Below are 72,089 nucleotides of genomic sequence, written 5' to 3'. Positions count from 1 at the left end.
CTTGCATATGCATGTGTGCCGTTTTATTTGAGACTACTGGCTCTGATGCAGCTCTGAGCGGCCACCGTCATCGCCAGTAATGCCGTGCGTCCCCACGCACGCAGCGCGAGCAGCGTCTGTCGCGAGCGCCTCAGTGCGCAATCAATAAAGTTGCCAGAAAAGCGCTGCAATCATGCGTGTGCGTGTTTTTGTGCCCTTGGTGTGTTTCAGTGTCAATTTATGACTTCCCTCGCAGCTGAGACCCTGTACCTTTGTGAAAGCTTTTATCCTATGTAACCAGTAAGACTTCATGTAACAGCACCACAATGCCTAAGGGATGTTACACGCTTTAAAAATGTGAATAAATAAATAGCTGCAGATGATAATACAGCTACAACCACGACTACAACGAAACCTACATTTCGGGGTTGGAGGGGTGGTTATGGGCAGGCCACTTTAGAAGCAGGGCGTGGCAAACTTACACGCACCCTCCCCTCTGTTCTACCTCCAGGGCTACCTGGCGGGGCGAGCCCATATATTCTATCCCTCTTTCCCCACCTGTGCCTCTCCTACCAACCACCACACCTCACCACCTCCCACCCTCTACCCGCCGGAATCAGATCCTTGGTTTAGCATTACACATAAGCGAACACACATACAAAATTACACCTTCACTTGCTCATTTAAACATCCTATTGACCATACACTTGCTAATTTCCAGGCGCAGCCAGCCCCCATACATCATATATGATATGATATGATATGATATTTTATTTGTATCGCCTCGTACACAAGTGGTTCAGAGCGCGACAAGGCAAGGGAGGGGCACAGGGGAGAACAAAACAGCGATCTTACTAGGCCAGTGACATTGAGATTGTGCAAGTGCATGGGAAAGGGAAAGGAGAAAAGTGCATGGAAGGGGGAGAGTGGAAAGTGCAGAGCAGAGGATAAACAGATAAATGATAATAAATACAAATAAAATATATAATGGGACAATAAACAGGGATAGTGCAGCCAGCAAGTGGCAAGTGCTGTGTTTACGGCAGCAGAACTGGGTAAGTCTGATAAGTGCATAAAAAGAAGAAAATGGGGGAATGGGGGACTGTATGGGGACAGATACAGTCCCGAGTGCAAGGGGTGGCCGGGGGGCAGTGCAGAAGGGTGGCATGGTGAGCAGGTAACTGGGCCAAGGGGACGGAGGGTGGCCAGATGCATAGTGCCAAGAGAGAGCAGATCAGCAAGGGAGAGGGGGAGCAAAGGCAGATGCAAAGAGGAAGGTCTTGAGGTGCTTCCGGAATCGGAGATGGTTCTTCTCATGTTTTAGAGTGGCAGGGAGGCTGTTCCAGAGGGAGGCCCCAGCCGAAGACAGAGATCTAACCCTGGCTCGTTTCTTTGTGAAACGACTGACCCTGAGGGAATTAGAGGTAGAGGAGCGAAGAGCTCGAGAGGGGAGGTATTTGCGAAGGGATAGCTGAAGGTATTTTGGACCCAGGCAACAGAAAACCTTGTGGATAATGAAGAGGGTTTTAAATGTAATCCTTGCATCTACTGGGAGCCAATGGAGAGATTGCAGAGCTGGAGAGATACGATCCCAGGGCTTGAGGCTGAGGACAAGTGTCGCAGTCCTGTTCTGGATTAGTTGCAGAGGGCGGAGAGTAGAGGCAGGTAGATTTAGAAAGAGGCTGTTACAATAGTCCAGCCTAGAGAGAACTAGAGCTCTAGAGACAGTGAGATTCTGGGGGAAGGAGAGGAAAGGAAGAGTGCCTCTGAGGAGGTGCAATATGAAGTTTGACTTTTTAGAGACCTCAGAGATGTGGGCGGAGAAGGAAAGTGTGGTGTCAAAGATGACCCTGAGATTCTTAGCCTCACAGGTGGAGATAGGAGGAGGGCCAAGCGAGGCCGGCCAGAGAGAGAGGGGAAAGTGGGGAGCGGGTGTGCTGATGAGGAGGATCTCCGTCTTGCTGGCATTCAGACAAAGATCATTGGCGGCACACCAATCTTGAATGGCAGTTAGGCAATCAGCGATGAGGGAGGCCCACACGCACATTCATACATACATTACATACACACTCCTTGCACACATGCATGCATACATAAGGAGCTAACATGCAACACCCTTTCACACTGCTAGTTTCAGATAAGGCTTCCCTCACCTCACTGCCTAAAAAAAGCAAGCGCGCACATCAGCCCCCTCCCCTCATATGTGAAAGAACACATAACATTTTATATGTTCGCTTGCATCCGTGAGGAGGGTGCTGATGTGTGCATTTTATTTTTGTAAGACAGTGGGAAGCCTTTACCTGAAACTAGCAGCTTTCAAGATTTGCTGCGTTTGTGCAAATAAATGCAAATGCACAAACACAGTAACACTTTAAAGCCGCCGGTTTTAGGAAAGGCTTCTCTCCCTTCTCTGGGTAACAAAAAGCCCCACCCTTAAGCTGAAATGTCAGTGGGGGGCTGAAGCCCACCCAGCTCAATGGCGTTGCACGCCTGACTACAACATAACGAGCGACGAAGGTGGCTTTGTGACCTACGGTTCAGCTTCCAAATTCACCCTGTTTGAGTGCCCTACTGCGTCACTGGCGCATCCTGATGATTCAGACATCCCCGGGTAAGTTGCAGCCTCTTACGCCCAGTGGTCGAAGTGTACGTAACGAAGAACTGAACTCTGGTCCAGGCGGGCCTGCCCCCGCTCCTCACAAACCTCATCACCACGCCCGCTCCCAAGCGCAATCCAAAACCCCCCAAACACACCTGCTGTTTGAGGGAATGTTCCGTGCACTGCACTGAAGTTCAATTTGCATCTTCTGCCTACACTTTTATTTTAAAGCTACACCAGACCGGAATGGTTTCTTTTAAAAATAAAAGTATAGGATCAGGAAAACTTAAAAAGAAAAAAGTAGAGGAGCACAACTCCCAACCGCTCCCGCCCACTTCGACCACTGCTTAAGCCATCATGCCGTGCCCACGTGTCAGGTTCAGCCTTCTGCCACCCCCACCATGTGACATGTAGCTGATGCTTACTTGCTAAGGCCCGGCTGGGTGTCACCGCAGGCCCACATGGAGCGCTTTGTGAAAGCTTCTAGAAAGTTGGACCCCAAGGTAAAGCACCCTATGTTGCTGCACTTTGCAGGAACTAATGTCCATGACATTTTCCAAAAACAACCATACCCTCTGCTCCCACAGTTCACTTTCACCCCCAAGTTAACCCTTACTTTGAAAGGACCTCAGTCAATATACTTCCAGCATTTAAGTTTCAAAGTATCGTTCCCAGTCCTTACCAGCTTGAAGATCTCTTGCGCCAGGATGCCAATCTCCATTCAATCTGCCAATCGCTCATGAGTCTTTCAGTGTCGTTGAAAGCGTATTTCTTTCGTTCGCTCCAACATGCTGCTAAATTGCAACGTGGCAGAGGCATTGAACCTCATATGCAGAGCCGGACTTAGAAGCTGCAGCGCCCCAGGCAGGAAATCAAAAATGTTGCGCTCCTCCTCTTCCCCCACGTGCCCCTGGTCATCTGGCAGGGTGGGGAGCACCACATCAATATGCATGGCAGGCACCCCTATTGTTATTAAATGCGCTCCGCTCCTGAGAGCAGAGCGCATTTAATTTCAATAGGGCACCTGCCGCCCCTTCTCCCACCATTCCAGCTCGGGGGAGACCTTAAAAGACACTGCCGAGCTGGCGGGCAGGGGTCTAATAGCATGGCATCCCTGGCGGCCGACCTGGTCCACCCGGCCCTAAGGCCGGCTCTGCTCATGTGCTTCACCTTCAGGCTACATGCATCAGTGCTAGTTGACCACCTAGAGGAGGTCAAACCCCTCTTCCATGATAATCAGTGCCTCCAAGAACATCCAGTCCAATTGCACATACAACCCCCAGCTTTGCCACCCTCCTTACCCAAGTAGACAAAGATGGCTGTCACCAGGGATTTGAAAGGGACGGTACAGTCATCCTTTGATGCATTACACACTTCCATCTGTACATCTATGGCAACTTGCTTGCGGTAGCCACACCCCACAATCCACCAACCCCCAGCCTGCAACGATCTCCCCCAAGAGTGCCTCCATGCATTGGGAAGTCAAAGATACCGCTACAGGGATACAACCTATCTCTGGTATTTCACTTAGGATTGGACAATCTCACAGACTTTATGTCAAGGCACCATAGAGAAGCCCCGGCAAGAGCAATTTGTGACGCAGTACGAGCATACGAACATGCGAGAATATTTTTTTGAACTGGCAATGCAAAAAAAGCAATATTACTAGCCGAGATTGTCCAGGAAACAAGAAAGGACGAATGCCTGAAAATAATTCTTAATGTCTCAGAGAGGGAAATGGAAAAATAGCCGGCGGGAGAATGCTGACAGAACACAGATCTAACATATCAGCCTTGCTGAACATTCGGAATAACTGTGTGAACCAGGTTATTAAAGGGGGTCAGAATAATCTTGCCTGAAACCTTGATTACCCAAGTGATCCTGCTAGCATTCAAAGAACATCAGTACATTTTGAAAATAATCCATGGCGGAGGCAATAGATCTGGTTCCCAGAAAAATGGAAATTACCGGTTAATAATGATACAGGAGATCTCCAGCTACCCTGAGATTGATTTTATCCCTTCAACTGCCCTCGAGGCTACCCTGCTCAAGGTAGAGAAGACATTCCCCACCAATGCTGTCCCAGGCGAAATCAAAACTATGAACAGCCATTCATTTCAGAGCAGAGATTCCAGCCGCTTTCTTGAATGGCTAGGAGTGACACGTCTGTTTCACCCCATGGTAGCCTCAAGCAAACGGAGGCCCTGAAAGATGCAGGCACACCCTCCAAAAAGTGGCCCACATTGACACTGACTGACAAGCCATTCGTAAAATGGAGATGTTCAACTTCCTGCAAAACGACTCACAAATGACACACACTTCAACAAATTGCTCTCCACCAAAGGTATTCACCGGTTGCCCTGTCGCCACCCCTACCCATCCCTCATGGATATTAATGGCACTAAGTCCATTCAACGCCAATGCTACTGCTGCCAGATGAAGATCGAACAGTAACAGAGCTCACACAAAGAGAAAGGCCAGAGATCCTCTGCTCAAGACGGGAGACCCAGTCCTTTGCAAAAACAGATCCCCCCAGGGAAGGCTAGTCTCCTGTTGTAACAGATTCTGCTTCGAGGGACTTTGGTAACAGCTCTTGGGGCTGATGGGCAAGTCCCCGGGAACACTGATTACTTCGGAAAACTAAAAGAACTGTATGTGAAGTGCCACAGGGCAACAAATGGCAGGATGACATTCCATATAGTAAAGAAAAACAAGACTTTGAAACAGAGGAACCACTCAATTCTAGCTTCCCAAGCGAATCAGGTAGTCAGGTCCCTAGCCCCAGGCCAGACCAAGAAAAATCTGCTGTCACCCCAGTCACTCGCGCTAATGAGCCGAAGTGTAAACTTTGCGGGCCTTGTCAGGAACCTGAACAATTCAAAAACGATGATCTCAACAGGTAGATTCCTTTTGCCCATTTCTCCAGCCTCGGCTAGCTTAGATTGCGTTCTTTATATTTTGGGAGCAATGTTAGGTGTGGCCCCGGCACTACAGACTAGAGTATCAGCCACGTACAAATAGGCAAATACTCCCAAAAATAAAAATAGGGAGGGAAAATACTCCTAGCAAAAAATAGGAAACCGACACATTGAACTTTGTGCCCCTGCTTTCACCCACACAGCTCCATGGATATGTTTGGACCAGTACTGCACACAGCACTACAGGAAGAAACTACTATTATTACGGCCTGATTGGAAGAAGTAAACAGTTATATTTTAATGTGCATGAATAACTAGGTGCAAATAAATAATTATTAGAAAAAGAATTCCGTTTTCAAGTTAAGATGTAAAATACCCCAATAGGGAATTGGATTTACATTTTTATTTGCTAAAAAATAAATTTACTCCCAACTTTAAAAAATAGTGAGTAAAATACTCCCCCTTCCAAATCTTATCTGGAGCACTATGTGGCCCAGGGAGGCCACTATGATCGCACATCTCCACGTTCACACACAGCAGGGAAAGGCAACAATCACACTTTGTCTCCGTGGTGCTTATTTCTAATCTATATGATTACATCAAAAATAATTTGATGAATACGATTTAGTCGATTTATTTTTTCTTTAATTCAATTTGGCCACAAATATATGCAGGGAGAGTCCCCCCACTCCGCCACTTCCACGATCTTTGTTATCATGATTATGCACCCCGCACATATATTTTCTCCAAAATTCGATTTGATTCAATACATTTGTTGAATTCGTATTCGACGAATTTGACGAATTCTCCCACAATGTAACCTCCCTATCCTGCTGGGTGGGCTCCAGGATGTTATTATAATGTCAAACTTATGACTTTCTTTGCAGCTCAGATCCCCCAGCTGCAGAGGGCAAAAGTGCTACTACAAAATAAAATGCCTGTTATTTGGCATGGCCCATCGAAAGATAGGCCTCTGCCCTTTTACCCAATCCCACAGATAAAAGGGCCCACTGGGTGCGCACGAGGAGGCATTGCTCTTGAGGTTCTGTTCATTTCTTTCTTCCCATGAAATATTATTAGCAAGTCGTTTTTTGTGGAAAAATAATATAAAATAATCTTTGGAGGTTTTCCCAGGAAACAGTGACCTATCACCCAGCCAGCGCCTCTCGAAGGCTTGGCTAGCCAGATGTCTCCAAATTAGGAGGGACACCATGTCCAAGTACAGGGCATTCACATTCCCATCAATTCCCTGCCTTCGCCTTTCCCTTGTCAAAGCTGACAGTATTTTATTTTCATTATGTAGGAACCTGGACGTAGACGAGCCATGGGCCGAGCTAAGACACAGTCATGTTTTTTGGATAGAGCAATGAGCCCCAGCCATGATTAGGGAAGTGGCACAGAATGAGTGCTGATTGGTTGGCACACACAGATAAGGCAATGAATCTGTTATGTCAACTTGGTCCATAGCTTAGAAACATACAGTTACACTCCAGCTCCACTCTGATACCTGTGTAACTGGTGTATGTGTCATGGATGTAGGCTGGGCAAGCGGCCTGGGAACTGGAACGGGGAAGCATACGGCAAGTGAGTCCCTGAGTCAGTTACCATTATATTATGACTTAAGACCCATTAGAGGGGTGGTGTATACCACGTGAATAGGCAAGCAAAATTGTACAGGACCTGAACAGTACTGTAGAGCCATGCCCGTCAAGGCCGGAGGATGTGCTGTTAGGTAGTTCATTCTTAATGTAATTAACTAAATGTATGATATATGACATTTCTGTATGATTTAAATTCTGTAAAACCCTTTAAAAAAAACCTGAGGTTTCTGTGACAGGGAGCCACAATTTTGGGACATGGATACTATGCTGGTTTCCTGACCCATTTCTCCACAGTTATTTGTACCTTTGCTGCCTCGTGGCCTATTTGGATTAATACGGTGAAAGGCTGGGAGTTCCATCACCCTCTGTAGGCAACTCGTTGCTTTTACCCTTTGCCATACCATGCTCTACTTGTGCTCCAGCTAGCAAAATACAACTTTTGCCAACAGTTCTAATATGCACTTCTTAGTTGTACTGAATTTGTTGGGTGACTGGCACAGTAAAGAGCAGAGCTACATTACATAACATGGTGGCACAAGCATTCGGATGGGGCTTAGAGTTCTTTCAAATGTTGGTTGTGGCACAAATATGCTCCACGACCACGGGGATCCTCTTCTTCATGTGTTTCATCATCCTGGCACAGGTATCTAGGATCAGGACCTGCCATCAAAACTTTACAGTGCCCTCCAGGAGTTCTACCTTGTTGGTGAGCTTGTGCAGGAGCTTGCGCATATTGAAGACTGCGTCCAATATGCTCTCAAAATAAACCAGCGGTCCTGAGGCCATATTGGTGAAGTCGCTCCAGCCACGTACCTTGATCAGATGCTTTAGTGCGGGGTCTGAAGTGAAGAGGAAGATATACCCCCAACATCTTGTGGAGGTAAATACTCTACCTCAAGGTACAATTTGTAGTTTGGTGTTGCTGTAAAAATTGCAGTATTTCTGTTTTCACCAAAAAAAGACAGTAAAGGAGTTATTGGCACTTTTCACTGCACCGCCAAACCCAATGAAGCCCATGAAATAAATTCAAATAAAGCCTAAACTTGGCTAAAAAAGGAATTTAACATCAGCACAGCATGGCAAAGGAGTTTGAAGATGGTGAACGATATCAAGAGTGCACTGACCTCCCTTAAGTATTGCAGGGCAGATTTTAATAAAGAACGCCTGTTTATTCTAATTCTGTAATTCTGTGATAAAAGAAGCCCAATTTCAAAAAGGTGTTGGCAGAGGTGGTTTTCAAACCCAGCTGCCATGACTGCTCGGCATTTGGGGGGTCATGTCGTATCCAATTTCCAATCTAATGCTGTGTGAGTGAAGCCTATAGAATGGTGGGTAACATATGGCCATGTATCACCATGCACTTGGCCTAGCAAACCCTTGCAAGTGGGCAGACTAGTTTCTGCCTGATGCCATGCTGGGGAGCAGGTGGGGAGGTGCTCTGTACGCATATATGCGATGGGGAAAAGTTATACACCAAGCAGTGGCCACTCGACGAAACCAGGGAACCTCATTGGGACAAACGATGCACCGTGTTCAGGACGATGTTGCATCTGTCGGGGACAGGTAGTGTGGTTGCGAGAAATTATTCTGTGAATAAATGGTCAGGTATATTTTAGTGTACAGCTGATAACACACGATTTATTGGTTTGGCTAAAGTCAGCAAGAGCCATTTTATTGAGAGAAAAAAGAAATAAAACGAGGAAACAGGCTTTTGTATCCCAAAAAGCAACCCTGTGATGCCAGCAGAAGGTGTCCCAGTTTCCATTGAGTGCTCTGTGTGTCTCCTTACAAGAAACAGTCTCTGTGAGAAGATGGAAGTCAACCATTTCACTCTCCACTGGCTTGCCACCTCCTACGGTCTTCTTTAAATTAGTTATCTAGTCTGTGCCCATCCCAATCCCCACCCTGAGTCTACCCCACAATCCACAAACAATAATCATTGGGGTGTGATGGCTTTATAGGTAGGACTGGGATGTTCTGGAGCTGTCTGTATCATCTGTGGTTCACCATCCTTCCCTCTAAGCTAGGTTCCATAGGGTCTATATGTTCATGGGAGACGTGTATTCTGATTGAGGCAGAAGGAATTCTGGTGCAAGTAAACCTGTGCATTAAGGTCTGTAGCAAGCAGAAGGTGAAACAGGTTGGTAATTCAGCACTGGAAAGCCAAGGTCATTTCTCCCCAAGAACCCTTCATCAATGGTATGTGTTGTTTTGAAATGCTCAAGTGGAAACTCTATGTTCTCCACAATGCACTGTACTGGCTTACTGAAAGACCCGGATCCAGAAAGTCTATTTTGCATTACTCCAGTCATTCAGCACACTGTTCTGTCCTACTGGAAGACCTACAACAGGCATCTACACTTTTTAGCATATTATCTACACCACTGTGCAGGTCCACAGGAAGACCTGAAACAGGAACATGAAAGCTTGGTACTACGTTTATCGCATTGCACACGGCTGCCCTACCAAAAGCTTCAGAATCAGGGTCTGTCCTCATGAACCTTCCTGAGAGAGCCATACTAGCCATCATGCAGCCAGAAAAGACATCTCCCGCAATGCACTGTACTAGGTTCAGCTGCTCACACTTGCCAGCATTTACGGTAATCACGGCCCTGTAACCAGTGCCAGTGCCAATCACGCATCCCCGGTTCACATACCCTCTCTCAAGCCACCCTGCAGTGATGTTTACCTGAGAATTGGGCATGGAACAGCATGACTGGGTGTGGAAATAGGCAGACATATTTACAGAGAATATTAGGGAGACTGGCAGAAAGCGATAAGGAGGTTTTTAGGGAATGCCATGGCAGTGAGATTTGTAGGGAGCATTAGGGAAATTTGCAAAGAACAGCTGAGAGATTTGTAAAGGACTTCAGGGACACTTGAAGAGGGCATCAGAGGGATTGCGGGGAACAGAAGGGAGATTAGGAGGATAGCTCAGTGAACCAAGCCTTCACCCTAGAGATGGGGGCATACTAGCAGCACTCCCCATGGTCGGCTCATGGCATGGCAAACCTAGCGGCTCATTAATCTGAGGTTGATTCATTATCACTAAATTGGGCACTATTGACCTCTACTTCTTAATCCAGAATTGTCAGCAGGACAGCAAGGGTCTACTTGCAAATATGCGCCTATCCAGAAGATTTGCAAAGAACATCAGGGAGATTTCTAGAACATCTTCCAGAGAACTTTCAAGTCGTTAGTGAGATCTGGGGAAATTGTCAGGTTCTTTGGGAAGTAGACAATGGCTATTTCGAGGTAATATTCGGTAGGCAATTGTGCTCAATGAAATGAAGGCTCACTGTTCAGATATGTCTGTGTTTGTGCGGGCGTGCGCGCTCGCGCAACAGCGAGAGAGAGAGACATACCTGCAGGCCACAAGATAGAATCACCGGAGGGCAAAGTGTGCACCTGTTCCTCTCCTGCCTTGCTTAATGTAAGTACCATGTGTTATTGGCAGCATAACAAAATAGCACAGTTATGGTTGCAGAGGCTACACAGCAAGAACAGTTCTGCCAGGGTACTTGTAAAGAGTGAGAGAGAATTCACTCTGGGAGATGCAGAGCTTTCAGGGAAGACCCTCAACTGAAACCAACTGTATGGTTAGGCAAGAAATCCTGTGGGTTCTTCTCTACGCAGTGGCGCAATGGGCATTCCTTGGCTTGAAGACCTGAGTCCTATTGAGGCATTTGCGTTGCGGGAGGCTGGCTCCTCTCTGGAACATAAAGCCTTTTATTCTAATGCGCGCAGACGCACGAGAAAAGTGAGAAAAATGGGCAAGTTTTTACCTCCAACCCATTCTAATAAGGGCTCAGAGGATTCCATACAAGATGTCGAATCTCTAAACATAAGCTTTCTCTGGGATTCCATGCAGGCTTGCAGGGAATCCTTGCGTTTTCTGATGTGCACCCAGCAACTTAATTCCGGCTGCCTGTTCCAGGACAAAAGCAGGCACAGGCTGTGGAAATCACTTGCCAATGATAGGAGCTATATCTATCGTGGGGACTCCTTTGCAGAAATGCACTCTGAGAATGCACACATGTCATAGATCACTCAAGGCTCAGCACACACTGCATTGGAAGGCCAATACACCACAGTATATGACTGGATGCTGTATCTTTTCCCTCACTGTGCTGTGGTTCCCTGATCCTTCTCTGCACAGTGTGGATAGCATTCGGAACGAAGGGGAAACCGCCTGACTGCTCAGCTACTTCAATCTCATTCACTGCCCTTGTGAGAAGGAGGCCCTTACTGTTTTGGAGACATATCTATAAAGTGTGAAGCAGTGCCTTTTGGCCTAAGTAGCTTGGAATGGTTTTCTGCACTCTATTAGAGTGTCACCTGGAACCAGTAGTTCTGAGGGAAAAAATGTCCTGAGGTAGGGTGCATTATGTGACATATAGTTCACTATGTGGCTTGGATACTGAATGAGGTTGAACATATATCAGTGTGGTCGAATTGACACTGGTTGGGGCAAACGTGACATGGGTCATGCATGTGCAGAAACATATACTGAGTGAGGCATTGTCAATACCTTTGTGGACATTAGTGGGGTATAATACATTCTGGGGCATCTAGTCCTATCCCAATATCTATCAGTCATGAGTGCAGCCCTATAGACAAATGGTGTATCGTCCATTTTTACTCCTTAAAAATTGACAAATACTGCCAAAAAATAAAAGTAGGGAGTAAAAATACCCTCAACAAAAAATAGGAAAAAGACATGTAGAATCGTGCACCCCTGCTTTAATCCTCAAAGCTCCATGGATATGTTTGGACCAGTAGTGCAGGTATTACCACAGGAAGAAACTACTATTTTAACAGGCCGATTGGAAGAAGTAATCATGTATGTTTTAATGTGCATGAAAAACTAGTTGTAAAGAAATAAATATTACAAAAACATTTCCGTTTTTTAGATCAGGGGGTTTGTTGGCAGCGCCAAGTGACTTTTCACCAGTGCAAAGTCACTTTGCACTCCACTAAAACTTCTACGAATCAAGCCCAGAATGTCATGTTTGAAATGTTGCCCTGATTGACCAGTGTGAACTCTGGGAAATGACGTTCTGTCATTCTAGTGTATTCTGTGAAGTAGCAACCATGCTGGCGTGTCTATGGGGTACCTAAGCATAGGGTGGCAGAACGTGTCACTTTATGGGAGAATCTGGGCATGTGAGGCTGCACCTTACATGAAAGGCTATATTTGGCATGTGAGCTGCATCCGGCCTTGCAAATAAGGCTAGATCCTTGTAGAGACTGACCACAGGTGAGTGCATTGGTCTGCACCCGAACATTTGAGGTCCCACCTCTCATATTATAGCAGTGCCTGACGATATGAGCCTGCACCTGTCATATGATTGCAGTACCTGATCATACGAGCCTGCACGTGTCATATGATGGCAGTACCTGACCATACGAGCCTGCACGTGTCATACGATGGCAGTACCTGAGCATACGAGCCTGCACGTGTCATATGATGGCAGTACCTGACCATAGGAGCCTGCACGTGTCATATGATGGCAGTACCTGAGCATACGAGCCTGCACGTGTCATATGATGGTATTACCTTACCATAGAAGTCAGAGGTTAGCATAAAATGGCAGCACTCATGTGTGTGAGGCAGATCCAGGATATATGCATGATCTCTGCAGCTGGGCATATGAGACTGCAAATGGCATTAAACAAAACTGGGTCTATTGGCTTTTTCAAGGCTTGGGTTTGTTAGGATTGCATCTATGTGCTATACTGTAATCTAGTCTGGCCCATCCACCCACTACAGGGTATAGCCTGACCTTTCTTGATCACCAGTAAATGGTGATCAGGTGGTCTCCGAAACCCCTTCTTTATTGTATTGTATTTGGTTATTTATATAGTGCTCTTTCCCCACTTGTGTGGCATAAATGCGCTTTTTAGGTTGGAACGCCCTCAGTGACCATAGTCAATATGCTTGAAAATTCTCAAGGGTTTAGATGAGGAGATGCGTGTGTGCATTTTGCTGATCTAGGACTTGGAAGGCTGGCTAGGCTCGACTAAGCTGCCCAAAGTGAGGTCAGGCGCATGGGTGGGTGCTGTTAGGGGTTTGCGATAGATTGCTATTGTTGGGAGAGTTGATGTGTGACCAGCTATACCGAATTTCTTTCGTAGGTAGTTGCTGTTTGCTAGTGGCAGAGGTGTGGAAGTACATCAGATGTTTCAGTCTGGTAGGCTATGTGGGCTGCTAGACCGGAATGCTTAGCCATAGCTGCATTCTACGGTGCATGGATGCTTGGACGTGCCAGTAGCATGTGTCCACAGCTGTGGTGTGAGATATACGTACCGTAGTCTTCAGGATATACGCACCGTAGCCATGCTGAATGATATTCACAGTTATATCTAAAATGGGGCACTGGCTAACATTCAAATCCTGTCCAGATGTGACGAGAGCTAATATTCACAAGATATAGCTAAAAAGTGGCACTGGCTAACATTCAAATCCTGTACGGATGTGAGGCAAGCCAACATTCACAAGATATAACTGAAATGTGGCACTGGCTTACATTCACAATCCTGTCTACATGTGATGCAAGCCAACATTCACAAGATATAACTGAAATGTGGCACTGGCTAACATTCACAATCCTGTATAAGTGTGACACAGGCTAACATTGACAATCCTGTCTGGATGGGACACAAGATAACATTCCCAATCCTGTCTAGATGTGATGCCAGCTAATATTCACAAGATAAAGCTAAAATGTGGCGATGGCTAATATTCACAATCCTGTCTAGATGTGACGCAAGATAACATTCACCGTCCTGATGGGAAAGGAACAAGTTACTTACCTGTACCTGTTGTTCTCTGGCATGGGTCTGGCATGGATTCACATGCTCACGAACACTCCCTGTTGTCAGGCCGGGAATCCACGGCAATAGAAGAAACAGCTTCACCCTCGCTTATGAACTGTCCCTCGCCTATAAACCAATCACTGAGCTCCGGGCCACACCGACCCCAGCCCCTCCCCTTCCCATTACCCTGGCAGCCATACCCAGTTTTGGTAGCACGTAAAGTGGCAGTAGGACCAAGAGATAAGCTGCAGAGGGGCAGGCGGGAGTGAATCTGTGCCAGACCCATGCTGGAGAACAACAGTTACAGGTAGGTAACTTGTTCCTTCTCCAGCATGAGGTCTAGCATGGATTCAGATGCTCATGAATAAAGAATACACAGCAGTACATAATTACACAACCACGGGAGGTGGCAAGGCTCAACAGAAGCAATTAATCTTACCTCCTTACCAGGCTCACCTTCAAGTGAATAGGTTGCACAGCACTGCTTGGCCGACTCTGGACTCCTCCCTGGAATCCCTGTTGATGTAGTAGAATTTCGTGAAGGTATGCGTCGACCTCCACGTAGCAGCCCTGCAAATGTCCAGCAGGGGCACACCAGACAGGAACGCAATAGTAGCAGCAATCGCTCCGGTAGAATGGGCTCTCAGACAGCCAGGCAGCGGCCGGTTTGCCAACCAGTGACAATGAGTGATGCAGCCAGAGAACCACTTGGTAATGGAAGCCTTGGAGAGGGCCTTCCCATGGTTCACAGGGCCAAAGTTCACAAAAAGCTGAGAAGTCGTCTGGAAACTCTTTGTGCGGGTCACAAACTTTAGTGCTTGAGCCACATCCAGCAAGTGCAAAGTCATCTAAACTGGCAACAAAGGCATCCGAAAAAACACAGGCAAAACCAGGGGTTTACTGAGATGAAATTCCAATGGAACCTTGGGCATGAAGGAAGGGTGCGTTCGCAGCACCACCCTCGTCTCGTGGAAAGTCAAATAAGGCCACTTGCAGGACAGGGTCTGGATCTCACCTACTCTTCTGGCAGATGTGATGGCCATGAGGAAAGCTGTCTTCCAAGACAGAAACTTGAGCGGAGCTTGATGTATAGGCTCGAATAGAGGCACCACAAGCCTAGTCAATACCACATTGAGTTCCCACGCCAGGGCCAGAGCCTTCAACGGTGGGAACGAACGGAACAGCCCCTTGATGAACTCTTTGACTAGACGATGCGACCAAAGGGAAGACCGTCCTGGAGATCGGGTGTAGCGGGAGCTAGCCACCAGATGCATCTTGATGGAGGTGTGTGCCAACCCTGATTTAGCCAATGACAAGTACAGAAGAACTTGGGGGGCCATGATCCTCAGCAGGTTAATCTTCTGCGACCGACACCAAGTTGCAGAACGCTTCCATTTGTGTCCAAAGCATTTAAGAATTGATGCCCTGCCTCTGGGAAGGACCTCCCTGCAGTCCGCCGGCAGCTCGTAACCACTGAACTCTAATACTGCAGGAGCCATGCCTTCAGGTTTAGCGATCCTGGGTTGAGGTGCAGGAATGCGCCTCCTTCCCTGGTGAGCAGATCCGCAACCACTGGTAACTTGACTGGAGGGACCAGTACTGCACACAGCACTACAGGAAGAAACTACTATTATTACGGCCTGATTGGAAGAAGTAAACAGTTATATTTTAATGTGCATGAATAACTAGGTGCAAATAAATAATTATTAGAAAAAGAATTCCGTTTTCAAGTTAAGATGTAAAATACCCCAATAGGGAATTGGATTTACATTTTTATTTGCTAAAAAATAAATTTACTCCCAACTTTAAAAAATAGTGAGTAAAATACTCCCCCTTCCAAATCTTATCTGGAGCACTATGTGGCCCAGGGAGGCCACTATGATCGCACATCTCCACATTCACACACAGCAGGGAAAGGCAACAATCACACTTTGTCTCCGTGGTGCTTATTTCTAATCTATATGATTACATCAAAAATAATTTGATGAATACGATTTAGTCGATTTATTTTTTCTTTAATTCAATTTGGCCACAAATATATGCAGGGAGAGTCCCCGCACTCCCCCACTTCCACGATCTTTGTTATCATGATTATGCACCCCGCACATATATTTTCTCCAAAATTCGATTTGATTCAATACATTTGTTGAATTCCTATTCGACGAATTTGACGAGTTCTTCCACAATGTAACCTCCCTATCCTGCTGGGTGGGCTCCAGGATGTTATTATAGTGTCAAACTTATGACTTTCTTTGCAGCTCAGATCCCCCAGCTGCAGAGGGCAAAAGTGCTACTACAAAATAAAATGCCTGTTATTTGGCATGGCCCATCGAAAGATAGGCCTCTGTCCTTTTACCCAATCCCACAGATAAAAGGGCCCACTGGGTGCGCACGAGGAGGCATTGCTCTTGAGGTTCTGTTCATTTCTTTCTTCCTATGAAATATTATTAGCACGTCGTTGTTTGTGGAAAAATAATATACAATAATCTTTGGAGGTTTTCCCAGGAAACAGTGACCTATCACCCAGCCAGCGCCTCTCGAAGGCTTGGCTAGCCAGATGTCTCCAAATTAGGAGGGACACCATGTCCAAGTACAGGGCATTCCCATTCCCATCAATTCCCTGCCTTCGCCTTTCCCTTGTCAAAGCTGACAGTATTTTATTTTCATTATGTAGGAACCTGGACGTAGACGAGCCATGGGCCGAGCTAAGACACAGTCATGCTTTTTGGATAGAGCAATGAGCCCCAGCCATGATTAGGGAAGTGGCACAGAATGAGTGCTGATTGGTTGGCACACACAGATAAGGCAATGAATCTGTTATGTCAACTTGGTCCATAGCTTAGAAACATACAGTTACACTCCAGCTCCACTCTGATACCTGTGTAACTGGTGTATGTGTCATGGATGTAGGCTGGGCAAGCGGCCTGGGAACTGGAACAGGGAAGCATACGGCAAGTGAGTCCCTGAGTCAGTTACCATTATATTATGACTTAAGACCCATTAGAGGGGTGGTGTATACCACGTGAATAGACAAGCAGAATTGTACAGGACCTGAACAGTGCTGTAGAGCCATGCCCGTCAAGGCCGGAGGATGTGCTGTTAGGTAGTTCATTCTTAATGTAATTAACTAAATGTATGATATATGACATTTCTGTATGATTTAAATTCTGTAAAACCCTTTAAAAAAAACCTGAGGTTTCTGTGACAGGGAGCCACAATTTTGGGACATGAATACTATGCTGGTTTCCTGACCCATTTCTCCACAGATATTTGTACCTTTGCTGCCTCGTGGCCTATTTGGATTAATACGGTGAAAGGCTGGGAGTTCCATCACCCTCTGTAGGCAACTCGTTGCTTTTACCCTTTGCCATACCATGCTCTACTTGTGCTCCAGCTAGCGAAATACAACTTTTGCCAACAGTTCTAATATGCACTTCTTAGTTGTACTGAATTTGTTGGGTGACTGGCACAGTAAAGAGCAGAGCTACATAACATAACATGGTGGCACACGCATTCGGATGGGGCTTAGAGTTCTTTCAAATGTTGGTTGTGGCACAATTATGCTCCACGACCACGGGCATCCTCTTCTTCATGTGTTTCATCATCCTGGCACAGGTATCTAGGATCAGGACCTGCCATCAAAACTTTACAGTGCCCTCCAAGAGTTCTACCTTGTTGGTGGGCTTGTGCAGGAGCTTGCGCATATTGAAGACTGCGTCCATTATGCTCTCAAAATAAACCAGCGGTCCTGAGGCCATATTGGTGAAGTCGCTCCAGCCACATACCTTGATCAGATGCTTTAGTGCGGTATCTGAAGTGAAGAGGAAGATATACCCCCAACATCTTGTGGAGGTAAATACTCTACTTCAAGGTACAATTTGTAGTTTGGTGTTGCTGTAAAAATTGCAGTATTTCTGTTTTCACCAAAAAAAGACAGTAAAGGAGTTATTGGAACTTTTTACTGCACCGCCAAACCCAATGAAGCCCATGAAATAAATTCAAATAAAGCCTAAACTTGGCTAAAACAAGGAATTTAACATCAGCACAGCATGGCAAAGGAGTTTGAAGATGGTGAACCATATCAAGAGTGCACTGACCTCCCTTAAGTATTGCAGGGCAGATTTTAATAAAGAACGCCTGTTTATTCTAATTCTGTAATTCTGTGATAAAAGAAGCCCAATTTCAAAAAGGCGTTGGCAGAGGTGGTTTTCAAACCCAGCTGCCATGACTGCTCGGCATTTGGGGGGTCATGTCGTATCCAATTTCCAATCTAATGCTGTGTGAGTGAAGCCTATAGAATGGTGGGTAACATATGGCCATGTATCACCATGCACTTGGCCTAGCAAACCCTTGCAAGTGGGCAGACTAGTTTCTGCCTGATGCCATACTGGGGAGCAGGTGGGGAGGTGCTCTGTACGCATATATGCGATGGGGAAAAGTTATACACCAAGCAGTGGCCACTCGACGAAACCAGGGAACCTCATTGGGACAAACGATGCACCGTGTTCAGGACGATGTTGCATCTGTCGGGGACAGGTAGTGTGGTTGCGAGAAATTATTCTGTGAATAAATGGTCAGGTATATTTTAGTGTACAGCTGATAACACACGATTTATTGGTTTGGCTAAAGTCAGCAAGAGCCATTTTATTGAGAGAAAAAAGAAATAAAACGAGGAAACAGGCTTTTGTATCCCAAAAAGCAACCCTGTGATGCCAGCAGAAGGTGTCCCAGTTTCCATTGAGTGCTCTGTGTGTCTCCTTACAAGAAACAGTCTCTGTGAGAAGATGGAAGTCAACCATTTCACTCTCCACTGGCTTGCCACCTCCTACGGTCTTCTTTAAATTAGTTATCTAGTCTGTGCCCATCCCAATCCCCACCCTGAGTCTACCCCACAATCCACAAACAATAATCATTGGGGTGTGATGGCTTTATAGGTAGGACTGGGATGTTCTGGAGCTGTCTGTATCATCTGTGGTTCACCATCCTTCCCTCTAAGCTAGGTTCCATAGGGTCTATATGTTCATGGGAGACGTGTATTCTGATTGAGGCAGAAGGAATTCTGGTGCAAGTAAACCTGTGCATTAAGGTCTGTAGCAAGCAGAAGGTGAAACAGGTTGGTAATTCAGCACTGGAAAGCCAAGGTCATTTCTCCCCAAGAACCCTTCATCAATGGTATGTGTTGTTTTGAAATGCTCAAGTGGAAACTCTATGTTCTCCACAATGCACTGTACTGGCTTACTGAAAGACCCGGATCCAGAAAGTCTATTTTGCATTACTCCAGTCATTCAGCACACTGTTCTGTCCTACTGGAAGACCTACAACAGGCATCTACACTTTTTAGCATATTATCTACACCACTGTGCAGGTCCACAGGAAGACCTGAAACAGGAACATGAAAGCTTGGTACTACGTTTATCGCATTGCACATGGCTGCCCTACCAAAAGCTTCAGAATCAGGGTCTGTCCTCATGAACCTTCCTGAGAGAGCCATACTAGCCATCATGCAGCCAGAAAAGACATCTCCCGCAATGCACTGTACTAGGTTCAGCTGCTCACACTTGCCAGCATTTACGGTAATCACGGCCCTGTAACCAGTGCCAGTGCCAATCACGCATCCCCGGTTCACATACCCTCTCTCAAGCCACCCTGCAGTGATGTTTACCTGAGAATTGGGCATGGAACAGCATGACTGGGTGTGGAAATAGGCAGACATATTTACAGAGAATATTAGGGAGACTGGCAGAAAGCGATAAGGAGGTTTTTAGGGAATGCCATGGCAGTGAGATTTGTAGGGAGCATTAGGGAAATTTGCAAAGAACAGCTGAGAGATTTGTAAAGGACTTCAGGGACACTTGAAGAGGGCATCAGAGGGATTGCGGGGAACAGAAGGGAGATTAGGAGGATAGCTCAGTGAACCAAGCCTTCACCCTAGAGATGGGGGCATACTAGCAGCACTCCCCATGGTCGGCTCATGGCATGGCAAACCTAGTGGCTCATTAATCTGAGGTTGATTCATTATCACTAAATTGGGCACTATTGACCTCTACTTCTTAATCCAGAATCGTCAGCAGGACAGCAAGGGTCTACTTGCAAATATGCGCCTATCCAGAAGATTTGCAAAGAACATCAGGGAGATTTCTAGAACATCTTCCAGAGAACTTTCAAGTCGTTAGTGAGATCTGGGGAAATTGTCAGGTTCTTTGGGAAGTACACAATGGCTATTTCGAGGTAATATTCGGTAGGCAATTGTGCTCAATGAAATGAAGGCTCACTCTTCAGATATGTCTGTGTTTGTGCGGGCGTGCGCGCTCGCGCAAGAGCGAGAGAGAGAGAAATACCTGCAGGCCACAAGATAGAATCACTGGAGGGCAAAGTGTGCACCTGTTCCTCTCCTACCGTGCTTAATTTAAGTACCATGTGTTATTGGCAGCATAACAAAATAGCACAGTTATGGTTGCAGAGGCTACACAGCAAGAACAGTTCTGCCAGGGTACTTGTAAAGAGTGAGAGAGAATTCACTCTGGGAGATGCAGAGCTTTCAGGGAAGACCCTCAACTGAAACCAACTGTATGGTTAGGCAAGAAATCCTGTGGGTTCTTCTCTACGCAGTGGCGCAATGGGCATTCCTTGGCTTGAAGACCTGAGTCCTATTGAGGCATTTGCGTTGCGGGAAGCTGGCTCCTCTCTGGGACATAAAGCCTTTTATTCTAATGCGCGCAGACGCACGAGAAAAGTGAGAAAAATGGGCAAGTTCTTACCTCCAACCCATTCTAATAAGGGCTCAGAGGATTCCATACAAGATGTCGAATCTCTAAACATAAGCTTTCTCTGGGATTCCATGCAGGCTTGCAGGGAATCCTTGCGTTTTCTGATGTGCACCCAGCAACTTAATTCCGGCTGCCTATTCCAGGACAAAAGCAGGCACAGGCTGTGGAAATCACTTGCCAATGATAGGAGCTATATCTATCGTGGGGACTCCTTTGCAGAAATGCACTCTGAGAATGCACACATGTCATAGATCACTCAAGGCTCAGCACACACTGCATTGGAAGGCCAATACACCACAGTATATGACTGGATGCTGTATCTTTTCCCTCACTGTGCTGTGGTTCCCTGATCCTTCTCTGCACAGTGTGGATAGCATTCGGAACGAAGGGGAAACCGCCTGACTGCTCAGCTACTTCAATCTCATTCACTGCCCTTGTGAGAAGGAGGCCCTTACTGTTTTGGAGACATATCTATAAAGTGTGAAGCAGTGCCTTTTGGCCTAAGTAGCTTGGAATGGTTTTCTGCACTCTATTAGAGTGTCACCTGGAACCAGTAGTTCTGAGGGAAAAAATGTCCTGAGGTAGGGTGCATTATGTGACATATAGTTCACTATGTGGCTTGGATACTGAATGAGGTTGAACATATATCAGTGTGGTCGAATTGACACTGGTTGGGGCAAACGTGACATGGGTCATGCATGTGCAGAAACATATACTGAGTGAGGCATTGTCAATACCTTTGTGGACATTAGTGGGGTATAATACATTCTGGGGCATCTAGTCCTATCCCAATATCTATCAGTCATGAGTGCAGCCCTATAGACAAATGGTGTATCGTCCATTTTTACTCCTTAAAAATTGACAAATACTGCCAAAAAATAAAAGTAGGGAGTAAAAATACCCTCAACAAAAAATAGGAAAAAGACATGTAGAATCGTGCACCCCTGCTTTAATCCTCAAAGCTCCATGGATATGTTTGGACCAGTAGTGCAGGTATTACCACAGGAAGAAACTACTATTTTAACAGGCCGATTGGAAGAAGTAATCATGTATGTTTTAATGTGCATGAAAAACTAGTTGTAAAGAAATAAATATTACAAAAACATTTCCGTTTTTTAGATCAGGGGGTTTGTTGGCAGCGCCAAGTGACTTTTCACCAGTGCAAAGTCACTTTGCACTCCACTAAAACTTCTACGAATCAAGCCCAGAATGTCATGTTTGAAATGTTGCCCTGATTGACCAGTGTGAACTCTGGGAAATGACGTTCTGTCATTCTAGTGTATTCTGTGAAGTAGCAACCATGCTGGCGTGTCTATGGGGTACCTAAGCATAGGGTGGCAGAACGTGTCACTTTATGGGAGAATCTGGGCATGTGAGGCTGCACCTTACATGAAAGGCTATATTTGGCATGTGAGCTGCATCCGGCCTTGCAAATAAGGCTAGATCCTTGTAGAGACTGACCACAGGTGAGTGCATTGGTCTGCACCCGAACATTTGAGGTCCCACCTCTCATATTATAGCAGTGCCTGACGATATGAGCCTGCACCTGTCATATGATTGCAGTACCTGATCATACGAGCCTGCACGTGTCATATGATGGCAGTACCTGACCATACGAGCCTGCACGTGTCATACGATGGCAGTACCTGAGCATACGAGCCTGCACGTGTCATATGATGGCAGTACCTGACCATAGGAGCCTGCACGTGTCATATGATGGCAGTACCTGAGCATACGAGCCTGCACGTGTCATATGATGGTATTACCTTACCATAGAAGTCAGAGGTTAGCATAAAATGGCAGCACTCATGTGTGTGAGGCAGATCCAGGATATATGCATGATCTCTGCAGCTGGGCATATGAGACTGCAAATGGCATTAAACAAAACTGGGTCTATTGGCTTTTTCAAGGCTTGGGTTTGTTAGGATTGCATCTATGTGCTATACTGTAATCTAGTCTGGCCCATCCACCCACTACAGGGTATAGCCTGACCTTTCTTGATCACCAGCAAATGGTGATCAGGTGGTCTCCGAAACCCCTTCTTTATTGTATTGTATTTGGTTATTTATATAGTGCTCTTTCCCCACTTGTGTGGCATAAATGCGCTTTTTAGGTTGGAACGCCCTCAGTGACCATAGTCAATATGCTTGAAAATTCTCAAGGGTTTAGATGAGGAGATGCGTGTGTGCATTTTGCTGATCTAGGACTTGGAAGGCTGGCTAGGCTCGACTAAGCTGCCCAAAGTGAGGTCAGGCGCATGGGTGGGTGCTGTTAGGGGTTTGCGATAGATTGCTATTGTTGGGAGAGTTGATGTGTGACCAGCTATACCGAATTTCTTTCGTAGGTAGTTGCTGTTTGCTAGTGGCAGAGGTGTGGAAGTACATCAGATGTTTCAGTCTGGTAGGCTATGTGGGCTGCTAGACCGGAATGCTTAGCCATAGCTGCATTCTACGGTGCATGGATGCTTGGACGTGCCAGTAGCATGTGTCCACAGCTGTGGTGTGAGATATACGTACCGTAGTCTTCAGGATATACGCACCGTAGCCATGCTGAATGATATTCACAGTTATATCTAAAATGGGGCACTGGCTAACATTCAAATCCTGTCCAGATGTGACGAGAGCTAATATTCACAAGATATAGCTAAAAAGTGGCACTGGCTAACATTCAAATCCTGTACGGATGTGAGGCAAGCCAACATTCACAAGATATAACTGAAATGTGGCACTGGCTTACATTCACAATCCTGTCTACATGTGATGCAAGCCAACATTCACAAGATATAACTGAAATGTGGCACTGGCTAACATTCACAATCCTGTATAAGTGTGACACAGGCTAACATTGACAATCCTGTCTGGATGGGACACAAGATAACATTCCCAATCCTGTCTAGATGTGATGCCAGCTAATATTCACAAGATAAAGCTAAAATGTGGCGATGGCTAATATTCACAATCCTGTCTAGATGTGACGCAAGATAACATTCACCGTCCTGATGGGAAAGGAACAAGTTACTTACCTGTACCTGTTGTTCTCTGGCATGGGTCTGGCATGGATTCACATGCTCACGAACACTCCCTGTTGTCAGGCCGGGAATCCACGGCAATAGAAGAAACAGCTTCACCCTCGCTTATGAACTGTCCCTCGCCTATAAATCAATCACTGAGCTCCGGGCCACACCGACCGCAGCCCCTCCCCTTCCCATTACCCTGGCAGCCATACCCAGTTTTGGTAGCACGTAAAGTGGCAGTAGGACCAAGAGATAAGCTGCAGAGGGGCAGGCGGGAGTGAATCTGTGCCAGACCCATGCTGGAGAACAACAGTTACAGGTAGGTAACTTGTTCCTTCTCCAGCATGAGGTCCAGCATGGATTCAGATGCTCATGAATAAAGAATACACAGCAGTACATAATTACACAACCACAGGAGGTGGCAAGGCTCAACAGAAGCAATTAATCTTACCTCCTTACCAGGCTCACCTTCAAGTGAATAGGTTGCACAGCACTGCTTGGCCGACTCTGGACTCCTCCCTGGAATCCCTGTTGATGTAGTAGAATTTCGTGAAGGTATGCGTCGACCTCCACGTAGCAGCCCTGCAAATGTCCAGCAGGGGCACACCAGACAGGAACGCAGTAGTAGCAGCAATCGCTCCGGTAGAATGGGCTCTCAGACAGCCAGGCAGCGGCCGGTTTGCCAACCAGTGACAATGAGTGATGCAGCCAGAGAACCACTTGGTAATGGAAGCCTTGGAGAGGGCCTTCCCATGGTTCACAGGGCCAAAGTTCACAAAAAGCTGAGAAGTCGTCTGGAAACTCTTTGTGCGGGTCACAAACTTTAGTGCTTGAGCCACATCCAGCAAGTGCAAAGTCATCTAAACTGGCAACAAAGGCATCCGAAAAAACACAGGCAAAACCAGGGGTTTACTGAGATGAAATTCCAATGGAACCTTGGGCATGAAGGAAGGGTGCGTTCGCAGCACCACCCTCGTCTCGTGGAAAGTCAAATAAGGCCACTTGCAGGACAGGGTCTGGATCTCACCTACTCTTCTGGCAGATGTGATGGCCATGAGGAAAGCTGTCTTCCAAGACAGAAACTTGAGCGGAGCTTGATGTATAGGCTCGAATAGAGGCCCCACAAGCCTAGTCAATACCACATTGAGTTCCCACGCCAGGGCCAGAGCCTTCAACGGTGGGAACGAACGGAACAGCCCCTTGATGAACTCTTTGACTAGACGATGCGACCAAAGGGAAGACCGTCCTGGAGATCGGGTGTAGCGGGAGCTAGCCACCAGATGCATCTTGATGGAGGTGTGTGCCAACCCTGATTTAGCCAATGACAAGTACAGAAGAACTTGGGGGGCCATGATCCTCAGCAGGTTAATCTTCTGCGACCGACACCAAGTTGCAGAACGCTTCCATTTGTGTCCAAAGCATTTAAGAATTGATGCCCTGCCTCTGGGAAGGACCTCCCTGCAGTCCGCCGGCAGCTCGTAACCACTGAACTCTAATACTGCAGGAGCCATGCCTTCAGGTTTAGCGATCCTGGGTTGAGGTGCAGGAATGCGCCTCCTTCCCTGGTGAGCAGATCCGCAACCACTGGTAACTTGACTGGAGGGGGCGCTGACATGCTGAGAAGGTCCGGGTACCAGATCTGCCTCGGCCACGCTGGTGCGATGAGGATCATCCTGCACCGGTACCGTCTGAGTTGACTGATGACTCGTAGCAGTAATGGCAATGGGGGAGCACGTATAGAAACAGGCCTTCCCAAGAGAAGGAGAATGCATACCCCATGCTCCCCGGCTGGGGAAACCTGCTGGCAAACCTCTGGCATTTGCTGTTCATCGCTGTCGCAAACAGATTGATCTGCGGACTTCCCCCACTGGCGGAAACGTCTGTCCACTTGATCGGCGATGGTGTTCTTTACCCCCGGCAGGTGAAAAGGAACGAGGAACATCCCCAGGGCTATGGCCAAGTGCCACAAGTGTTGCGCCTCTTTGGAGTGAACTGGATAGTTCAGCCCCTTTGATGAATAGCAATCACCCTCGAGATGGCTGGGGGGTGCAGACCTTACTCATACATCAATAATGGAGCCAACTCAGAAAGTTGACAAAAGGAAGACTGTTTTAATGTCAATTATCTAAAACAGGGAGCATAACGAACATCAGTGCAATCGCTCAATCTTCAAATTCAAAGTACTTTAAGAAAAAACAGAACTTTTATAAGCAATAGCTGTCATCAATGACGTCTAAACCACATGTGTACTAACGTCACGTGGCAAGCTACAACAACTTATAAGCATGGGCTATTGGTTCTGAGTGAACATCTAACTATATGATCCAAACTAGGCTAAAAAAGTGTAACTATGTGATTGGTTACACAACATCAGGTGCGGCAACTAAGTCCTCCCCTAAAAATGACCACTATGAACGGCACTAAATACACAATGTCCCATTGGTTTACCCAACTATAGGAGCCCTAAATATGCAGGTGCTCTACAATTGGTTGGCACTCTATGCTTATTCAGTACTTTTCCACCTATGTTAGCAGCCTGCAGGCTGTCCATCCAGGTGCTGGTGAGGTTGCCTTAACTTTAACTTCCCACCAATTAGCATATCAATCTATCATTACCTCAGTGGTCTACAGTAAATTAGGCCTTTGATATTCGTCCTTGAGAGTGTTCTTAGCTCTGAGAAAATTAGGGAGTGAGAAGCACAGTCTGCCTTTGTGCGTAGGTGTGACCATCTCGTTCATCCAACTTCATGCTTCCATGTGACTACAGACAATGGAATCAAGCCTTTTCGGGCATTTAATATTATTTTCTAATAGACCTCTGATGTCTTCCTTGTTATATTCATGCCTTCTGAACAGGAGTTTTGTTCTTTTACAGGATTTTGTATCCAAAGTCAGTTCATTCCAGTTTTAATAAGACCATGGCTTCTTGGCTCGCCCATCCTCGCCTTTTGCTGAAACTCTGCTTATAATTCAATTAGCCTTTTACTGCGACACGCTGAAATGAGGCCTTTTGCTACTGTCCAACCTGCTATAAAACATTTAGGGGAAACAACCATAGTTCTGTTATTCCTATGTATGTATACGTTGGTGCTTGCCGCAGTATATTTACTATAAGCTTAGAGCTAGCTTCACAATTACTTTGCTGCTGCTTGCGTTTCTTCTGCATCAGTACACGTGTAAAATAACTTGATATCTTCATCTGTTTCTGTGGCATAAGCTTCTTCACCTTGAGCCAAAGATGTCACTTATCCTTAATACTTTCTTGATGCCTTATAGAATATCTGCATTCTCTGGTCACTGCAACTCTTTTATGTACATCGTCTTCAGCTTCATGTAACATATACTGGCCATGGTTAGTGTCACTACCATTCATCCTTGCCGCTTATTGGCTCTGCTTCTTCAGGGATTTCATTCAAATGGCGGCCATCATATTTCTTTGCATGCAGATATGGCTTTCTCAATGAGTACCTTGGCTCCCAGATTCTCTTAGGTATTGGCCCTTTCGCTGATAGTGGACTGAGTCCATACTCTGCTCTCTGTTGATTCAGCTGTTCTGTATATGTCACATGCTCTGGTTTCCAGCATACAGGTAAAAGGGGCAGGTCGATTGCGGTGGGGGTACTTGGCTCATCCTCTACAGGCGAGTGCTGGGGATCTGGTGCCTCTGCTTCCGGATGTAAAACATCATGGTGTATGGTCTGTGAAGACTCTCACCAAACTTACACTTGAAAAAAGGGCAGAAACTACTTGAGGGCCCAAAACACAGCACTTTGTTCCAGTATGTTGATGTTAGCAGAAGATTAATAGTTGCATATGTGAGGGCAGGATTTAGGGCAGGATTTAGGTGGCTCACTTTTTGCCCTCCCAAAATCTCTGTGGGCATTACAGACTAAGGAACTGTGCAAAGTGTATTTCTGCATGCAAAGTCATTTTTGCATTACAAAATTAACTTTGCACAGACTTTGCACTGCAAAAATACACTTTGCAAGGTTCCATGAATCTGAGTTTGTGTCAGCAGTGCAAAATGACTTTTCAGCAGTGCAAAGTCACTTATCAGCAGCGAAAAGCATTTTGAACCGTGTGTGATGCTGGAAATGTATTGGGTGGGGGTGCAACCGTGTGCCCCTAGTGTATGTTTTTGGGCACCTGTGTGTGGCACACAGAGCAGGGTATGGGCTGGTGGCAGCTCCATGCTGAATTTGACAGGTGCTCTGAGTATCCTCCATTTTGGGATACCCAGGCCCTGCCATTGGAATCAGTTGATTCCTGATAGGAAACAAGATGGCCCCTGTGGCCCCTTACTTTCTATTGCCTGTTAGTTTGTTTTCCCAAAGTCCTGGGAAGGCCTGACTCTGCCCCTTCCCCTTGACTGGCTGTTGCGTGGAAGTTCCATATATGGTGTTGTTGTGAAGTCCAGGCCAGACTGGCTGGAGCCTTCCCAGTGACTGTATGTTGTGGGTACACCTTGTGGGTGGGACCTGGGTGAATGGAGTGTGTGGCCAATATGCACTTCTTGTTGTGGATGTCTGGTTTCTGGTATGAGAGACAAAGACTGAGACAGCCCTGTAGTGTGTAGTGTTGAATGGCTGGGTACTTGTCCCAATACACATTCCTTGTTGTGAGTGTCTGAGAGGGAGGAGTATGGCCTGAATGCACTGTATGCCTGATTGGCTGACTGACTGCATGAATGCCCTTCTGTATGACTAACTACTGAGTGTGACCCGGCAGTGTGGATGAGAGGCAGAATAGTATATCTGGGTACCTCTCACCACTGGAAATTGTTCAGAAGCTGAGTCAACACTTGAAGAGTATCTGGAACTGCTTAGTCTCGATGCCCAGCTGGAATAAGAAGAACTGCTGCTGCATTTGCTTCGACCTGATCCGAAAGCTGTCGAGTTCGTCGAGGACTGATCTGAGAGGAGAGAGGACCTGGCTAGGCACCCTCTTCCAATGCTCCGAGGGACCATCGAGCACCGCCAACCTTTGCCGAAGCTCCCTGGAAGTCAGACCCTCGAAAGGCTGCCAACCGGTGACGGGGACCACCGAGGAGAACGAAGTGAAGCACCTGGACATCGACGCCGTCAAAGTCCATTGCCATCGACCAGGGTTTGGAGTATCGCTGTAACCACTGGAGGCCCGTCAAAGCCGTGTTTCCCAGAAGAGGGGACCGCTTGATGCTGTGCCGTCGATGATTAGAGTTGCCTGCTCCTTTGCCTAAAACTGTGGAATTGAAGGACTCCCTTGTCCGCACCATCGACCGCTTTATCCCACTGGAGAAAGTCGAGGATGCTGACGCGCCAAGGAGAATCCACCAGTGGGTTTCCTGCCACCCAAAGACCACAAAGACTTCGACAACTCTTGTCGGGCCACTGTTCTTCAGAAACACTTTGCGGTCCTGAACTATCCAACGCCGAGGTGCCCCGCACACCTCATCCTCGCAGGACATCGTCGACGAGCACCGCCTGGATCGACGCCGTGGTCTAGGTACCCTCAAACTTTTCATCAACGCCGTCAATGCCAAGTTCACCTTCTTCGATGCCTCTCGACGATCCATTGCTCCTGCTTTAAAGGGAGTCACTCAAGAAGGATCCATTGACGCCTCTTTGAAGCACCCTGCTCTATCAGGTACATTGGGGGGATAGAAACACTATAGAAGGAAGCAAGACTTTTAGAACAATATATAGACTGGGCTTGTAATATCTCTTTATTTTACAGGTTGCCCAGGTGGGGGGATCTCCACAGAGAACTGTGTCTAGTGGTAGGGGCTGGTATTCTGCCAATTGTTCTAACCAACTGCTTTCCTCCTATGTCTATTGTTGGTTGCCTTTATTAAGTGATCTGTGTGACATTTGACCAGAGTATAGTTGATGCACTTTAATGAGATCTGATAATAATTGTGGTACCACTTTAGAACTGTATATATTTACCATTGTTGATTTTCTGAGCACAAAGTGAGTTATTGTGATAGTGTACACAACCTTCAATATTAAGTACAAAAAAGAGAGTGTTTTAGCTAATACAGTGTGTGGACATTCCTATGTTGGGGGCTTGGGGACTACACTGTACTTAAGAACCATTTTACATCACCTCCTGAGAAGCTAGGCCTTGATTGCTTGACTACGTTATCAATAATAGAGAATCTTGGCTGGGGTCCTCTGTGCCTCTCCTCTGCCATATAGAGAGCAGAAGTACAGACACCCCCCCTCCAGTCTTTACATCATGCAAAAAATCTCCATGAATCAGGCCCCAAGTCGCAGTCTCAAACTCCTGCACTTCAGAAACAACCTGGAAACCATCCCCTTTAAGGACCTCCACATCTGCCATTGTTGCGGAACCTCCCATACCTTACACCCCAAGACACTCACAGTGAAGAGACTTTCCCTCCCCACCTGCGGTCATGACAGTGAATGCTGCCCCTGCCCCCTCCTGCTCTCTATACAACAGTACAACAGTACAAAGAACTCCCTCAACATCTGCATGTAGCTCAGTTAAAATATGTGTCAATTCGATCCCAACTTCCAAAAGCTTTAAGTTGAGGTACCTTTGAGACTGGTCCAGGTTTGAGATTTGCATCCGATGAGTGAGTTGTGAGTTGTCTGATATGGTAAAGAGTAATGGGCTGGAGTAGATGTTTGATTAGATGACTGTGGCCCATGTCAATTTCATGATAACTACGTTTTTGGGATCATGTATCTCGAAGGACTGAAGACCAGAGGAGTGCATTTATATAATGTTGCCAATGGCTTTTCCCAGTGACATTATGTATGGGGACATTATTACCTGATACAGTTTATATCTGGTGATAACCTAAATATAAAGAGGATGCATGCTATATACAATGTATATTTACTGTATTTATTGAGTGTGAAGATAGCTTCAGGGAAGCAGGGAGTGCTGTGAATTGGTAGGGGTTGCATGTATTCATTAGATGCGTGCAGGGGCATCCTCTGTTACAGTATAGCGTGTATTACTGGCCTGCCAAGTTAATAGTGAAGCTTTGCAAGCGGAATAACCCCTTTGCTTGAGGAAAGGAGCTTATCGATCAGGTGGGATATATTTGGAGCTTTTTTTCAGAAGCCCTCATGATTGCCTTTATGGCCGATGGCCACAGGTTGTGTGTTCCATAAGGGGGGGGGTGGTGTTAGACTATTAAGTGGTTGCCCCCTTTTGCGTTTCAGCAGGATCGCTAGATCTGGCAATTTGTTTTCCTCAGTAGTGCACAAGGAGTGTCCAGAAATATATAAAGTTGAGGTTTGGGTATTAGCCTATCTGATCGTGCCAAATTGACCGAATTACCAATTCGGTCAAATATGATATGGGTTATTTGGCCTTCGGGCCAATTTGGTCACATATATCGCTACATACCAACCCTGGAGAGCAGGGGTTGCGTGGCTGTCCCCTACTATCCAAACTTGATATTTAGCAATATTGGGGGTACAGGGGTGTCCCTCGCTTCCTTAAAAATTGAGGTGTGGGACAAAAAATACCAAATAAAAAAATTCATATGCGTTTAAATTGGGCACCGACCAAAATGATTTACGGTCAGTTTGCCATGACCAGTTGGAATTTGGTCAAACATACCCAAACCAAGGTTTGTTGTCGAGGTGTTTAAGGACAGAGCGTTTACATTATTTGTATCCAGAGAAGTTGGGGGTTAAAGATGATGTGTGTTCACATAGGGGTAGTGCAGTGAATTTGTTGTCTGTGACATTAAGCCTTAGTATTTGGTCCCAGCTACCAGTCTGGCAGCAATGCTCTGTGATGGGAGATTTGCTATTTGTGAATGCCGAAGTAGAATGAGTTTGTATAGTTGTGCAAGATTTTGGTGGTGACCCCTACTAGCATTGGGTGGATTTGGCAGGGACACAGCTGAGTGGGAGGGATGTGCTGAGCCCACAGAACCATTTTGGGATGTATACGGTATGTACTGTATTGACTGAGGAGTTTTCAGAATGGCTACTTCTCAAACGAGTAAGCCAATAGGGTCTGGCTTTGTTAACGTAGAATATATATATATTTTCATAATGCCTGCCCTCCAGAGTTGGATAAAAACAGTCTTACTCTCTACATTTATGAAGCCAATGTAAGCAAAAAACAAATGATGTAAAATTGTGTGTGCTTTTGGGTTGACAGAACAATGATGCCCAAAAGTATCCATCTGGGGGTCCAAAAACACATACTGCAAAAATGACATTACATTGGTATATTGGTAAAACAAGATGTATGTTACCAAAAGAACTGTGAAACTTTTAAAAATCACTAAAAGTAACCCCCAGAGGACTGATAAATAGTATTTTAGACAAAGAATTACATGCAGTAATCTTATTTTTGCAGCAGGTTAACAAAAACCCATGTGTGCAGCATGCACTCTGTAATCAGAAAAGCAATGCTGCGAAATTTTGGACAAATTACACAACATTTAGAACCATTTTTTTGAGTCCATGTTTTAACATGGCCAAAACATTGAAATGGGACAAAACCCACTAAAATTCGTAAAAATAGCCCATGAACATTGATTAATGTTGTTTTAGCCACATTCATGATGTGATATGCTATATGATGAGTCATTTATAACGCCCCTGTACACAAGCGTTTCTAGGCGCTTATATACAGTAACCTAATTTTTTTACGCAGCTTACTACACAGTTGCCAACATGATCCATCTCAATCTGTAGGTGCTTACCCAGTCCTGTTTTTTTCTTTGCATTCTGGGACTAGTCTGAGTTTTATAATGGCAAACGTAGAACTACAAGTCCCAGAAGCCAGAGAAAAAAAAAGACAGGACTGGAAAAACTCCTACTGATTGGAATGGATCATCTTGGCAACTATGTTACTATATAGCAATTAGGTTAATACAAAATGGAAACACCTATATAAAAAAAAAGACTTCACCTAGAATCACTCATGCACCAGGGAGCCTCCTGCTCCGTTTATAAAATAAGAAGAATACACATAAATGCAGCACATAGGAGAAAACAAAATCATACATTAGGCGAGACACACAAAAGTAGCACTGGCAAAAATCAATCTACAAATCTTTACCAAACATCGTGGCCCTCGCTTTTTTCAAAATGGCCGATCCCATATCAAAGCATTTTCCATGATGCACTCAGCCAGGCATCATGGAGTATCTGATTGGCACTATGGCATCCCTACATACTGATGCAGAAAGGGCTCTGGAAGAGAGCGAAATCTCGCTCCAATCCGACCTAAAAAGTGAACATATTTAAAAAAGAAAATAAGAAAACCTCTGTCTCCACCCAGACTGCCTTCTTGAGCATGACCTCCATTACCTAAAACGACGCCCCTTTGAAGTTTCTGATGTTGGCAGGGAGGCTTCAGATAATTAACAGGAACAGAGAGGACAGTGTCTGCCGGGCCTATTAAGGCAAAGTTAAAAACAGCGATTATAAAAAGAATGGAACCCACTGTTTTTTGCTCCTCTTCTGCAATTTCCTGACATTCCTAAAGATTATTTTTGCCGGTCAAATGCAAGAAGGAGAACAATTGAAGGGGGTGGAAACAGGAGCTATTTGTACCTTTCTAATCCCATACAATGGGTTTACGCTTCCTGGAATTCCAGCCTCCTCGCCAAGTCTGTACACAGAGGTCTACACAACCCTAAGTGGCCTGTGAGTGTGGGCGGGACACCGAGTAGCAAACAACACCCATTGTATTCATCACTTGAGGTGTTTCAGCAGAAGATGGGTGCAGAGGCATAAACAAACAGGTCACCACATTCCTCTGCGCTCTGTGTATGTCTGTGGATGAAGGGGTCTCGGAGGACCCTCTGTACATTTTGCAAGTGGGTGGCCCCATTCATTTTGTGTTATGTCACTCCGAGCACTTGTTCGCCCCATATCCATTGTACAGCTGCAAGTGGCACCGTCGTTTCTAATAGCTGCCATGAATATCTGACCAGCTGATTGGCTATTTCATTTGTAGCTTGCAGAAGACTACCAAAGTGTTCTGTGATTGGTGGAGCAGGAGGCTCTTCAGGGTGCATTGGTGAGGTAGGGGGTGAAGGTTCTGCCACAGTTCATCTTGTCTGGAAAAAAACTGTGTGCTTAGACACATGGCAACTTGCAGTATTGGGTATTGTTTAAACACAGTACATTGATGTACCCTCCATGGCCGACTTCTTCATAAACAGACCCTGAGTCAAGGCTGCACAGGGAACAAAGTCATTGTGCTCAGATTATGTCAAAGTGTAAATTGAATAGAGGAGACCTGTTACGTTTGCACTTACAGGCAAACAGGTACATTCTGTGCAATTTTAGTAACTGGCACTACAAAGTGCAAAACTAAAACGTATTTGCCTGTACGACTTTGTTTTTGCACTTAGTAGTGTTAATTGAGTAAATACCATTGTTTGCATGGCAGGCGGCATTTACAGTGGATTCCAATGGAATCCACCTGCTTTTAGCTGGTGTAAAAAGCAGGCATACTCCATAGGAATCCAATGTAAACGCAGCCTGCCATGTACGCATGGCAGGCAGCGTTTACAGTGGATTCCCATGGAATCTAGCTTTAGCTGGTGTGAAAAGTAGGCAGATTCCATAGGAATCCAAATTACATGTGCCAGCATGAAAATATGCTGTCGTAAATGCTTGCACATTTTCTGATGGCGAGGTTGAGTGGGAAGTGGCAGAAGTGGCAATTCTGTTCCGTAACCCCTCTCAAGAATACACATGAATGAAAATATGCTGTTGCGCAAAAAAAGCATGCACAAAAGTTGTATGCTTGCATTTTGCACATTTTTTTAATGATGCATCATAATCAACATTACCATACTTATCTTTTCCCTCTAGCAGCTCTGGTGACTGCGGAGACCCCGTCTCGTTATGACCTGCCTTTTCCATTAAGTGAACGTTGCACGTCACATCTCTGCTAAGCCCTGTCTTCTGGTGCGGCTCAAGCTGTTGCTGAGGTAGAGATATTTTACAGAAAATATACATATTTAGGAGTCTCCTCCAAAAGTTTAGCAGGAATGATAGGGCCTGAGAGGACGAAATCGTGATGGTGTTGCAGAGTTGCCTATGCAATTGATTTTTTAAAAACATTACGACCCAGGCGGTAAGTACGTTTACACCATGGTGGATGGCGGATTTACTGCCCCATTCCAAGGTGAGTGGGGCGGTAAATCCCCATTTCCCGTTTTACCCTTCCCCATTCCCATTTTTGCCCCATAGGGCATAATGGGAGTGGGGAAGGCGCTAATTACGCCACCGTAAATTACGGTGGCGTAATTAGCACCAAGGCGGTTTAGCGCCATGGATTTTAACGGCTGCTAGAAGCAGCCGTTAAAATCGGAATCAGGCGTTAAGGGTTAACGACGGCGTTAACCCTTAACGCCTGAGTTGTAATGAGGCCCATTATCTGGCATTCTGTCACACTGCTTTAACCTTCATACTGCTACATATATTTTTCCGCAGTGCTGGCCACGATTAGCAGGGAATGCGTTCAGAACATGAATGTCCCCTTTGCAGCACTTGGTAAAAGGTAGTGCCAAGAATGTGACATAAACAACATCAGCATAATGATAATGACGTGTTATTTATATAGCGCTTTCGATAGGCGCTTTTTGTAGAGCATATTACATGCAATATCACCCAACCGAAGTTGGTACTCATTTATCGACCTCGCAAGGATGAAAGGTGGAGTTGGCATCGCCGGGACCCGAACCTGCGATTCAAACACTGATCGCAGCAGCGAGATCTCACTCCGCAGAGCTATTTTACGGGCTGAGCATAACTATTCTCTCTGCTACTGCTCGAAATTGAAGAATTTAACAGGCAGGCCTGTCCAGTGGACATTGCTAACAAGTCAGGCTGCATAGGATGGCCCCCTGATTGCCCTTTTCCTTCCTACCACTGTGGTGGCTCCATAGATAATGCTTCAGAGGGGGCAGGCAGTGGCGTGTCCAGACTCTTTTGACTGGGGTGGACCAAGTGGGGCACTGACTTATGCAGGGGTGGCATGAAGTATGAGAGCACACACACATAATGATCATAGTTTAGGATAATGGGGTGGCACCTGGGGTGGCCAATCAGATTCCAGGGGTAGTACGTGCCACCGCACGCCACTCCCGTGACACGCCACTGGGCGGAGTGGGGTAGAAGCGATAAGCTTCAATTAGCTACTTTTGTAATGCCCATTTCTTGAGTCAGCCGTCATTTCTTGATCCTCATCTTGAGGATATGATGGGAATGGGTTATGAATTTGGAGGCAAACCTTATATGAATGACAGCAAGAGGTGAACCACTTCAGGAGGCTTAGTTCACACTTGCCTTTCAAGGAAGTGAGTCTAGAGGCATTGCTCCCAGTCAATGGGACCACCGTAGAGAACATATGCATTTTCTTACACAAGGAGATAGTACCTTTGAAACACAAAGGTACCTTTTAGCGGCAAGGTCTTCACCACGCATCTTTGCACCTCACCATTTCAGACGGTTTTGCTGGCTTGTTCCTCGAAGTTTGTTTAATCAGTTATCGCAAAATCGGGCCATTTGAACGTCTCTTTTCCTTCTTTGTGTGCACTAAGTAAAGGATGCCCGTTCCTCTCCGGAGCTAATTGCACACTTAACTCGGCGGCAGCGACCAGTATCTATGCACTTTGTCTCGTGCACTGGTCCCTCCTGCCCATGGGGGCAATGAAACCAACATTTTGGGGGTTGGGGGGCTAAAGTGCAGATGTGAGGGGCCACTTCTGAATATAGGTGGGGCAAACTTGAAGACTCCACCCCCACTGTTATGGTCTGGTGTGGGGGCCAACTATCAAATAGTGGGCCTCATTACGACCCTGGTGGTACGGAGTTAATGGCGCCGTAAAAGGTGCCGGCGCCGTTCACTCTGTACCGCCGCATTACGAGTGCCCCTCGCGGGACACGGTAAGCACGCCTGGGAAAACCAGGCGTGCTTACCGGGTCCCGCGAGGGGAAGAGGGAGCAAACAACGGGCCATCTCGTAATGGCCCGTTGTTTGCTCCCTCTCCCATTCCCATTCAGCCCTTTGGGGGCTGAAATGGGAATGGGGAAGGACCGTGTCCGGGTCCTTGGATGGAGGAATTACCGGGCCTTCCGAACTCGGAATGGCCCGGTAAGTCCTCATTCCGAGGACCCGGGCCCCGACGCGATTTCTGCGGCAGCCATGCCGCCAATAACGGCATGGTTACCACCGAACTCGTAATGAGGGCCAGTATATTTTAAAGCTTAGTATGCACGTTAGTGGGACAGAAGTGACGCTGCAGGGATACAGTTGAGACGGCGGCGCACTGCTGTGTGTGCCGCGGGGAAGGCGCATAGGGAGATGTGGGGCACAGTGATGTATGTGATCACTGCACCGTGCCATAATGGAAGTCGTCTTTTTGAAAGTCAACATTGTGGGCGGCGCAGTGATCACCTAGGTACAATTATTGTATGTGTGCTTTTTGTGAAAGTCTTTCTCTCAAAGACATTAGTAATTAAATCTATTATTAATACATTTTGAACGTTCCTTTCTGGGCTCATTGAGGAATGATCAGCCTGCATGAATCCTTTTAAAGTTGTGTAATGTAATGTGGTCCTCCATAGCGCAAGCTCTGCCATTTTGGCAGCCTGTTGGGGCATGAATATCGAGAAAAAAAGTAGGAACAGACTAGTGGAAAGAAAGAAAGACGGGTGCGAATCCTACAGTGTTGCTGTGCACGCCGGAACAATCCGTTTCTTCTGTGCCATGTTATTAAGTGGTTCTTGGTGGTGACACGTGGGGTCTGCATGCACCTGCCCGAGCCTCCCGGTGAAGGCCTATCAGGGGAGATGGTGGTCTGATTGATGTGGGATGTGTGTGTGGCGGGAGGTAGAAGTGGTGCAGAGTTATGCAGAGTAAGCTCTGCACAGTTCCGCTGTAGGTAGTATAAGGTGGAGAAAGAGGCGAGCAGACATTCAGCTGCACTGCGTTTGGGGTGCCGTGTTGTGTAGTGTAAGGTGGGAAGAAGTAAAGGGGATCAAGTTAGTTTTAGAAGGGATCCGGTGCTGGGGACGTTATAAGGCCAGAGGTTCCAGAATGGCCTCGGTTTGAGTCCTGTGATGATAGTGGGTAGGAGGGGTCGTTCCGCCATGTACAGTTTCCTTAGCCCAGCCCAGTCAGCACTCGTGGCGAGGTCTTGATATTTCATGTACGTGCTGGAGGTAGAGGGCGCGACACCAATCCGATTAGGTTCAGCCACCAGTGTGGTTGTAACAGCGTTGTTTCATGGTATGGTTGTCGTTTACCCAGCCCAGGGCTGTCTTTGAGGGTTGGCATTGGTTTCCCGTATCTGCCATGGCAGGCATGTGGGCCTGGCAAAGAGACAGGTTTTTAGAGATTTCTGGACGTTTTCGAAGGTGCATTCACCTTGGTATGGATGCTCCATAAAATGGTTGCCTGCACTGAACTTGAGGGCCTTCCTTTGCATTTCCTGTTGAAGGGCAGTAACGTTAGTAGAGCGCATTGCTAAGTTGAAGTTTTCTGACAGGTGCGAGTGGGACGAACATCTTCGCTGTGGTTTCTGTAGCATGCAGTGCACAGTGGGCAATCCAGAGGGCTTTGAATCGCATTCTGCATTTTACTGGGAGCCAAAGGAGTGCCTGAAGTGGTGGGGAGGTGCTCCAATCTTTCCAGTGATAAGAGGAGTCTTGCTGCAGAGTTTCTGTACTCTTTGAAAATGGTGCAGAGGCTATTTTGGGAGGCGTGGATAAGTATACTGGTGTAATGAAGTATTGCGAGTACCAGGGTGACGACTGCCATGGTTTAATGTGCGACTGAAGGTCGGTTACATCATTATGCGACTAATCTTAGTTGAAAGAAGCAGATCGAGACTACTGAGTTAACTTGTGATTCAAAGGTAAGGTGCTTACCCATGAGAAATCTAAGGTTTTTGACTGTTAGGGCCGCCAGGAGTCAGCTTCCTTTTTTATTCCGGCCACAGAATATTAGTGGGATGACTTGTTCTGGAGCTGAAATTATGAGTTCCATTTTAGGTGGATTGTTATTCAGTCAGTTGGACTGGATCCATGCATCTATCCTTCAGAGACGTTTAGAGAAGTCGATTTTTTTTTTGTGTCGAGGCTTGCATTCATTGGCAGACGTTTTGAAGACCATCCACAAAGCTGCAGCAGGTGAGACCTAAGTTGCTGATGATCTCCAAGAGTGAGGCCATGTAGATGTTGAAGGGCAGCCGTCTCAGCCTGGACCCATGAAGCACACTGCGTGTGTGTGGGAGGGTGATTCTGTGGGGTGGCATGTAGGTAGTCTCTGTTTTGTGGGAGCGGAAATATGCCATCCATCATACCACGTTACTTCCATTCCTGCAAGACCTCTTGGGAGGGTTTGTGACTGATGTAGTTAAAGGTGGCAGAGTATCCAGGGGTATGATTGCGCTTTGTGGTGTGGATGTCGGCGCTGATCTTTTGCATGTCCCTAATGGATGAAAGTGTTGATTCCATTCCCCTTATTATTTGGTATGAATGTTCTGATCCAAATAATGATGATGATGTTGGCCTCCATCTAGGCCCGAAATTGTTGGTAGGCTAATTTATGTAGGATTTACAGAGCATGTGAGAACGCTAATTTAAAGGCTTGCAGAAGCTCTCTTTCTTCTATCGATGACTTGAGAAGTGATGGGAAAAGGAGGGCGAGCCATGAGTATGGTCACAAATTCCTGCCCAAGGAGGTGGTAGAAAATTGGCAGAGTGACTGTGTTTGTTTCAGTAGGTGCTGGTTCTGTTTTGAAATTGGGTTTAGGTGTGCTGTTCGTTTTGGGCAGAAGATCTTAACCCAGTAAGGTTGTGTTGGTGAAGTGGGTGGATATTGATTGACAGATCTGTGTGAGGGGACTGAGGTGGTGTTACATGTTGATGGGTTCTTGAGCTGCAGTTTTAAAATATTTCCTTCTGAGGGCATTGGGAGAGTCTGTGCAATGTGATCCTTGCACTTTGTCAACTCCGCTCTGTAGATTTGGCTGTCTCGTGGTGGTTCCTTCACCAGTTTTACTCTATCCTTCCACTCTCCTTCTTAAGATTGTTCAGATGGACAGTGTAGGTCCTAGCAGTAGGCACCATTTGGGATTGTTTGATGGGCTTCATCTGGGTGAACCTGTCAGTGGTTTGTGATACACATTCATGAAGTATGTGGGGTCCCTCATCAGCGGTTCCTGGGTGCAAACGCAAGCTGGCATGAGGTTTAGAGGATTTGAGGGCTGAAAGGAGCTCATCAAACTTAAAGTCTGACAGGTGGAGCCTTGTCACTTCTGTGTAGAGTTGAAGTAATGATGAATAGGGCCACTGCTATGAGATTTTGGATGTAAACAATTCCATCCAATGTATGTCGCTCTGTATGTGGGGATCCCATCACTAGTTGCTTGAGGTGGGGGGCATCAATGTTTGCTGAGGTTTTCGGTGTATTGTTTCCCGTTTCTTCTGGCCACAATCTAAAATGTTCACTAGGGCAGTGAGATATTGGAGGTAGACTGTGGGGTTTGTTATTGCGCAATCAAATTGTATGTAGGTGGTCTGTAGATTGTGTAAAAAAGTAATCATGGAAGTGTGAGATTAGCCCAGGATGGTGTCCAGGAGTGTTTCTCTTGTCTGAAGAAGGTGCTCCTCTACGAGTATAATTCCACCTCCTCTTTTGCCAGTCCGGTCGAATAACTTGACCTTGCACACGGATTGGATGGCCTTTTGTAATGCTGAAACATGGCCATCTCTTATCCACGTTTCTTAATGAATAGTTAGTCAGTACTGTCATCAGTGGGCAGAACAAACATGTTGATGATGTATTTTGATATGGAGTGAGCATTGGTTGGGATACAGTTAACCAACTGTATCGCAACCAATGGTTGGGACACAGTTCTGTGGTTGTTTAGTGTCCTGTCAGTGGTCCCGGTTGGGATTTTTCCAGGTATTTGTGTAGCAAGGAAGATACTGTTGCGGTTTCTTGTGTGTGTCGGATTTGTACTCAAGGAGACGGAGAAGGTTCCTCTTAGGATTTTGTGATTGTTTTTCTCTCTCCAGCATATATTGGTGTCAGGGCAATATTTAGTTCTGAGCAGTTTGATCCAAGGTGAGTCACAGAAGAGTCCTGTTTGTGTCTTTGGATGGCAGAATGACGGTCTGTTAGGGCTCTCTTTGGTGTATTCCAGGCCGAGATGAGGGTCTGGCTAAGTTATGTATTGAAAGTTGGCTTCCCATCTCGCTGCCATTTCCCAGTTTTCCTCTCCGTAGGGATGTGTGGACATGATGTGTGTGCATTCCTGGCTGTTGCTGCTATCTCACGAGGCATCTTGAGGTGTACATGGCAGGTGATATAGCAGCAGCTTTGTGAAGTTTATAGCTGGTGATTCTTGTAGGTACATTAATCAGTGTCTAGTGTAAGAGCTCCAGTCCTCTCGGATTCTTAAGTGGAGGTTTGACTTTCTGAGTGAGTCTCTCTTGTACTTGGTTTCTTCTGTCTTACAGTTCTTCTTCATGGTGCTGTAGATTGTGTGAGGCTATCTCAGAGAGCACGTACAGCTGTTCTGAAAATCAAAATATCGCGACAAGAGAGAAGCTAGGATGGATAGACATGGTGGTACACAAGCGATCTACAGTATGACAAATCAGAGCACTGTGGATATGGCAGGCGAGCATCGAGAGAATAAACACATTCAGAAATCAGGATTGCATTTGTTGAGGTGCACTGTATGAGGTGCAGGGCTGCAACAGAGTAACGCAACAACCTAAGAGAAGCTTGTGAGATACAGCAATCAATGTTTAGTTTCCAGGGACCAGTATTTGGCAGGCAACACTTCATCAGTGGGTGCAATACATAATTAAGGAGCTGCATATATGGGATGCAATAACCAATTTACTATTACCAGTTAATGTGTGAAATGCAACAAACCGGAAGTTGGCTGCACCGGGAATCTATGAGATGCAACATTCACTATGCTAGCAACCAGTACGTGGGCTGCACTGAGCAATCCATGGGGTGTACCAATCAATGTATCAGCTATCAAACTATAGAATTCAACTATCAAGGGGCAGTAAAGGAGATGCAACAATTTATCTACGGGGTTATGCAAGCAAGGAGCAGTTAATGGAATGCAACAATTGGTCTATGGGACCAACAATCAAGGAGCAGTCTGAAGGAGTAATCAATGTATCTATTAGAAATTGGTATCCAGGACCAGGATGCCACAGCTAATCTAAGGGTTCAAAAATCAGGGATCCACATATGGGTTAACACTATCAATGTATGTGATGCAATCATCAAGGAATGGTGTGCGATTCAATAATCAAGGAATAGTTTAATGGGAAGTGCCAAACAATAGATCGGTAATTGGAAATAACGAGAGCAACAATCAAGAAGCAGAATGTCTCATTTAACAATCACAGTGCCAACACTCATTGCATCAGTGGTAATGCATCATTATTGGGGACCAGCAATCAGGGGGCAATGTAAGGAACGAGTATTTGTGATTTGTGCAAGGATGCTTTGATTGTGCTGAGGTTTTGCAAAACTAGATAACATCTTCCTTTTTGCCCTGGAAATCTGGAACCATTTATTGGACCTCCCCGAGCTTCTGATTTGCAGGTGGAGTTTTTTGCGAGAATCTCTCACAGGTGCAACAGCAGCCCTGGAAACGGCCAAATACATATGCCCAGCAGTCTCAGTGATCTCTAAATGCGAGTGATCTCGAAAGATTCAAGATGGATCAGTTTAAAAGGCACATTTTGAGGTAATTCCCAGGATTGTGACAGACGGCCGTGCTGCCCATGAAATGCAGGGGCGACCACACAGGCTTATGGACCCAGAACAGTTTAAAGCCTGTGCATGTCTCTGGGTGGTGTGAAGTTCAGGGGCCCCTCATCGCATGTCTTGGGGTGCCTCCATCGTCTGGTATTTATGCCACTGAACTGCTCGACAAACAGGAGTGGATTATGATCAAAATATTCCACCCCCAGTGCCGTAAACAGGATGAATAATCGAGAAAGGTGTTTCTAAACCATTGCAAAGCAATATCTATTTTGTGGTGTGACTGTTGAAGCGTAAGTAACTAAGGGATCCTTTCTAAGAGAAGTGGCCTATGTACATAGTCTTGTGCACTGTGCCGGTTGTCACTGTGGTGGCCTCCAAGCACCAAGGCTTGTCTGCAGGTTGGTGAATGGCGCCCCCGCATGGGCTATCCAGACCACAGACTGAGGAGTTTCAGAGAAGCGGCAAAGGGTGAAGTAGGTGGGCAAAGTGGGAGCAGATCAACCTTTGCAGGTTGACCTTGTAAAATAGCTTAGGGTGGTAAAGTGGCCGCTGCATGGCTGTACTTGAACCCGGCATGTCAGAAATTCCCATTCCAGTAAGACAGCTCAAAGGATTCACGCTTTTATCTGTATGCCACATGCATGATACACCGTTCACCAAAACTACCGAAGACCTGTGATCTCGTGCTCCCCATTGTAACTCATCCAGCAAAAACTGAAAAATCTATGCTCCACTTAGTTGTTCATAGGAAAAGTGCAAGTGAGCACCTTTTCAAATAAATAAAAGGTGGAGGGCGGGTTTCAACAAAACCAAGGTTTTCCAGGTAGAAGGACTCTGCAGATGGGGAGCAGGTGCAAGTGGATCTAGGTCACCTGGCCTAAGCCCTGCCCACCTGGTGCCTTCCAGGTTGCCACTCTATTTCTCCACTTAGCAAGCTCCGCTCACCTGGTGCCTTCCTGGTTGCTGCTCTTTTTCCCTACTTAAGGAGCCCTCCAGCCTCTTTTGCATTGCAGATGGGGAGCAGGTGCAAGTGGATCTAGGTCACCTGGCCTAAGCCCTGCCCACTTTCTTAGCCTTGCCTCTTCCTGTCTGCTCTTAACGCTTAGATCAAGGGCGTCTCTCGCCTGGGCGTTCGAAATGAAGGGCAGATGAATTAAAAGTTAATTCCTGTTTAGACGTGTTCGGACCAGGAGGACCCAGGGCCCGACCCCCTGCTCAGCCAGCAGGTAAGCATGCACCAAAATGTGTTTACTCCCTCTGTCCCCACAGGCCATCCCCATCTCCTCTGGTCCCCCCGTGATGTTCCCTTGTGCCCCCCATCCTTCTCGCACACAGGTGTTGCCTGTTTTGCTTGATCCTTCTACCCTGCTCCCCCTCCACCCCTCCAGCCTTCTTCTGCAGGAGTCTGTCCTGATACATTCTGGTTTCACGATCATCATCTTGTGGCCAATGCTGGATTTGACTTTTATGGACTTCATTGATTCACGGTGGGTCACCCTTTCTCAACTCTCATGCTGGACTTCCTTTGCATCTTGTACTCATGGTGGCCCGGAATCATGCTGTTCCCATCTTCATCTTGTATCCGGGTTTGCAGCATTATGTGTTACTACTGACTTCTGCAATTGTATTCTCTCTCCCCTCTTGCGTCTCCACTCTTTTTGACTGCTTATTCTCTGTTCTCTCCTCCTCTCCCTTTCTTCCTTTTCCTATCTCCTCCCCTCCTCTCTTTCTTCTATGCACTTACTCTATCAGATTTGTCCCTGGACCTAGTATGATAGCAACCTTGTCTGTCTCCTCTTCCTTCCCTTACTTGTCCCCCCCCCTCAGCACTATCTGAAATGTTGTCAGGTCTAGTATGATAGTCGCTTGTTTTGTTGCTCCCCTCCCTTTCTGCACCCCTCTCCCTCACCTTTTGTTTTTCATGGGCTCTACCAGAAATGTCATCAGGCCTAGTATGGTAGTCGCCTGTCTGTTTGCATTTCCTTCCCACTCCCCTGCCCCCTTACTTATCTATGTTTTAGCTCTTGCACTATCTGAAATGTCTTCAGGCCGAGTTCGATAGTTAATTTCGCATCCTTACTGTACATGGCCTGTAAGAATGTCATTGTATTTTCCCTTGTTCACTCCCTTGCCTTGAAGCGCTTTGAAACACATTGTGTATAGGCGCTATATAAATAAATTATCATAAATTATCATATAAGTGATAGTTCCCAGTTGGGTGTTGATGTGTCGATGTGGTTCCTTTCATATATCAGTGCCTCCAGACAATGAAAATGTAGCCTTTCCGCGGGTTAGGCTGCAAGTAAGGAGGGGAGGTGGGGAATCTGCCTGGGATTGAGGGCCCAGGCAGAGCCCCTTCTTGAGGCAGAATTTCAAAACTTGCTGGGATCTGGCCGTGGTGATCCTGGACCACTTAAACTTCTCTTCCCCAATTGGTTAGCAGAAACTGTTTAATGTGCACAAAAACTGTCATTGCAAAGTAGGCAATGAACATTCTTAATTGACGAATGGGTGGTGGGCACCCATCCTATGGATTGTAACGAGTTGGTTTAGTGAGTGGGGAAGATGAAGCAAGATGGAATTCAATTGGTATTGGGGAAACGATGGGTTTGGCGGCATTACTCAGCAATTAACTATATGTAACCAAGGACTAATCCTAATGGACACGCAGACTGAAGCAAAGACTGCAACCTACAGTACTGCGCTACTGTTCAGACGCATGCCCAAACACCGGCTGCACACAAGCTGCTCAGTGCTCCACTGCTCTCGGGCTAGGTCCACCCTTTAAACTATAATATAAAATAAACAATAAAATCTTGTCCAGGCTGAGCAAGACACTGTTAGTGATCACCGAGTTTTGGATGTAAGCGTGTCAGTCCAAGATCTAGGCCTATAGAATAGGGAAGTTCTTTTGGACAATATCACCGTTGAAAATGTATCAAACCTGTCTCAATTGGTGTCCAATCAAAATTCAACAGACACTTGCTAGTGTCACATTTCTTATAAGCAATATACATTTTACTCAAGCAACAGTGCATTTTACATGTCAGTGTTTAATGAAGTAATTGACCATGTTCTCGTTATTCCATCCATTCTTAGAAGAAATGTCACATTTGGCCAGCATCCATACATTTGGTGGCCTTCGCTACTGTAAGGTAGCATATCATTCCAGTGTGGTTCTCTTTTATACTTACATAATAGGAAAACATTGGTCATCATTACAAGTAGGACAGTAAATGGGCCCACAATTCAGCCAAACGGAATTACCGATACCGCAGTGGGGTCTGGTGGAATTACTCCCATATCACAGGTTGACGGTGGACAAACCATTGGCGATAACGGAATTACTTCCACTTTTAGCACTTACCGTCCTACTTGTAATGAGTCCCAATCGTCTTTTTACTAGTGGATGACAATTTCAAGAAGTTAGCTCGTTTTTGCGCTTTGTCTATGTTACTATCTGCTCCATTGTTTCAAATATGGTTTAAGTGTCCAATTTAAAACATCCGAATTAAGAGAAAAGCTGCCCTTTACTAATCACTTGCCAGGTCATACCTTCCAGATACCATTCACAAACCAACAGGCAAACTGAACCTATCAATCAAACCCTTAAGAATTCTTACTGACTCTTACTGTGAACATTGCATGGAATTCTGAGTTTTCTTGCAATAATTCATTTTGGGACTCTTCAGAGCACGACATGTTTTGCCCCATACAGATACCAGCTGGTTTGTCTTTTGAACTTACTTGCTGTCTCAGATCTTTGGCTATGTTGTCCGCTGTTCCCAGATATCAATAAAGAGGCGGTGCTGATTTTGACTACAGAAAGAGGAATGCAGGATGCTGGTGGAAAATCTTCTCTGTAGGGGAAAAGCTCAGCAGCATCAACACACAGAAAGCTGAACTTTAATCTAGCAATTGCATGAAGCAATATGAGCAGAGATCCAGTACCCAGGTGACTGTTATCAACAGGGCAAGACAGAAGAATTGAGACACTGCTCCAGCCTGTTATTTGCTCTTTATAGGCACTGACTCAGCACAAGATCCCAGCCATGGCAAATATGAAAGGGCTTGCCACATCCACCATTAGAGAACACGAAAACCCTAGTAAACGGTGGCATGTATCATGAAACACTAAAAACATCTTCCAGCTTCGAAGAGCAACCCTACAGCTTAGCCTCTGCCCCATCCACATGATAATCACTGCAAATATTGTTGTGCTCCTTTTCTTAGCCTGTCCCTTTCTTTCACATCTTAACCCTGAGATCACACGGCGTCTCTTGCCTGGCATCCGAAGCTAATTGCAGATGAGGAAAAATACAGTTTCTCTTTTGTCCTGTTAGGACCTGGAAAGGGCTTGAACCCTGCTGCACACATCCCAGGTAAGCCAGCAGCATTTGCATCACACCTAACCCATCCCAAAATATCCCTACCCTCTCCAATACAGGTAAACGCCTAGTCTGATCCCACACACACCCAACCCTCAGAACCACATCCACATACCTCGTATCACCACCCACACCCCAGCTCCAAAACACATATGAAAACCCATGCCCATCAATGTTCATTCCACAGTACTACATGCAACAGACATTGCTCACCTAATCACCACTTACATAATAGGTACACCATTTTTCAATGAGACATGGCACCCTCCTCCCCCCCCTTCTCCACACACACCCTGGATGCCCTCATCCCCACAAGTTAAAGCATCCAACACAACGACTGCCAAGACAAGAGTGGCGAAGGGCTTGCTATTTTTCAAAAGACCTCATTGACATGCACCATCTAAGAGCACACCACACCTGCAACCACAAAACTCTTCACATCACACTTCCCATTCAGCCGCAATCAAATAGTTACCTTTGATCTGATCTACCGACCAGCTCCAACCAACAAGGACTTTCTTGTCGAAATCCTAGACCTCATCACAATACCATCCATCAACAAGACAAATAGTATCTTCCTCTGAGACCTCAAACTGCTAGGGGCCTAAGCCACCAAGAAAACTAAAGAGACTGGCACACATTATTCAACACCATTGGCATCAAGCAGCTTGTCAACAGTTCACCTGCTATTTACCATTGCCTTAGCCATTGTACCCCCCTGCCCCATTTGCACAGGACACACACTAAGCCATACTCATCCTGGCACACCCCACACCTCGTTCCCATTGATGCCAAACCAAAATGGACAAGATGCCACATTGCTCTTTCAAAAACGTGACCCTGGATGCACAGGAAGGAATCTTCATCACCTTGGCCTCCATGTTCCTTGGAGAATGACAAAGCACAACTCAGCATACTCAACCACACCCTAACCGAGATCACCAACACATATACAGCACTGAAACTTTGACTCAACAAACATAGGCCTTCCACACCTTGGCACACTAATGTACTAATTGACCACAAGAGTGTAATTTGCAGAGAGGAAAAGTCCTACAGAAAATTGCTCTAACTTGAAGAACGCAACACCCCGAGAAGCCTCCAATCAGCATGCTGGTTTCAGATTTTCACAGCCAAAACAAACTACTACAGAACAACCATCAAGGAAGCATCCTAAAAAAAAGCAAAGTGATCTTCCAAGCAATGAAGCATTGTGTAGTAACTTGGTACCTGAAGAACACCCGGACCAGCAGGTAAGTTATTTGTAGGTTTATTAGTCGACAAGTTGCCAGGATGAACATCGGCATGTCCCTTCAAGCCAGCATAGTTCTCAACTGTAAATCTTAGAACCAGCTTTCAGAGCATAACATCCCCAACACTCCACACACTCTGACATCACTACATTCAATACAACAGTGATGTCACCACCTCACCTCAGATACACATTACAACACCTCACCCTCCCTTCATTTCTTGAAAAGGAGGAATTCCTCTAAAACCACCACTGACACAATCCCCTACATACACGTGTGGCCAGCACGTGATGCACCAACTAACCATACTCCACTGACGACAAGAAAACTGCCACCTGGAGCTCACCATCACCCTCAACACAACCAGTTTTATGACACTAGGGAAATGTGCTTAACCCTGGAACCAAGGGACAAACATAACCTACATGGCACCCCAAGAATAACTCTCTAATTGTGCCTCCAACAAACTGGACAAGAAAAAAAAACCCGTGTCAGCAAAGACACCCCAACTCCAACTCCAGGACACACTCAAATCCAACTCCAACTCCTTCCTCTAAAAACACAACAAATGAGGAACCCAACACAGTCTAATAAGGGCTAACTTCTCCCATAAAACAGAACTGGAAATATCCACGAGAAACAAAAACAATAAACTAAGCACTACCACATGTTTCAATCTGCTCCTTGAAACCTGGGACCTGCCACCACCCAGCGTTCCCAAAAATAGTACACTATCTAACACGCCAAACCATCCATGCACAAACAACCTTCCACCCTAGTCTGCACCCTAGGGCACCAGGGCTGCCACCCCCGGGCACGATCCCCGCTCAAAATTAGCACAACAAGCACATCCATTCAACATCAGTCCACAACAGTACCCATAAAGTGCACCTAACATAAACAAGAACACCCATGGAAATACAGTCCAAAAGACTGCACAAAATGCACACCTTAAACCCTCCACAATACAGAACTAATATCCCAACCTACTGCAACCCTGCAGCACACCAACACCACACACCAACACCACAACCCAGGGCCCCTAGTCCCTGCCCAAAAAAATGCACACCAGAGTACACCGTTACCACGACCCAGGACCCCTAGTCCTTGCCAACTGCTCCACCGCAGGACACCACACTACCACCAAGGACCCCTAGCCCCTGCCAACTGCACCACCGCAGGACACCACACTACCACTAAGGACACCCAGTCCTAGCCAATCTGCATTAGCAGCACACCACGTCACTAACCAATGGAGCACCCGAATCACACTATGTTACCATTGGGACACCATCATGGTATACTACAATTAGCAGAACACATGCCACACACCCACCAAAACCTAGAGGTTGCCCTCACACACCATACGCACACCTGCTAAGCACAAGATAGGCGGGCATATAAAAGAACAAAACTTTGGCATAAATATGCAAATGCGCACAATTGGGGATCAGAATTACTGCAGCAATCCCACTGAAAGATAAAAGTTAGTGCAGCAAAATTCTTTACAGCAAAATCATTTTAGCACAGGTTAATAACGCAGTCATTTATAAAGCATCACAACCCGCGAGTTCCCCCACCCACGAGTCCATCCAAACACAATAGTGCCAACCCAACCTGCAAGAAAACATTGTTAGACATTAAACACTTTTCCTTTAGTACACAGGTTCAGCCCATCAACCACAGGTCTTTACAGGCAAGTACCCCCACCCACGAGTCACCAATCCCAACTGTTCAACCTCACCTGAAGGAAAAACAAGTTACACCGAAAGTGCAATTGACATTTTAGAATTTTAGTGCACTATAATTTAAAACATTAACCACACTCAACACAATCTCACTTTTGCACAGCTATTTATAAATACACAACCACGTCTCAATAACACACATCCAGACGCATCCATACATAACTTACTCAATGCGCGCATCCAAACACATCCACACGGGCCCATGCTACACACACACCACCAACCAAACACACAGGCGGCCACCACCCATACGGGCCACACACATACATTGCTCACTAGTGAAAAATGTTCCGCTTAAACTGGAACTTCCTCCACCTCGCATGAAGTTACCATGATTCAGGACCTAACTCCTCCAAGGTCCATACAGCACAACAACTCTGGTCGTAGAATACAGGCAAATCCTCCCTTCTGCCTGGTAAAATGGAAACACAGTCCGAAGAACCGCCTTCGCTACGTGTCTCAAACGACAGTCCCATGCTTCTCGTAGGGTGATTTATGGGATGACAAACGCAGTCCCCAAAGGCATCCTTCCTGTAGACTGGGCGCACGTTGTTGCTGTTGCCACAACAATGTGGTCCTCTTCCGGCAACAGAAAAAGGAACGGAAGCACGTCTCCTCTGCTGCGTACACGCAGAGCATTTCGAGTTCCCCCTACGTTGCAGACAGCCACGCTGAACTCCTCTCGATGACCAGGCAACGTCATAATTTCGCCTTTGAGTCCCAGAGGTCGCCTCACCGTCGCGGCTCCAACTCAGCACACCTCTCGAAGGGCACAGCAGCCAGTGCTGACCCGTTGCACATACACATGTGCGCCTCTCTTGCAAACACTTCCCAGGCAACGGGCCACCTACGGCCCCCGAAGCGCTCCGTCACCATGTGGGTTCTGTGCTCTGAACCCAGCACCGAAACGGGATCACCACCGCCAGCACCTCCCAGCCTGCTGGCGCATGCGCACACTCCTTTCATCTCCCCGCTCACGGAAATGTGTGCCTCTCCGCTCCACGGCGCTCCGCTGCCACACCAGGCAGGAGGCTAAAGTGCACTCTGGACCTAAGTTTAGCATGGTCTCCTTCTTCACCACAGAGCCACCTAGTAAGACACCCCTGTGCGCCTCATGTAAACTAGAAAACACACTGTCCAGTGCACAAAACTACCAGCTGGCTGGCCTATTTCGGCCCCCCTCCACTGGCGCACTAGACCAAGTGCCCCTCCAGCACCGCACACCGACCTGTGTGCCAACTCAAATCCTTTATTCAGCACCACCCGGCCTGCTGAAAAGGTATCTGCAGCCCAGGTAAAATAAATGTCTGGGCCTAAACCTGCTGACAGCTTCTTCATGGGACATGAACTCAAATGGAGGGGGAATGTTTTCTGGCTCAACACTGTCCCCTCCTCGACAGAAATCCCATCCTCGTCGCCAGTGTAGTAACTTGGTACCTGAAGAACACCGGACCAGCAGGTAAGTTATTTGTAGGTTAATTAGCCAACAAGTTGCGAGGATGTACATCAGCATGTCCCTTCAAGCCAGCATAGCCCTCAACTGTTAATCTTAGAACCAGCTTTCAGAGCATAACATCCCCAACACTCCACACACTCTGACATCACCACATTCCATACAACAGTGATGTCACCACCTCTCCTCAGATACACATTACAACACCCTGCATCAGTCTGCTCCCAGGCCCTGTTCAGTAAAGAGCGTGGCTTTATTACAGTGAGGCTAGGCCTTCCAAGGGGCAGCGTGAATGTTGGTCAGGTCTTCCGGAGTAATTGTCCTGAATTGAATCCATCTTCTTCTGTGAATAAGCTATTGACATTGTTTCTCCCCCTTCCCTCACTGCTACTCTCCCTTCTCTAACTCAGTTCACTTCCAACAGCCCTACTGAGCTAATACCCACTCTCCTCGTTACTAACCCATTTGATCTGCCATGGATTACTTTGCAGCTCAAATGATGAATGAACTTGCTCCAGGCTGTTTTTTGTGATTTCACTGACCTCTGTTTATCCAACCTCCAATTTGTAGTAGATTAGTCATTGGACAGAGAGACTGACTCCAAGTAACCCAACTCATCTTGAGTTGTAGGATGCTGTCCAGAATGTCATTTGTGTAAGCAGATTCTGGTTCATGCAGGGCTGTTTCCAGGGAAACAGTGAGCAAAGATGAAGTAGAATTGCAGTGTGTGGACAGAACCAAACGCGGTAAGTATCCAGCTTTGGGGGAGTATGTAGGGGAGCAGTGAAAGTAGGTGAACAGTGTTTCCAGCGCTGTGCAATAAGGGGCCATCTCAGAAAATGGGGCATGTGGGACTGGAGGATAACCTGGGGGAAACGTCCCCATTACAAAGGGTTGAGGTGATGACATAGCAGGGTAAAGTGGCAGGTGAGGGCATGGTAAACATAAGAGGGATAAAATGAGGTGGAGTAGGAAATAAGGACAAAACAAGATGTAACTACACATCTATGATAGGTATTCCACACTTTGTTCGACTATCAAGCTGCTCGAATTACATTTTGCTGCATTGTTTGTACCACTTTTTTTTGCCACAAAAAAGATTGATGGCGAATTGGGGTGGAAAGGGGCTGATACACCAAACGCAGGCTATAAAGATACACAGATCTTTATTCAAAGTAACTGAACAGTTTTCAAAGGACAAAGCAACAGATAGCTATCAGGCTCTCAGTACAACACAGCAAATACCAGCCCTGTTCGGTGTGTGAAGTGAGTGGGACTGTACATCAGAATATCTGTGCCTTTTATACAGCTTTGTAACATGATGTTCAGCCCCTCTCTATGTTAACAATTCCCAATCTAGGGTTCGTGCCGAGTTAATCTCGGACTCGCCCAGCTATATGCATATGGATCATCTTCAGTTTACATGTTCAACAAATCACAATAGCAACAGTATATTCTCAGATCTAACATAAGCCTTAGTACATATTTTAATACAATTCAGTTCAACCAGTGTTCACGTTTAGTATTTACACAACATTGTGCTTAATATATGTTCGCAGATTAGTATCGTTGGCACAGGTAATCCTTTATTCACAGGTCAACGAAGGACAAGGTCTCAGTACATGACCCTAAAATTTGACCTACGGGTAGTTTAAGCATTAACTCATCTGTGGAGGTCAAGACGGCCATGTTACAAGCAGAAGAACACTGTCCACCATTTTAGAACACAGGGTGACTTTGGAGCAAGAATCAAAATGGCGGATTAACCTAAAATGGCGGCTTAATCGATCTAAAGTCAGAACCTTGAAGCGCGGATTTCTTCGCAGAGCGACTGGGCTTAGGCCAATATGTATAATAAAGGAGGCATGATATAATTTTCCGTCTAACAACACTACATAGAACCATGCTTGCTGCGTGTGATAACCCTCCTCTCTCTTCAATCTTTATTTACTGGCATCTTTCCAGTCTGCTACGAAGTGAAAGATTTCATTCCAATCTTAAATAAAACCTACTGCTGACCATAACAATCCTCCTGCTAGTGACCTGGCACTTTTCTGCCTCACAACTCCAAAATCCGTGAGTTGGTGGTATTCAAACGCATGGTCAAATACCTGACGGAACACTCATGATCTGACCATCCAGAGTCTGGATTGTGCAGTAAAAAACTCCAATGAAATTGCTCCCACACTCATCTCCAGCGCCCCTACCATTGTTCACCATGTTCATCTCTGACCATCTTTCCTTCACTCAATCGCATTGCGGCCTAGTGATGAACCCTCCCTCCTCAAAACCCTCTCCTCATAAGGATTCAGTGGTAGTGTACTTGATTGGGTTGCCTCCTAGCTCTCTAAAATCTCCTCATCCAACTTGAGGAATCTTAACACCTCCTCGTCCACCCCCACTTATGTGGACGTACCGCAAGTTTCAGGCCTGGGCCTACTCTTCCTCTCTCTGGGCAAACTCATTTCGCCCTTTGCCAATGACACACAGATCTTCTTCTTTGCCTCCCTCACTCTGGCCATCTTAGATGCATCACAATCTTCTTATCCATCCAATACTAGATGGCCCAATGGTGCCTAATGCTCTACTCCTCCCAAGACAGAATCCACCTTTCTCCCTGTCGCGAAAGTGAACCCAACTCTCTGATCACTGTCTGCTTTCCTCCTGACCTCCTCACTTAGTGAATTCAAACTCATACAGTGTATTCCTGCCATTGCTGCCAGGATTAACTTTCTAAATATCAGGAAATCAGGAATATCAGGTGCCTCACCCACCTCTTGACCAAAATAGATATGTCTACCCTAGACCACAAAAATATCAATCACTGCTCTAGCGTACACTTGGATCTTCTGCGCTTCTCTTTTGCTCCCTACATTACTACACACATCCCTTCCAATTTATACAGATAATCCCCCACCTCAATGCACAGTCCCCAAGCTGAATGACTTTCAATGCAAAATCACTCCATATTTAAGTTTCTCCTCCTTGTCTTCAAATGTATTCATGGCCTTGTCCCCTCAAAACCTCACCACACTTCATCTCACACTTTTCGCTCCTCTACTATCAGCAACCTACCAGCTTGCTGCCCCTCTGTGTGACCTCTTGCCTTTATTCCTTTACACTGCTTGAACCCCACCCACATTTCTACTTTTCTCCTCACTGCCATCAAAGCAATGCAATATATTTGAAGCAGCACATGTTACCATGTGAAGGCACCTCCAGTGCTTAATTTGTACATGCATAAGTGCCATAGCCCAAGCATTTTCTGGCATGCCTGTGACATATTGGGATGGTAGCCCGCTTCCGCCTGCATACCCCTACCACTGTTGCTCCCACAGTGTCAACATATTTATATCCCACTGGCACATGAGGGATTCTGTGTGCACTGCTCTTGGCAGATGTGGACTTTCCAAATACCTATCAAATCAACATACCATGCATTGTAGTTGTGCCTTGAAATGAGACATCAACAGGCCGATTCATGGAATAAATGTGCGCCGAAAAACCCGGCGCAGAGGGGCCAATACGTGCGCTGCGCCGAAAATCAGCGCAAAGCGCAGGGAAACCAGCGCACGTCGATTCATGGAAGTCCCTGCGCAAGAAAAGCAGAGGACGTGCGCGGAAAAAACGCGCGGCGCAGGCCGGCGCACAGGTCAACCAACGTCGTGCGCCACGGCCACTGCGCCATCACTCCGAGCGCAGCGCACAGCTCTAAAGTAGGCGGGACACAGGGCGGGATACTCGGAATGGGGAATAAAATGGGGCACAACACTCGGAATGGGGAAGAATGTGGGCGGCACGGGGAAAGTTCAGGAGGCAAGTGCGCGGAACGCCCACACGCTCGCATACAACACGTATTCATGGAATAGAATAGGGCAAAAAAGCGCACGCTCAAAGCAGCGCACAGGCACAAACAGGCACAAACACGACCGCCACAAGAAAGCAGGCGGTAGCGTCTCTGCGCCTGCAAGAAATGTGCGCTAAAAGGTGCGCCAACAAATAGCACCTATATACAGACATGACCAATGTCCAATACTGTTGCCCTCCAGGACAAAAGACGTACAAAGGGGTACCCACAAACACAGACACGCGCAGAGAGAAAAAATAAACGTGTGCGTGCATACCGGGGTGCGCGGGAAGTTGCACACGCGATATGGCCGGCTACGTGGATTCCAGGGGTGCGCGGGAAGTTCCACACGCGATATGGCCGGCTACGTGGATTCCAGGGGTGCGCGGGAAGTTCCACACGCGATATGGCCGGGTACGTGGATTCCAGGGGTGCGCGGGAAGTTCCACACGCGATATGGCCGGCTACGTGGATTGCAGGGGTGCACGGGAAGTTCCACACGCGATATGGCCGGGTACGTGGATTCCAGGGGTGCGCGGGAAGTTCCACACGCGATATGGCCGGCTACGTGGATTCCAGGGGTGCGCGGGAAGTTCCACACGCGATATAGCCGGGTACGTGGATTGCAGGGGTGCGCAGGAAGTTCCACACGCGATATGGCCGGGTACATGGATTGCAGGGGTGCGCGGGAAGTTCCACACGCGATATGGCCGGGTACATGGATTGCAGGGGTGCGCGGGAAGTTCCACACGCGATATGGCAGGGTACGTGGATTCCAGGGGTGCGCGGGAAGTTCCACACGCGATATGGCCGGGTACGTGGATTGCAGGGGTGCGCGGGAAGTTCCACACGCGATATGGCCGGGTACGTGGATTCCAGGGGTGCGCGTGAAGTTCCACACGCGATATGGCCGGCTACGTGGATTGCAGGGGTGCGCGGGAAGTTCCACACGCGATATGGCCGGGTACGTGGATTGCAGGGGTGCGCGGGAAGTTCCACACGCGATATGGCCGGGTACGTGGATTCCAGGGGTGCGCGGGAAGTTCCACACGCGATATGGCAGGGTACGTGGATTCCAGGGGTGCGCGGGAAGTTCCACACGCGATATGGCCGGCTACGTGGATTGCAGGGGTGCGCGGGAAGTTCCACACGCGATATGGCCGGGTACGTGGATTGCAGGGGTGCGCGGGAAGTTCCACACGCGATATGGCCGGGTACGTGGATTGCAGGGGTGCGCGGGAAGTTCCACACGCGATATGGCAGGGTACGTGGAATCCAGGGGTGCGCGGGAAGTTCCACACGCGATATGGCTGGCTACGTGGATTCCAGGGGTGCGCGGGAAGTTCCACACGCGATATGGCCGGGTACGTGGATTGCAGGGGTGCGCGGGAAGTTCCACACGCGACATGGCCGGCTACGTGGATTCCAGGGGTGCGCGGGAAGTTCCACACGCGATATGGCCGGCTACGTGGATTCCAGGGGTGCGCGTGAAGTTCCACACGCGATATGGCCGGCTACGTGGATTCCAGGGGTGCGCGGGAAGTTCCACACGCGATATGGCCGGGTACGTGGATTGCAGGGGTGCGCGGGAAGTTCCACACGCGATATGGCCGGGTACGTGGATTCCAGGGGTGCGCGGGAAGTTCCACACGCGATATGGCCGGCTACGTGGATTCCAGGGGTGCGCGGGAAGTTCCACACGCGATATGGCCGGGTACGTGGATTGCAGGAGTGCGCGGGAAGTTCCACACGCGAATTGGCTGTGTGCTCCCAGGCATTACCTGTACACCCTCCACGGCCCCTGCAGGCAGCACACACCACAGGGAACTACCCTGCACACCTGCTCATGTCTCCCACCACCCCCACCCCCCATCCACCAGGGACACCCTCCACCAGGCCCCCACCCATGTCTCCCACCACCCCCACCCCCAGCACTGTGGGGAACCTGCCAGCAGGCCCCCACCCATGTCCAACCCATGTCTCCCACCACCCCCAACCCCCATCCACCAGGGACACCCTCCACCAGGCCCCCACCCATGTCTCCCACCACCCCCACCCCCAGCACTGTGGGGAACCTGCCAGCAGGCCCCCACCCATGTCCAACCCATGTCTCCCACCACCCCCACCCCCCATCCACCAGGGACACCCTCCACCAGGCCCCCACCCATGTCTCCCACCACCCCCAACCCCCCATCCACCAGGGACACCCTCCACCAGGCCCCCACCCATGTCTCCCACCACCCCCACCCCCAGCACTGTGGGGAACCTGCCAGCAGGCCCCCACCCATGTCCAACCCATGTCTCCCACCACCCCCAACCCCCCATCCACCAGGGGCACCCTCCACCAGGCCCCCACCCATGTCTCCCACCCCCCCACCCCCCATCCACCAGGGACACCCTCCACCAGGCCCCCACCCATGTCCAACCCATGTCTCCCACCACCCCCAACCCCCCATCCACCAGGGACACCCTCCACCAGGCCCCCACCCATGTCTCCCACCACCCCCCACCCCCCATCCACCAGGGACACCCTCCACCAGGCCCCCACCCATGTCTCCCACCACCCCCCACCCCCCATCCACCAGGGACACCCTCCACCAGGCCCCCACCCATGTCCCCCTGGCCCCTGGTCCTGACGATACACAATAATGGCAGTAATGGTCAGCATACCCAGCACAAACACCCAGGCAAGGATTGCATGCACCCACATAGTGAATGCAATCACATGACACAACCCCAAAGGCAAGTATGCAAAAGAACACATGTCCGCCACACACACATACACAATGGGTGCAAGTGAATGTCAAAACCCATATCATGACATGTAAGAAACCAAAGAAAAAATGACACAAGTGTAAGATAATATAAAAATCTATTTGAAAAAAAATCAAGTAAACTAATACAACTATCTGGCAAAGCAAATAAAAGGTCCATGTCCGGGAACAAAAATGAGAAACCAAAAAACAAAGGATAGAAAAATCAACAGATTTTGTCCAAAGTAAACACATGTAGTATGAAATGAAAGAAAAACCATTACGACATGGTGTAAACAATATGAAAGTAAAAAAATGTACCTCCCAAAAAATAACTATATATACAGGAATGTTCAAGGGTCCATGAGCCCAACACCACTAATGAAACCTAATACTAACTAATTAAAAAAATATGTACAAAGAAGTGGCCATTGTCCAAGCGGTCCAAAATAATGAAAAGAAATAAAGGAAACCTAGCACTAACTAACTAAAAAACTATATACAAAGGCAGCGGGCTAGTCCTGCGGCTCACTTGGTGATGCTGGCCAGGGCATCCTCGAACTCCATGTCAATGTCCTGGAGGCGGGACTCAGTCCTGGCCCCGAGGTCTCGCAGGGACAACCCCATGTGCTCACCAAATTCCCTGCGAGCCTCCTCGAGGCACTCAGCCCGCCTCAATGCCTGATGCATGGAGATCTCCGCCCTGGCCATGGTGAGCCGCTCCTCTTCCGCCCGCTGCCGCTCCGCACCTATCCGCTGGCCAAACTCCTCCCACACAGAACACACTGCCATGCCAGGGTTGCCCTGCCCTCCGGCCGATGCCTGCCCCTCCGATCTTGATGGCCCTGAGCCATGATGCCTCCCACGTCGAGCCCGCTGCTGCCTCCGACGCCACTGCCTCTGCCAGCACGACGGCATCCAGGCTGATGGTAACCACCGACGCCGTCGTGCACGTGCCCTGCCCGATGATGCCGGCACATCTTCCATCTGCTGGGGTCCACTTGCTGTGTCGTCCACCCCTGCTGGACCTCCGACTCCCAACTGCGGCAGGGATGGGATCCCCACCGAGCTCGCTGCATTGGTCGGGGCAGGTCCACAGGGGGCCATGGTGGCATCTGGGCCGGAAGACGGCAAGGAGAACGACCGGTGGATAGCCTGCACAGAGGAGGAGAGGGCCGTCAGATTGGCCAACACATGTAGGAACCCCCCAAACATGGCCGATCCCAATTGGGCCACGTCGGCACGGTGCACTTCGTGATGACGTGCGTGCTCCTCCCGGGAAGCACGCACGGCATCACGAATCACAGCCGTGCGCATCGCGACCCCAATCAGGACCTGCTCCACGCGGCCAGGGGTTCCCACGGCCGCAGGTGGAGGGGAGTCAGTTGACATGGACATCCCCTCTACCTGCGGACGGGCCTGGGACGGGGCATCCCTGCTGGTGCATGGTGGTGCACTCACAGGGTCAGGGACAGCGACATGCACAGGCACCTCCACGGTGACCTGTGCTGCCTCCTGCCCCTGGCCCTGGACTGCACCACTTGCACCAGCAGGGATGCTCCCACCAGGCCCCATGTGTGCACCAGTGTCGGCCTCCTCCTCCTCTGTGCAAACCACCAACCTGGATGGCTCCTCACCGTCTCCCGCCGTAGCAGGCCCCTGTGGGGGCTCACCCACCCCTTCCGCTGCAGCCGTGGGGGCATCCCCGCCGCCTTGCTCCACAGCGCCGTCTCCGCCCTCTTCTTCACTAGCCGCTGCGTAGAGGGAGACAAAGGACACAAGCATCAGGCTACTGTACAATGGTCCCCTAGACAGGAAGCAATAGCAGATGAGCACCCCTGTCAAAGTACACTTCCATCATGTCCCTCCACAACACATGGGTCAGTCCAGGCAAAACACACACAGTAACAGGCATGGTGCATGCCATGCACATTTCCATGCATGTCCAATTGACTCTTGAAACATTCAATGATAAGTAACTCACATGCATCATGGCTCATGCATATCACATGCACACACTTCACCTCAGTCACATCCATCTGGCCACAATCACACCGAACACAGGCAAAACAAGGGTAAATTGGGTGCGTCACTGAATATGTGCATTGTCACACACATGAGTCATGCATCCATGGCATGCACAAGTCACAGACATGCAGGTCAGGCACACAGACATGGCTACCATATATGTACCTGGCATCAGCACCCATCCTTCACCCCCATCCATGTCCAGGTACAGAGACTGGCATGCTCTCATGTCCCAAATCTGCATAGTGCTCCCCATGCCGTATTTCAACACATGCAACAACCATGTGGGTCACACATCACTGGTCGCACATGCATTACCATGATGTCCCAGCACACATACATGCATACATGGCCCATGGCACACATACAGGCAAGTATCATAGAACCAGCACACCGCAACATGCCCTGTCTCACACAGTGATGCTTGGACACTTACCGCTCAACTCCAGACGGGTCTCCCTCTCAAGGATCTGGGCGTGGAGCGCTGGGCGTACGCGTTCCAGGACCCTCTTCTGGATGGAACTCATGTGGCCCCGGCCCCCCTCCACGAGGCACCGGGCCTTCACAAGGGTCCTGGACCTCAAGTCCTCCCAGCGCTTCTTGATCTTCAAGACGTTGCGGGTTGCCACCCCCTCCGCGTTGATGGCAACCACACAGTCGGCCCAGATCCTCTCCCGTCCTTCCTTGCTGGCGCGGGACGATCCAAAGAGGGCATCATACTGCCCCAGGACATGCTCCACCAGGACACCAACTTCGGTGGCAGTGAAGCTGGTGCCCCTCTGCCCCTCTGGCCTGGGGTTGCCACTGGTGCCAGATGTAGAAGTGCCCGACATGGCAACCCCAGAGGCAGGTGTGGGTGGGCAACTGGGTCCTGGGGCTGGGCTGTGGAGCGATGTAATCCCAGTTGGGAGTCTTCAGTTCCAGCAGGGGTGGACACAGCAAGTGGACCCCTGCACATGGCTGATGTGCAGGCACCAAATGGCAGGGCACGGTGGCAGCAGGCAGGCAGGCAGGCAGGCAGCAGCAGATAGCACGTGGGAGGCTGCTCAGGGCACTGGGGGGGCAGTAACTCGGCCTTCGGGGCAGGAGCGTGGTGTTCCGTGTGTTTTCGGGTGGCCAGCTTGATACGGAGTGATTTGGCACGTGAAATTCCTGCACGTCAGCGTGAAATCCGAGGAAAGGCCCTTAGCGCGTAAGTGCGTCAGCACGCATACGCGATTCTATTGGACCAGAGTCCCTCATCGCGTAAGCGCGTCTGACGTGATCCGCACGGGCGTTCCCCACTCAGCACGTGAAGACGGAGCACACGTGGAAATACAGCACGTCAGAGTGTCATCGCGTGTAATTGGCCAAAAGTGCGCGTCCACGCCATTGGCCTATGTACGTGTATTTCATCGCGTGTAATTGGCCAAAAGTGCGCGTACGCGCCATTGGCCTAAGTACGTGTATTTAAGGGGCGCGCGGCCACTTACACAAGCAAGTACGTCAGCGCACCTGTATGCCTGCTGCGTGGGAATTTCCACACGCGATTGGAGTGGGAACTCGATTCCAGGGGTGCGAGGCTCACACGCTCGCCTACAACACGCGCAAGGCATTAATTTGCGCACTTTTCAATAAACAAGCCAGATGCCAGGATGAACATACCGTTCCTAGCAGCAGTGGCAGTGGGCTACCAAAGGAGGAGGAGGAGGGGAGTCAGGGCCAGAATATTCACACCCAGAACCAGCCTATTCGGGATGCCTGATGACCAGGTGTATGGGAGGTACAGGTTTCCAGCACACATCATACTGGACCTGGTCAGTGAGTGGGAGGATGACCTCACATCACCCACCCTGTGCTCCCAAGCACTCAGCCCCCTGCAGAAGGTCCTGAATGTACTGCACTTCTTGGCCATTGGATCCTTTCAGCGGACAAGTGCCATAGTGGGTGGTGTGTCACAGGCCACGCAGTCACGCTGCCTACACCAGGTCTTGAACATCATCACTGCACGGCCATCAGTCCGCAGGCACATATATCTCCCCAGGACTCATGCAGAAAGGCGGACGTGCATCCAGGAATTCTATGGTGTGGCTCAATTCCCCAAAGTGCTTGGTGCAATTGACTGCACACATGTGGCACTACGTCCACCCAGGGCAACAGAGCACATCTATAGAAACCGCAAGCACTGGCATTCCATCAACGTGCAAGTTGTATGCAATGCCAAGGGAATAATCACATCAGTATATGCCAACTATCCAGGGTCCACCCACGACAGCTTCATCTACAGAATGTCTACCCTATGCCGGGACCTAGAGGCTGGCCAGCATGGAGATACATGGCTGCTTGGTGAGCATGAATGCCACTGCACATGCATGCATGTCAGATACTGGGTCATGACACAACACCACTAATGATACCCATCACCACCTCCGCAGGGGACAGTGCCTACCCTATCAGCCCCCACATGATGACCCCAATCCGGAACCCCACCACGCCACCCCAGGTAAGGTACAACACAGCCCACATTGCAACACGGGGCATAGTGGAGCGCACATTCGGAGTGCTCAAGTCACGCTTTCGCTCCCTTGACCGTTCTGGCGGGCAGCTGTTATATGCTCCCCGAATAGTGTGCAGGATCATAGTGGCAGCATGTGTCCTGCACAACGTTGCAACACGCCGGGGCCTGCCCGTGGACATGGTGGTGCCCCCACATCCACAACCACATGCACGCCCGCTGCGCATGGGAGGGGAAAGGGCACGGGGGGAGGCAGCCCGTACGCAACTGGTGGCCAACTTCTTCACCTAGGAATCACAGTGCTGGCTAGTGCACACTGCTCTGGCACATACCATCTGACAATCAATGATGACACTACCTGACAATGTCTGAAAATTACTTGACAATAAACAGTCAGCTACACATCAGCCTGAGATTGTTAACATGGAAGTGTCAATATGTGTGCACCCCTAGCTACACATACACCAGCAATGCATCACAACGCAAAGACACAACTCCATCAATCTAATATGCATTGCCACAGGCGATTCACTACATGACAACATTGCCATGTCACCCATTCCCTTCACAGTCCCGCCACTGAGGACACCATGTCATGGTATGTGACAGCAAACAAACTGGCCATCACAACATGACACCAGTGTCACAAATAGCAGTGCCCCAAATGGAACATAGCCGCACTTGAGCAGCTAACCGCCCTGGAGCCACTACTACACACCTGTGTAAGAGTATTTTCAATCAAATTACACACCAACCCACCCTGAAGCCCACCCAAACAAGACACATTGCATGTAATCAATGGTAGTGTCATTACCTGATTCTGCTGGTATGTCCTCACCGTCCAGATGTACAGTGATGGCGCCATGCAAAAGTGTCAGTGCACATCTACCGACATGTAGTCTGACTCCAGAGAGTATGCCCTTGTGAAGATCTGTGTGACATACCTGCAAAACATGAGCAACATATGTAAGTAGAGGCACATATCAAACCATCATGCATAGTTAGGTGCAACAACAATGAACACTATGAATGTCTACACAGTATTGACTATGGACTGGCCAACAGCTCATGGGAGTCCAATGTCACCGTGTAATTTGCTGTCACTTGGGCACACCCTTTGCAAGCCCATGGAAACGGAAGCAGGAAGGGTGTGGATGTCTGCTACCCAAGCATCGAAACCAAACTCAGGACAAGCCTGCATGTGCCCAGCCACAATACAGTGTATGCCCAGGTACCCACACAAGGCAACACTCTTGCAAAATAAAAATAAAAATGAGAATAAATGGCCATGAAAGGGCCGGCGGGGGGGGGGGCCACCTATGAGGTCCGAGGACAGGATGCACGCCACAATCCACCTGTGTGGATCTTGGGAAAGGAAAACACCCCATAGGCTCGTGGCCCACACGGCTACTCTGTTGTGGGAGATGAGTCGCTATGGCTCTGGCCAGACCCTGCAGCTGACTCTGGAGGTGGGGGAGCTGCCTCAGAAGATGGTGTGACAATGGGAGGCAGCCCACGCAAAGCACGAGTTTGCTCCTCCATGGCTGCAAGCAGGCGGGTCTGGTAGTTCTGGTTCTGGGTTATAATCATGCGGAGGTCCCCATGCAGTAACTCCCGGGATGACCTGACCTCCGCACGAGTTGCCTGCATCTCGGCCGAGAGCGTCCGTGTCAGACGCTCCAGCTGCTCCTCTGTCCTTCTATGGGATGAAGCCTCAAGCTCTAACAGGGTCGACCTGAGGTGACGGAGTTCTTCCCTCAGGCCTTCCCTGTGGCGCTGGGACTCCATGGAAAGTGATTCCCGCAGAGTCGCCAGTGTCGCCCGCCTGTCCATGTTGGACGCCAACATATCCTCCCTGTGTGCCTGGCAGATGGACTCTGTAGCCTGCTCCAGTCGCTCCATCAGCCTTTCTGGGGGGACAATGGAAGTGGCCACCCTATCCATGGCCTGTGCAATCATCTCGGATGATGCTGCCTGTTGGGTGGCCATACCGTAGATGGATTGCTCCCAAACGGTATTGCCAGGTGGCATACGGCCACCACGTTGACGGGCACCACACCTGCCTGGGGCAAGGCGGACTGCGCCTTGCTGTGCCGGCAAGGCCTCAGGCTGCAGGACTGCATTCCCTCTCTGATCTGCAGCCCCAGGAACAGGAACAGAGATTGGGTGGTGTGGCCCTGCATCCGTAACCACCGGAGGCTGATCTGCCGACACTGACATCCCCATTGAGGGCAATGGCCCGGCTGCAGGTGGGTCGGACAGAGGAGATTCTCTCCCAAGAACACTCACCTGCGACTGCACATAGGTGTCATCCTCCGAGTCTACACCTGAATACTGCTCGGGGGAGGAACCCCCAGAGACACCCCTCGACAGCACGGCCTGCAGCACTTGTGGGTTTTCACCCACAAACACACCACGTCCCTCACTTGTGGTAGGTCGGCCCGGGTTGCCCTCCTGGGACGGCTCCACCACCACATCCCCAGCATCAACAAGTGCTTCGTCCCCTGCAAAGACATGAAAGAGAAAAATGGAAACAGGCATTAGCACCATGGCATGCAACAAGGGCTGATGAACAACAGAGGCAGTAGTTCTACGACACATGTCCAACATGACTGGGAGACCTCCTATGCATTCACCATCACTGGGTCTGTAGGGGAGGCTCAGGGCATACAATGTACAGATTGGAGAGCAACGCCTGCTCACCTTGCTGCCTAGCACTGCCATCACACATTGGCCGTTGATTGCCATGTCAAAGGCACATGCCATCACACACATGGCATGTGACATAGCCACCAAGTGAAGAGGGAGAGGAGGGCTACTTTTTTGGATTTCAACCACTCTGGTCCTGACATTGCATCGTCACATCAATAAGTATACATGTTGTACATGGATCTGCTAGTCCAAATTGGCAACGATGCACAGTGCCTTGTCTACATCAACAAAATGCAGTAAACAATGTGATTCCACCTCCCCATCACCTGTAAAGGATTCATATTGCATTCGTGAAGCACCGGTCAAGTAATGTATGAAGGTACAGCGGAGCACTGAGGGGTGGTGGGGCAGAAGGGGATGCCAGTCAACAATCCTACTGGTGCTGGTGTCATTCATGTCACGCAAGTGCAGGGGTGGGTGGCACAATGAAGTGCAAGGGGAAGTGGCGGCTGGAAGTGCTGTACAAGGTAAGTAGGACTTGACGTCAAGGGCAGATGGTGTTAGGTGCAGACAAGTGCTGGGGGGGTGGCCTATAGGGGTACAGAGACATTCATGCAGTGCTGTGGGCTCGGAGGGGACAGGGGAGGTACACACTGCTTCTGGCTCGGCAAGGTCCTTTCAGATTTCTATGTGTCCTGCAGAGTTGTCACATGCCGCAGATATGTGCCCTTGGATTGGGGATCTCATCTTGGTGAAAAGGGTGAGGCGCTATTGCCTTTGGAGCATGTGGCAGGCCAGTTTGCCAGAGGATGGCCATGATGCAGGACATTCCCTCTCTGCCACCCGGCACCTGTGGTTTGGGTTCACAAGATCCGAGTCATGCCAGGACTCTGCATTGGCATGGGGCTTCAGACAGGTGGTCATGACCGTGGCAAAGACATCCAGTGTACCTGACATGGAGTGGAGCATGGAGTGGGCCCTGTCAGGATGGGAGTGAGCCTAAGGGGGAGCTGGATGGGGGGGAGATTTTGGCAGCATGAGCCTCGACTGACACACACTTCATGGGTCGGAATACCAAGAAGGTGTGTGACAGTGGTGAGGGTGGCTTTGCCTGTGGGGTGGTGAGGGTGAGCTGGGAGGAGAGGAGAATGTGATCACTCCAGGAGAGAGGAGTGCAGAGATGGACGGAGAGGGGAAAGTCAGATGAGATCAGAGCATCAAGAGTGTGCCCTGCAGAATGAGTAGGGACAGACGGGAGTCTAGAGGGTGAGAGGGAGTTGCTGAGGTCACAGAAAGGTCACGTGGGGGCGTCAACAAGCATGCAGGTGGATGCGTACAGCACCAAGGATGAGGATTTCTGTGTCTGGGGACATGAGTGAGGAGGAGAGGTGAGGACACTCAGAAAGGAAGTAGTACATTTGACCAGTTTTCCCAGACACAGTACGCACTGTTTGAGAATGTCAAGGTGTGGTGGAGAGAGACCTCACACAAGCCATTCCAGAGTGGAGTAGGTCTAAGTAGGAGTGACAGTGGCAGGAATACCCTCAGGGAAGCCAAGGGCACACCCCCCCTGCACAGTAGTGGCGGGCCAAGGAGAGGGTCAAGGATGCAGACAGAGCTGGCCGTCAGACATGTTTCCATGAGACCAAGGATGTCAAGGTGCATAACCTCATGTAAGTGACAGATATCGGAGGAATGCCTGATGCAGCCGCAGTGAAAGGAGTGTAATTGTGGAGGAGGTTGACAGCCTTGTAGGACTTACGGGGAGTGCTAGAGATCAGAGGTGCAGCATGTGTAGGAGTTGGAGTGGGAGGCGGAGAAGGTTCATGGGAGGGTGCAGGGAGGCAGTGCAGGATTGATGAGGAGAGAGGAGGGGGGACAGCAGGAGAGGTAAGGAAGTTGATGAGATGTGGGTAGCATTTCTCAAGGAGATTGAGGTTGGCCTAAGGGCCTTGGACTGAGACGCTCCCATTACCATGCACATCAATAGTGGCCTCTGAGGATTGGAAGGAGGCCAGGAGTACACCCCAACGGGTCCCACCAATGATGGTGGAAGAGGAGCAAGGAGAGAGGACAGGGACCATGTGAAGGGTCTATGGGACAGGCAAAGGCATGTATGAGCAGATGTCAGTGAGAGTTAGCTTAGAGTAGGCTCAGATGCACTGGTCAGCAATAGGGTGGGTCGCATTGGAGGGCAGGGTGCCCTCATTTGACTTTTGGCAAGCAGGTGTCGTGAGTAGGGCACGATGGTCTGAACTGTAGAAGTCATGGAAGATAGACCATGAAGAGCAGCATGGAGTGTGAGGGAATGGGGCTCGAAACCAGACGGTACCAAAGCCCACAGGTAGGAGGTGGATGTCAAGGCAACATCCACAGTATGACAGTATGTTGGTTGGCATTTATATACAGAGGACGCATTAGCATGTGGTATCATTGCATGTCAGGCATGTGAAGATGAAACTTGAATGGCTGGGGGAAAGGATAGGAATGGTATGTAAGACATCAGATGAATAGACAGGGGAGTATGAGCAACAATGTAGTGACAAAAAGACAATTCAAGGGCAACTTCCATGGTGTCGGCCCATATGTGCACTGTTGCCAGTAGGGATAGTGCTGTGGCCAGATGGTGTTGCACTGAACATACTGGATGAGGCACATGGGTGCCACTATCAACTCTGCCACACACCCCCTTGACAGGCACCCAACATGAATGCTTCACACACACACCATGCACATGGATAATACACACATGCATGTGCACTCACCGGATGATGCCTCGTAATCAGGGAGGTCTCCCACACCTTGGAGTTGTCCCTCGGTGACGTAGGATCCAGCTACGGACTCGTGTGGTGGGAGTTCTATTTCCTGTGCTGGGGACCCACCTCCAGTCACCAAGGTTGCGGCATGACTTGAGGCCAGCTTATCCTTTGCCCTGCGCTTAAGGTCATTCCAGCACTTCTGGCAATCACTAGCTGTGCGCCTCACTACTCCAAGGGCACTTATTCTGTCAGCAATGGTCTGCCAGTGTGCCTGGCGTCTGGCATGTGTGGTCTTGGACCCTGCAACGATGACCATTTCCCTATCATGATCTGACACATACTGAACAAGTGCATTCAGTTCGGCGTCTGTGAAGCTTGGCTTCCTTGATGGGCCGGACTGTGCAGCCGTGCCTGGGGCATCAGCCTGTGCCGGACGTGCACTCTTCCTCTTGCGCTTGGAAGGGGGTGGGGATCCAGAGTGTCCTACGCCGCTGTGGACACTAGGGGCAGGAGTCGTGGTGGACTCAGTACTGGGTGTGTGGGATTGCCCACTCAGCATGGGAGTAGGTGCAGGCATTGGGGGTAGTGGGATGGGGTCAGGCCTGATCTGAGGTGCATGAACTAGGACCGACACAGTCTTGGCAGGGTGTATGAGAGGTGGGGTGGATGGAGCCACACCCTGGCTACGGGGGCCAGCAGATGACCTATCTGGCATAGATGCGCGTGCCCTGATGACACCAATGTGCACCGGTGCACGTGCAGTGGACCTGCTGACCTGGATGTCAGCGATGGGATCACCCTCAGACAGGTCTGGTGCCACAATGGCCTGGTCCAACAAGGGCTGATCAGGGTTGGTATCAGCCACATGACTCTCAACTGGGGGGGGGGAGGGGGGGAGCATGGGTGTCCCTGACTGTTCCTCCAGACTGGGGGGGACAGGGGCACCCTGCAAGTCACAACCACGTCCCCTAGTGGATCCTCCACGGCCACCACGTGTGGCTCGGCCACCTTTGCCACCCTTACGGCTTGCACGCCTCCCAACCATGGCACTGATGGTATTGTGCGTATGGGAGTCGGTGTGCACAATTGTCCTGGGCAATTGGGTGTCAAAGGGGTTGGGTACCAGATGGTATTCGTACCCTAGTGCAGTGGCAAGGCTATATGACACCCCTGGGGAAAGATGACGGGTCACGCAACGCACAGGCACCCCAAAAAAGTTAAGGAACGTGCACAATACCCCTCCTAGACCACGTGTGCTGATGGAAAACCCTGCACTACGCTGTGGCATCCAGTAACACAATGAACGTATGCGTGTCACACGCAGCCTAGATTGACCTCTGAAGGGGTAGGCTACACACGGGGCAAGCACAGATGTTAGATACGTGCGTGACTCACCGTCTGCCAGGTAAAAGAGCGTGAAAAATGTGCGCTTTTGGTTGGCAACACCCCCGCCAAAAGAAGATGTGTACGCTGTCTGAGGAGACAGGACAACAGTAGAAGGGGACACTGTTTGAGGGAACAGGCCCAGGTAAACCAGTACAAGAGGAAAAAGAGAAAAAGCTGTCAGAGGTAACAGGGAGTACGAACTGGAAACGCCGTGAAGTAAATCGCGTGTGAAACGACAAGAAGTACAGAATTCACCCACTCGCTCTCCACGAAAAGCACGTACAAGGAAATGGTGTTCAACACTACCTTTTATACAGGCCCACACGTACAGCGTCACTTACGGCGTGTACGTGCTTGGCCCATGTTCACCAATCACACGCTTTGACACTCCTGCGTGTAGCTCACTTTTCACCAATCACACGCTTTGTCACTCCTGCGTGTGGATCCTTTTTCACCAATCACACGCTTTGACACTCCTGCGTGTAGCTCACTTTTCACCAATCACACGCTTTGTCACTCCTGCGTGTAGATCCATGTTCACCAATCACACGCTTTGACACTGCACGTGCAGGTAACTATTGACGCACATATGCTGGTGACGGGTTTTCGCGCGATTCGCTGAGTGTGGGGTTTTCACGTGCAAAATCACTCCCTATCAGGCTGTCCACGCGTTCAAACACGAAAGACCACGCTCCTGACCAGGAGGCCAAATTTAAGTCCCCCAGAGCCCTGAGCACGCTCCCACCTGCCATCGGCTGATGCCTGACTGCCTGCTGGCCACGTGCCCCACAGTGCTGGTGGGTGGGGGTGGTGGGAGACATGGGTGAGGGCCTGGTGGAGGGTGCCCCTGGTGGATGGGGGGTGGGGGTGGTGGGAGACATGGATGGGGGCCTGATGGCAGGTGCCCCTGCACTGCTGGGGGGTGGGGGTGGTGGGAGACATGGGTGGGGGCCTGGTGGAGGGTGCCCCTGGTGGATGGGGGTGCAGGGGGACATGATCAGGTGTGCAGGGTAGTCCACTGTTTTGTGGGCTGCCTGCAGGGGCCGTGGAGGGTGTACAGGGTACACCTGTGAGGGCCCACCCAGCCTATTCGCATGTGATAATTCCCACGCACCCCTGTGATACACGTACCCTGGCCAATCGCGTGTCGAACTTCCCGCTACCCCTGTAATACACGCACCCTGGCTGTTCGCGTGTGATAATTCCCGCGTACCCCTGTAATACACGCACCCTGGCTGTTCGCGTGTGATAATTCCCGCGTACCCCTGTAATACACGTTCCCTGGCCTATCGCGTGTTCTACTTCACGCGTCCCCCTGTAATACACGTTCCCTGGCCAATCGCGTGTTGAACTTCCCGCTACCCCTGTAATACACGCACCCTGGCTGTTCGCGTGTGATAATTCCCGCGTACCCCTGTAATACACGTTCCCTGGCCTATCGCGTGTTCTACTTCACGCGTCCCCCTGTAATACACGTTCCCTGGCCAATCGCGTGTTGAACTTCCCGCTACCCCTGTAATACACGCACCCTGGCTGTTCGCGTGTGATAATTCCCACGTACCCCTGTAATACACGTTCCCTGGCCTATCGCGTGTTCTACTTCACGCGTCCCCCTGTAATACACGTTCCCTGGCCAATCGCGTGTTGAACTTCCCGCTACCCCTGTAATACACGCACCCTGGCTGTTCGCGTGTGATAATTCCCGCGTACCCCTGTAATACACGTTCCCTGGCCTATCGCGTGTTCTACTTCACGCGTCCCCCTGTAATACACGTTCCCTGGCCAATCGCGTGTTGAACTTCCCGCTACCCCTGTAATACACGCACCCTGTATGTTCGCGTGTGATAATTCCCGCGTACCCCTGTAATACACGTTCCCTGGCCTATCGCGTGTTCTACTTCACGCGTACCCCTGTAATACACGTACCCTGGCCAATCGCGTGTTGAACTTCCCGCTACCCCTGTAATTCACGTTCCCTGCCTAGTCGCGTGTAGTACTTCCCGCGTACTCCTGATTTGATGATTGCCCGCTTTTCTTTCCTTGTTTGCCTGCCCTGTGAAGTGGTCCAGGGTTAGCGCAGCCCTTAGCGATGATTTAGCGATTTTGATGGCTTTTCCTTGCGCGAGGGCGTTCTTGGGGGCGTTACTGGCGCTGCTGCAGGCTCGCTGCGATTCTCTGCACCACGGCTGGTTTGGGAGCTTGAAATCCATGAATACGCTGTGCGCGGAAATCTGTTTTAGCGCACGTGCCTGGCGCAGACTATCGCAGGCGCACGCTGTGCGCCAGCCGCGTGCGCTACTTGTGCGCTGGATTCTATGAATTAGCCTGCAAATGTTTAACTGCTTCTTTAAACACAGTATCCTCATTATCATGTACTGCTAGTTCTACAGGTGGCAAGTGGAACATTTTGACCATCTGTCCCAAGGGAAGGCAGCCAAAATGCGTTGTTGCTCTTGTAAAGTGATGATATGATATGATATGTTATTTATAACATGCTTAATACACAGAGGTTTCTAAGCGCAGACCCAGGGATCGAACCTGTGTTGCTCCGTGTCATCTTGCTTCCAAGGTGAGCATGTTGCCCCTGAGCTATTTTCCCGAGACGTGAACAAATGCATAAACAATTATCACTGTACTGATGAACTTACCTGCCAAACATCTCAAACGATCGTTTTCTTTAGGTCAGTGTTATGTACCATTCAGAGCAGGGTGGGTCACATGTAAAAGCCCTATGATGTTCATGTACAAAGCACGGATGGGCAGATGACAGACAAGAAGCCAGCACGGATGTGAGGGTACTCCGTATTCCCCTCGCCTGCGATGGCGGTCACAGAGTGAGAAAGAAAGGCCAAATAAAATATGTTCTATCTACACCA

Source organism: Ambystoma mexicanum, chromosome 8, assembly GCF_040938575.1.
Source record: "Ambystoma mexicanum isolate Mex_15411 chromosome 8, UKY_AmexF1_1, whole genome shotgun sequence".
In the NCBI taxonomy this organism is placed as follows: domain Eukaryota; kingdom Metazoa; phylum Chordata; class Amphibia; order Caudata; family Ambystomatidae; genus Ambystoma; species Ambystoma mexicanum.
This window is presented reverse-complemented; position numbering follows the sequence as displayed.